Below are 65,246 nucleotides of genomic sequence, written 5' to 3'. Positions count from 1 at the left end.
GATCTCACTCGAACTTTGTGTTGCGTCAACCCCTTCTCTCCTTTGGGGCGGCCACCCTAACATTTTGAGCATCAAAAAATACATAACACCAAAAATAACCTTTATTATGCTTTGCCTATTTTATGTTCAAACATTTTATCACACAAACAAGTAAATCAATTAATGATTTTTATCTAAACAATAATAATTTAATCAAAATGTAAATATTAAAAGTTATATATTTTTAAAAAATTAGGGATCAAATTTTTTATTTAGTTAAATATTAAAAGGATTATTTTTTATGTTAAATCTTTAAAAAATAAAACATAACCGACTACCAACTAATCTATATATGATAAGGGACTATAACAGGTTGGATTGGATTAAGTTTTTGTAAACCTGATCTGAGAAGCATATTTTCTCCATATGAACTCAATTTGACCCAAGCTTAAGGAGGTCACATTCGACCCGAAATTTGAATCTTGAGGTAAGAAACTACATCAGATTGTATTAATTATATTAAATCTTAAATCAAACTCAATCTGACTTGACCTCACCCTTTACAAAACTCAACTCTTACAAAATTAAAAAAAAGTTGATACTATCATGTTGAGTTGTGTCGAGACCGTTGGATTTAGATCATGTTATCATCCCTAATTCTGAATAAAATAAAATAAATTAGGTGAGCCGTTCATGTAATTGATCTCAAAAGTATTTGATTTAAATTAATCTATTATTAGATTAGATATAATTAATTGATAAAAATGATTTAAAATATAGAGTTAATTACAGTTCCCATAATGGGATTAAGATCGGATTCGTATGTTTCAACCTAGTGCTACAATTAAGAAACAAGAAGAACAAGCGTGTAATCTAAGTATGTATGGTAGATTCATGGCCATTGTTGTAGTAATAATATATAAACTTTGTAGCCAAGCAAAGCACGCCCGGCCAAGCCACACCATGCACAAATAAACATGAGGAAAGTGGGGAGTGAAAATAAATAAAAAATAAGGTCTCGATTATGACTTTAATTATTTTATTATGCTGAAATTTTAAAAATAAAATTGATACAATTTTTTCAGTTTTTAATATAATTATTAGTTATTATTATAATACAATAACGTGAATTTCAATTAATTACATCGGATTAACTATTTAAAAATCGCATTTTCATTTTTACCACAGTAACTAATACCGTTATCAGTTTAATTTCACTAATAAAATTATAAATATAGAGGTAAAATTATGTAAAAATTAAAGTTAAAAAATTAAATTTCAATTTCCAGCATAGTAGAAGGAATACCATCACAATTAGACCTAAATAAACGATAACGGAAGACCTAAGCCTGGGCCGACAATGCATTGGTGGGCCTACTTGAAGGCGCAGGAATACAGGATTCGACCCGCTCCTAGCCCATTTCCTAAATGATTGGCTTGTTATAATTATCTAATTTCAAATGGTCAAGGTTTAATTCATCTAATTTTATAATTAATAATAATTTAAAATTAAATTATTTAAATTAAATATTAATTTTTCCATTTAAAAATTTTAAAATATTTAAACTGAAAAAAATAAGAGGGATAATGACTTAATTTTTTTTAATTTTAAAACTAAGAGGAACTTAAAAAAAAAATTGGACCAAAAATAGTTTGAAGATGCCTCTCCTACTACCTTTATAATGATTTTATCCTCATATTCCTTTTACTACTAACTAAGCTGGTTGAGACCTTCAGCCATATCGGTTATGGGATCTTTTCTTGTATTGTTGCCAAAATAATTTGTACGTTTCTTTTTGATCTGATTAATGAAACTTTTGGTTTGATTAAGAAAATAATAATAATAATAATAATAATAATAATAATAATAATAATAATAATAATAACCGCTACCATATAACTCCTAGGTACTTCATACAAACTTTTATTTAATTTTTTATTCATTTTGGTACCATCACACGCAGTGGAAGGAGGATTACTACATACATAGGATATGAAGCGTGTTATTTTTACTTGGGAAGCACAACCATATCATGCGGCGGCAAAAGGTGGCAAACTTCCGACTACCCTGTCTTAAACCCCAGTTTACTGTATGAATCATGATGGGCGTCCGATGAAGAGGTATGCAAGTGACAAACGAAAACTGCAGTCACCTTATCGCCGTCGCCGCTGTTGAGGGAAACCCTGAACAATTTGTTCGTGCCGCCAAGCTCGAAATGGCAATAGTACATCGGATAAGGATACGGCTGGAAATGACACGGTACCATCTTCCCGCTCGCTATCACTTGGGATCCCACCACAGTATAGTTCTGGAGTTGGCGGTTTGACTTGGGAACCGGAGGCGACATCAGGATTCTGGTTTGGCCCGCGGAGTACTCCGGTCCGAAGGCGGCGGTTGCGAAATCGAGCAGGGATTCTAGAGAGGTGGCGCAGACGTTGACCTCTCCTTTTGGAGGTTCACCCTGGCAGAACTCGAGTGCTCGTTTGAAGGCGTCGAGTAGGGGAGAATCGGGGTCCAAGGCGTAGTACCGCTGAAGCTGGGAAAGCGCCTTGGATGATAACGGAATGCTACGGGTTCGCTCTTCAGGGAAGAACCCGAAAGATTGACGTTCTACGTAAGGAATATAGAAAGTCCTCTTGTTTCCGATTTCGAAATCCTTCATGACGGCGAACGCCTTCTTCAAATCTCTTAGCTCCTTTTCAAATGCGTCGGGGATTTGATGCTTATCGTCTTCTGTTTGCTTCATGCTGGGGAGTCGAAGAACATCATCGACATGATCATGGCAGCTTACTCCAGGAGCAAGCTTTCAAAATTAACAATCTCGTTACATATAATAATTACTAAAAAAGAGTATAAATTTAATGAAACACAGCTTAAATTTAAAGACTTGAATATTCTTTTCATTCATCCGTGATGTTAATTAATTATTATATATATATATATATATATATATATATAAATTACGATTTTGCCAGAGATTATTTGAAGAATGATTTACCGTTACAAAAACGAGGAGGAGGAGGAAGCTGCAATAAACAGCTTCATTGCCCATTCTTTCTTCTTTCTTCAACTTTGTCCACCCTTCACTTCTGTTTTCTCAGAAGGACAAAGAGTGCTTCTTTATAATGATAAAAAAACATTTTTTTAATTCAATAATTGTAATGATATATCGATTATAGTAGTTGAAGTTTTTTTTATAAACTGTCACTTCAAAATATTTAACAAACCCTGTTGAATATCTCGTGTTATTTGGCTACTAATAGATACACAAAATATTGTATATAATTATAAGTGACGTCGTGAGAAAATCTAAAATATAATGTTAATTTTTTTTGAAATAATAATGTTAAAATTTACATTTACTACATATCATTTTTTAAAAGTTATATTTATATATTTTTATTTTAAATTTATAAAAGTAATTTTTAAAAAAATGGAAAAGTAAGACTTTACAATTATGTATCTCGGCCGTTATCTAGGGATGAAGATGTCACTTTGACATATTGACGATGACAATTGTATAAATTGAAAATTGATGTTAAAGTTAAAGTTAGATTTAACATGTGTGTATAATTTATAAACTATGATCGACGTCTCAATTGCTTTATGTTTATATTGAAATTACATAGTAATTTTATGAAATATATATTATTGAATTTTGTAAATATTAGCTTTTGGTATTGGTTTTGTATCCCAATTGTTTTTCTTTAAATAAAAATTATATAACATAAAAATAATATATTTTATTTAATTGTCAACTCAGACTTCCGTTAATAGCTTAACAAGAGTTAACGGATGAGAGACTAAAACAGAACGGATCAATAACATAAAAGATCAAAACTATAATTTTTTAAACCAATAATCAAAATCAGACGGACTGAAAATATAATGGACTATCTGTATAGTTTACCCTTTTTAAGATTGTAACAAAACGTCATATGTATATAAACTAGGGAAAATAATTATATATAATTTTTGTTATTAATATAGTTCGTAAATATATTTTCCAATCTTTGAAATTGTATTTTGATAATTTTTTATTGAGTTGATATTTGATTGACTCATTATATCAATTTAATTAAATATTTTAATAGTATGATTATAAAATAAGTGTTAAAATAACTTATTAAGTGATCTCAGTGATTAAAGGGACTGTTGTTCTTCCTGAAGGTCCTGAGCTCAATCAGTTATGTCTGCTAGGTGTTTGTGTTATCAATGATTAAAAAAATTATGAATAAATACTACCTTATAACCACCATATACTATTAAAAAATTGTTCAAATTATATCTATTATTAACTTTAAGAATTGTTTAATAGATGATAAAAAGTTTTTAACAAACTATCTAAAAATGATTATCGAATGAAATGTTAGACATATAATATAATAAAAAACCAAAGACATAAAATAAATAAGAAATAAAATATGAACAATTATTTTATAAATCTATTTTAAATAACTAGAGTTACGTCCATTCTTTAATAAAACACTTTTTTAAAAATATATATAGTAACTTATTATACAATTTCAAAAAGATTTTGTGACGTAGACCTAAGATTTTGTAATGGAGACCTAAGATTTTATTATATAATATCTTATCCTATGTAAGTTATTGTTTCTCTTAATATCTTCTAATATTGGGTTAGAAGAATTTTTAACATGTTATTAAAAATTTTATTTTATTTTTCAAAATATATAAATATAAAGATTATATTTTTAATATTTAAAATTTAATATTTCTTGGTACATGAAAGTTTATGTTAAAGGGTGTAGCTCCTTCAGTCAACATTTAGGACAAACTCAAGACTCAATTGAAATTTACATAGGAATTTACAGATTATTCACTAAGAGTGACAGTAGTAGGATTCAAACCTGACCTTACAAAGCTCAAATTCCTAAATTTCAATAATTTGTGTCAACACTCGTTGGCATAATATTTATATATACATATATAGTTTGGTACAAAAAAGTTTAGGTCAGGAGTGGCTCTCCCAGTCCAGGGCCAAGGTATACCTAAGACCGATTGAAATTTACATAGGACTTTATAGATTACCCACTAAGAGTGACAGTAGTAGAATTTAAACTTGACCTTACAAGCACAAATTACTAAATCTATATATTAAAAGTTTAAATTTTCAATTAAAACGTTTATACAAATATTCTAATTTATAATGATTCAATACATCATTCTTATTATTTAAATGTTGACTACTTCAACGTTAATGTTATTTATTTATTTTTAATTAAAATGCGTTTGCTTGCTATTCTATATTTTGTTATTTAATATTTGGTTTGGTAAACGTATAAAAAACGGGTTACGTGACAATTATTGAGCAATAATTTTCTGTTCACTATTAATCGGGCTAAAATATGTTTATAGTCCTTGTTTCCTTTATACGTTTGGAATTTAACCCTCTTATTTTTAATCCCTCTATTTTTTATTTAAAAAACCTTGTCCAATTATTAATTGTCAAAATTTAATCTATTAACTTTACTGATGTAATATTTGAAATTTAAAAAAAATTGAAAGTTAAACAACAAAAGTAAAAAGATTATTTTAGTTTTTTTTTTAAATGAATCGAATTTGAATGAACATGTTTCTATTTATGTTTGTTTATTTTTAAGCATACTTGTGTATGATTCATATTCATTAAAAATTTTAAATTGATATTTGTATTCGTTTATTTAAAATTATATGTGATTATTCATTTAATGTTCTCAAACACGTTTAGTTAGTATTTATAAACATGTTCACTTAATAAATTCATGAACATTAAACGGGCATGTACACAACTAATTGAAAATTTACTTATAAATTGCTAACAAACAAACTGTAAGTGAATATATATATTTTAGGTATAAAACAATCAAACATATATATTAATGATTATTTTGTAAATAAATAAAATAAACATAAATTGAATTTGTTAGATGTATTACTATTTTTCAGTTGAGTTTTTAAATTGATTATATGAGTTTGAAATTTACATCTAAATTATATGAAGTTTAGATTATTTTAAATTAGAGTTATTTGGAATATGATTGTTTGCACCATGCCATAACTTGCCTTACCCTCAACCTAATAATTTTCAACCATTCCATGCCTTTAACTTGCTCCATAATCAACCTAATTATACACACACAATATGCCATCGTCACAGCCTTTCCCCGACAATGCCGCTATTCTTCTCTTGTCCTTCAATTTTCCCCAAAGAATCTCGACCCCCCAAGTCTCTTAAAAGAGCAGATTTCGCCTTCAATTTATTCAATTATCCAACCATGGACCCCGTTTCTAGTTCATCATCATCATCATCGTCAACAACCCTACGTCCAAACAGGTCACATCCTCGGTTCAAACCGACCCATCCTGTTGTCGAACGGATATCCCGAGCTCTTCGTCACCCGCTCTTCCTCCTCCATAGATCTTATTCTGACTTCTTCGTCTTAGGTGCCACGGGAAATGTTTATACAGTGACATTATGTTCAAATCCTTCATGCACATGCCCCGACCGTACGACCCCGTGTAAACACATCTTATTTGTTCTGATCCGAGCGTTGGGTGTATCAGTCGATGACACATGTCTTCGGAGACGGGCTCTTAGGCCATGTCGGTTGAGCCACCTTCTCGGGACTCCCACGTCACCAGCAGCATTGGCGGGGGATAGCTTACGTGAGAGGTTTCACCAGCTTTTCTCCGAGAGAAAGAAGCATGGCGGGTCAGGGGATGTTAAGGAGATCGAAGAAGGGACGGCGTGTCCCGTTTGCTTGGAGGAAATGGAGAAAGGAGACAAAGTGACGGCTTGTTCCACATGTCAAAACCTGATTCACGAAGAATGCTTGATGAGATGGAAGAGGAGCCGTGGGAGGAGGTCGGCTAATTGTGTGATTTGTCGTGCAAGGTGGAGTAGTGATCAAGAGAAGTATCTGAATTTAGCTGCTTATATTGTCCGGGAAGAGGCTGAGGGCGGCAGCGGCAGCGGCAGTGGTGGTACCAACCTATGTGCTGGATAATTTGTTTTACGTTTTAGCTTTGGGTTAGAAAGAATGTTAACTATGAATTGTATGCTTTTAACTATTAATTGTGTATATGCAATATTCTTAGAAATTCTTAATGGATAATTCATATGATATTAAAGCAGTGTGTTAATTATTTGGAAATAAAATAAAAATTAATTTACATATTTTATATTAAATGCTTAGTCGAGTTCAAATTGATCTTGTATACTAATATTATTATTAGTTATATTTGTTCAGCTTAATCTAGCTTGAAATATGAGTTTATTTATTTATTTTAATTTTTGGAATTTTGGACGAATAATCCAGGCTTTAAATAGGTATAGTCCAAAGGTTTACACGAAATTTGGGAAGGTTTAGATAAAAATATTAAACCTAAAAAAACCACGTTTAAACAAAGAGATTAAACCCATAAAATATAGTTGGGCTCAGATTCCTACATGTAGAACTCGTGTCCAGCCCCTTTTTTTATATTTATAATAGTAAAATAATATTTATTTTATTTTTATATATTATATAATTTATATCACATAAAAGGTAAATCTAATGTATAACCCTTAAAGCATATGTATAAAAATTATTAAATATTAAATTAAAACAACATAAATATAATTTTTAAAAATATTTTTGAGATTTTTAAATTGAACTTAAACTAATTGTTTATAAATATAAAAAATTTATATCATACTAAAAATTGTTTTGTATTACAAAAGAATGCTAATTATAGTAATAAATAGTTTAGTATCGTTTAAGTATATTTCGATATTGAGATTTTGTATATGAAAAAAAATCTTTATTAAAAAGTTTACTATTAAAATTAAATTTATTATATGGATCAATTTGAATTAGTTAGAACAAAATTTTAGATAATAAAAAGAAAAAATATATCTATTATTATACCAATTGCATTAATAATCCGTACAAATGAAACTTACTCTTCGGTAAGTTTTGTTTTGCCGCGTAAGTACACACAAGTCAAATTTAATCCTTTCCTCAACAATGCAACATTTGCATACTCCATCCCAAAACCCTAACGCTCCGAGACTAGCAGACTCACTCACTGATTTACTGGCGAAAAGAAATGTGTGTCGTCTCGTCTGATTCTGGCAGAGGTGCTTTAGTTCCGATTTCTCCAGATTCCCTAAGTTCGGCGGTGTATCCCCTCCGCCATTGCCTCAAGTCTCCAATTTCTATGCAGAGGTGCTTCAGTTCCGATTTCTACAGATTCCCAGGGTTCGGCGGTGTATGCCCTCCGTCTCATGGTCACGCGGCCACTACCTTCGGGTCTCGGTTTTCGCCGCTCCTTCCTCCATTGAAGACGAAGCAGGAGGAAAAATAGTGGAAGTGAAGCTCGGCGGCGGAGACGGCGAAGTCAGTGATGTTCATTGGTCGAGGGTCGCCTACGGTTCGGTCTCTCCTTTTGCTCTACTCCAAAGCAGAAAAAACGCCGTCTCTAGCTTGTCGAAAATATCCATGAATTCCTCACCTTACGATGCTGACTGGTAATTAGTTTTCAATTTTTCATTTTTATTAAAATATATTTGGAGTTTATTTTCTTTTGTTCTGAAAAATATTGAATTTGTTCTTTTCTTCTTTTATTTTGTACCGGACATTTTGGCTCTGTTTGGTATGAAGAATTGTTAATCTAATGGTACTTTCGTTTAATTTCAAGTTGCCCTTTTTTCCCCTCAAAAAGGAGAGGAGCCAACTAGTTTAAAGGCTGCGTGGGAGCTATTGGAAATGTTTTATGCTGAAAAGCCATCTCATTCATGGTTACCTGAACGCCTTGTTGATCGGTTAGCTATAAATCCCTTACCTTTTTTTAACTATATCCATAAGTGTTACATTGTGTTGGTTTTAAAGATTGTTGTTTACTAATAACCAATTTGTGTCTTGGCAGGACTACGACAGCCTTTTCACAGGAACATACCCAACAATGCACACAAAGCTTGTTGATTTTCAAAAAGAACTTGTAAACTTGCAGGTCCTGAAATAATTAACCTTCTATTTTCCTTATTAAGTTAACTTCTTTGTATGGTACTAACACAGTTCTAAGAGTTTATGCTTGTGGGTTGTTTGACTGATTTGTAATCTTCTGTATTCGTCTAAGATGGTGCTATTTAATCAGTTTATTGAATGTAGGTTGTGGAGAATAATCCCAAATACTGGGAAGTTATGTCATCAGCACTTGCTATGTGTTGCCCAGATATCGCGGTATGTGTCTTAACAGACTAATGTGGTTTTATAGCTTAATAAAATTATGAAAGCATGTTAGGTTCTTTTTTTAGTGGAATTTTATGATTGGATGCAGTTTTATATTTTCACATGCAGGTTAAAATGTTGCGCTTGCATGGATCATATCAATTAGATCAACTCAGTAATCGATAGGTTGGTAAGAGATAGATTATCATGCGTTGCATCCAAAAGATGTAGCTCTATTTACCTTTAGTTTCATTGAAACATTTTAATAGTTAAGAAGTTCGTGCAAGTCTTTGTTCAGTTATTTGACCAAAATGTGTTTTAACTCGGAAACGATTGCTGTTATTATGCTAGTTCTGTTTTTGGTTGTTTCAACCAAGTAGTTCTCTTTATCCTTTTGGGTAAAATATAAGTGATGCATTCTTCTCTGTTTTTACGTTCTCCAACATGTGTTGCTCCGATGCATGCAACTTCATGATTTCTTCACTCAATCAAACAAATAAATATTGTTTGATAGGGTTCATTAGAGCTTAATAATTAATCCCATTTGTAGAATTATATCTATAATTTGAATGTTGAGTCACATCGTTGGTGAAAGCTTAACAACTTTTAAGGGTAAATTAAATATCATTTACCTTTAGGTTATATATCATTTTTATTATTGAATTTTCAATTGTTTATTTATTTAATATTAATTTTTTTTTGGATTCAATATAAGCATGGAGCCTTAAATTATTAACAATCGAATAATATGATAATTTGATGTTGATGTAAAATTTTAGTTTGTGTATTTGTTTTATCGTTAAATTTTTAAACGCTTAAATTTTAATCACTAAATTCTAGTTTGTCTCAATTTACTCATTGTCATATAGTTGTCACTGCTATTAGTAAATCACTGCTCGACAATGATCATCATTTACGACAACGTTGATATAAAATCATTCACATAGGGATGGCAAACAGACGGGTCGGGTATAGATACCCCCTCCTCTATCCCTATACATACATAATATTTTTAAATCTACCACCTGCCCATCACCCATGATAGGTAAAAATTTTCAAATATATACCCGCCTACGCGGGTACATTCTCAAATTTAAGTTAAGTGTTAACATAGATCTTAAAGTATATAAAACATCATAATAAAAGACATAATTAAAGCTTAGAAACATAAATGATAAAAACATAATATTTTGTTCTTTGGCATAACATTCTCAAATTTCAGGCAATACTTGTGACATATGTTACTCTACTGTCTAAGTTCGACGAAAACTGGTATGATTCTTATGTGGATTTACTAACTTATATTAGTTTTGCCTTCTATTATATATGTAGGTAAGGCGAAAATCGAGCGAGTGGGCGGATGCGGGGCGGGTAAGGTCTCAAACCCCCACTACCCGCGATAGATACCACTTTCTAAATCTACACCCGCCTACTACCTACTAAAGTTGTACTCATCCCTGCCCCAATTGGCGTGGGTACGGTGCAGAATCCACTAAATTATACCCGTTTGTCATCCTACATTCACATTTTACTATATCTCTTCTTATTGGATTGGTTTTAAAAAAAATCCATATAAAATTAAAAAAAATACATTTGAGGTTCAATGTTCTCATACTCTCATTTGATGGTTTATAAAATTTTATCAGATTTAAGGGTTTTGTGGCATTTATTCAAAAATTCAAATGGTGATATAAATTCTTTCAAGTACACAAAAACTACGCATCGAAATTAATTTCATTGAACGACCATAAAAGGAGATCAAAACATTAAAATGTTGATCACTTTGGTATGAATTTTATCGTGATTGGCCACCAATGATAGGTAATGATTGCCGGCAACGATAATGATTTGATCGAAAATAATGAAATTGATACACGTATTAAAATTTAATGACAAAATTGATAAACAAATTAATTTTTTATAGAAATAAAAGAAAAGAAAATCACATTATCACGTCGTTAACTATTTAACAGCTTAAAGTTCACCTTGAATATTAAATTAAATAATTAAAAAATTTATGATAAAAACCTAAATTTTAATGATAAAAATTTGATTATTGTTCGTACATGGTTATTTTTGTTTTGATGGAGAAGGGGACACATTAACGTCATAAAAGATCTGATGAAGATGTGATTGATAAGATCGGACGGCTAATAGTCCAAATGTTGGATTTAGTGATGAATATCTAGTTGGGCCCTTTCCTTCGAGGTTTGATAGAAGTCAAATTTGCCTTTGAGGGCCCAATTGACAACTTCTCGAAACCTTCGATACCGACAAAATCATTTAAAGGTTGTCTTTCCTTTCATTGTGATATAAATATATATTATTTAAAATCATGGACATGTCGCTAAGCCCAATTAATGGGAGACCCACCAACTTGTCCTATGGACACCTATTGTAATGTAAGTTACATTAGTGGTTCCTACTTTTTTGGAGTGTTTTCACTTTGGTCATTAATTTTTTTAAAATTTATACTAAAATCATTGAATTTTGATATCACTTTTATCATAGTCACGACTTCTCTGAATTTTTAGGATATATACATTTTAGTTAATGAACTTTTAAAACTTGTAGTGAAATCGTCAAAATTTTCTTATCATTTTGGTTGCATTAGTGGTTTATTAAAGAAAGCAAATGAAATACGCCGTGAGGTCTTCATAACTTATGCGAAGACTTTGGATATTTTTACATCAGAAGAAGCTTTTGTATAGGCTAGTTATTTAATTATTATTACTGTCATAATATTATTTATTTACTAAGGTGGCCTATCCTACACGTCCTAATTTTCACTACTATTTATAAGTATAAAAGACTTATTTTAATATTTTAAAGTAATTATAAATTAAATAAAAATTCAATTTGAATAATCCCTAATTTTGAATTGATAAACTATAACTCGTCTAAACATTATAATTCATATCGATTTTTTTTTTGTTACTAAGTCCAAATGTCACCACGCAAAACGTAGAATTAAAAATTGGATATTACCCCAAAATAAAATCAATTTCAAGTAGAAATATTTTAAAAAAAATCAAGTGAAGGGAAGTGTGGCCACGTTGCTAACCTACGTATATATACAGTAGTATTTCATAAATTGGGGTAGAGAATGCATTGGTTCTTGGAGAAATAATAATAATAGTGGTTGCGGTAGAAACACGTGGCAGCCTATGCTGATGCCGACAGTCAGTTGTCGAAAGAGGTCAAAGCGAGGTCCTCCTCCTTGGGAGAGACAAGGATGGTGACAGGGGAGCTATTCCCTGCCGGCGCCCGGACACCTACCACGTTTCTTTGCTGCCTGCAATTGTTAATTTACACTACTGATTCCGTCGGGCAAATTCTGCTAATTTTCTCAAAATATTATCTGCTAATTAGACAGCGACCTTGCTTCTCTCTACCAATTTTTCTGAATAATATGAAATAATTAGAAAAATAAAATCTTTTTATAAACATTTTTTTTATTATTGATAAAACATACTTATTTATTTTTATTATTAAAATCATTCAATAAATTTAGTTGTATTATATTTCCAACACATTAATCATTGAAACCCTATATATACAAGTGTGAAATGGGAAGCAGACATTAAATATTTGAGTAGGACGGCATTCTTTACCGATTTCAACGTCGGCGTCTTAATTATTCAAAGGCTCTCTACAACATTTTTATTTTCCGTACAAGCTCAATATCTGAAACTGATTATGTGTGGTTCTGCAGCAGCGGTAAAAGGTCTTCATTAATGGTTGCTTTTTCTCTTTCTTAAACTCTTCGATGACAATAACGTTGAAATTAACGACGGTTTGATCATTATAAATATTATATATAAAATTTAATATCTAATGATTTGATGTATAAATTCATACACATTGTATGTTCAAAATATGACATCAAATCTTGTATTTGAATAACTCCTTATTTTGACCCTAAATTTTTAAAAATTTATTTGGACCGAAAAACTACAAATACTCGGTTACTTTTGGTTGTAAAAGCACTATAAAGAACAAGATTTAAATCTCAAACTTTACCAAAATACAAGGACTTATGACATATTTTGACAACATGTATGCACGTCTGTAGGAAAAGTCCAGCGATGGAAAACATACTTGCCTGCAGAGATGGAAAACATACTTGCCTGCAGAGATGGTGAAATAGGACAGCTGTTTAAACGTGCCACACAGCCACAATGATGAGATTTATTTTAACAAAAGCTAGACAAGGATTGAGCAAGAGAAATGCGTGAAAGAAACTTATATATATATACACCCAATTTCATCTTGGGGTCAACTTAAATTGATTGTACTTTAAGTCGGTTTAAATTTTGTTACATTATAGTATATGCTCCAACTTTGTACGGTGGAGTTAATGTACCTTTCGTTATACGTTATTCATTTATTTTTTATTAATTAAATTATCAAATAGTATTGATTAAGTCTTAATTTAACTGGTATCTATCAATTATTATTGGTTCATATATGTTTAAATAAATTATTTCAGCGACAAAGTCAAAAATATAGTGACACAAATTATTAACAATGTCGTAACCGTACTTCGGGTGGTCTTGGAATCAGTTGTCGACTTGAATTGATGTGATGGAGTCGCTACCGATCATTTTAATTTGGTTGATCGGATATCATAACTTACTGTTATCCTGATCTATGATTTACCATAAATTTGTTGGATTTGAAGTCGATTACAGTCAAGGAATGATTAGCACCCCTGTAATGCCCTTTCGGTGCCAATTTGATTTATCGATTGTCTTAATTATGAAAATAAAAAGATAAAGTTGAAATTAAAATTTAAATATTCGATCCGAATTACTTACCTTTGACCAATTCAAAAATACCCTAAAAAAGTGAAATTAATGTTAAAAAATAAAATAAAAAAATGCATTAAATTAAAAAAATATTAAAAACTGATTAAATTAAAAAGAATTAAAATATTATGGGTTGAATTGATGCTAAATGAAAGCTGCAAGGAAAAATAAAAAGGTTAAGGGGTCAATTTGCAAAATATAAGAAAAATAAATAGGGCTTAAATTGAATTAATTCAAAATTCAAGGGAAAAATTATAGCATGTGACAAAAATGAATTACGCGTCAAAACTACAGGGACTGCGAAAACAATTTAATTATTTGATAATTACACAAAGGTCCTCACTATAAATAGCCCTAAATTCCCAAAATAAAATATTTTCTAAAAAAAACACTCTCCCCCTCTCAAATTCTCTCCCTCCCTACCTAGTCGGCCACCACCGACACCTAGAGAGCTACTGCCGACCGCTGCTCCGGCCACCACCGACCTATACCTACCCAAAACAATCATCTCGACACCCGATACCAAAATAACCCTCCAAACACCCAAAAAATGAAACCCGTAACTTAGATCTAAAAAAAACTTTTAGTTTTTACCTTTTCTGACGATACTCTTTACCTTTCGGCGACATTTCTTTTTCGATGAGGCTTCTCCATGTTCTCGGCGCCTTTCGATGAACCAAAGTCTTGATTTTTCTGTGATATTTTGACGATGTTTGAATGGTTTTTGTTTTTTTTGTTCTTGCTTGGTTGCACGATATTTGGTTAATTTTTTTGTTTGATTTTCTATTGTTATGCGATGTCTTTGGTTCGATTTCTCTTGGTCTCTTACTTAGATGGTTTTCGGGGTTTATATAACCCCCTGCCGATGGTTTTTTTCCGAGTATCTTGAGATGGTGCAGTCCCGATTTGCATGTTCGACATTCGTTGTTGAAGTTGACCAAAAAATCAGGGGAAATATTTTCCCTTTTTCTTCTGTTTTGCTCCGGAAATCTTGGGCGGTTGGTGTCCTTGCTGGCACGTGGCTTCCACGCGCCGTTGATTGGTTATCTGATGCATTTTCGGTCGTTTGATCAAAAGGTCGTATCCAACGGCCCTGGTTGATTGCACAGCCGATGCTAAGTATAAAACCCTAATCTATTGGGTCAGGCAGATGGGATTAGCTGGGCCTCCGGGTTTGCTTGATGTGTTAGGCTGGTATTACCCGGTTGGGCTTCATTTTGGACTCGAATGGACCCTTTGACTCTTTTATTAGACCTAAATAAAAAATTAAAATAAATAAATACATAAAATGAAATGAAATGGAAGTAAAAAAATAGATAGGAAAACAAAAAATAAAATGCTAATAATAATATATAATAATATGTATATATTAAAAACTATATAATATATATTATATTTCAAAAATAATATAATATGTTTTCAAAAACTATATATATTATATATATAATATATATAAAAAATGTAATAAAAACCCTTGAAGTCTCGGACGAAAATAAGTGTCTACAAACAACAAATATATATATTATTATATACTATATTACATATAAAATATATAATAAAAACCCTCAAAGTCCCAGACGAAAATAAGTGTCTACAAACAACAAATTTTTTATAGAGTAAGCACACATAAAATTTTAAAGTGGGCACTTTTAGTAAAATAGACAACTAACATAAGAAAGATTTGGATTTCAGTGCTCACCCTGGACAACAATTACATCTTCCATTGAATTATCTCCTATTTTAGGGTTTTATGAGATTATGAATATGTTAAATATTGTATAAAACAATTATAATTATACATTTGGTCTTTATGACTCACATATTTCATCAATTTGACCATAATTAAATTAAAATTATACAACTAAATTTATTGAATTAAATTAAGATTGCACGTGTTATCATCTGACTAGGGAATTAGATTTATTAAATTGAATTAAAATTAAGATTAAATTAATAGTATGTGTAAGTAATGATGATTGAATATATAATTACACCAAATTTATTAACTATCACGTCGATCAATGTCAAATGTTAACGACAAGTGATTTGATTAACATCATTTAAAAATAATTAAGTGATATGATTGAAAATATGAAAGATTGGCATTCAAATTGGAATCTTCCCATAGTTGGGGCTCAACATAAAAACAAAATGCATAGGGTAAAATTCACTTACATTTTCTTTTGAAAATCAAATAGGTAATTATTTGATATATTTTCACTGATTTTTTTAAATAAAATTTAAATCCGATAGGTTTCGAATTGATATGATATGTTTATATTTTTTTTAAGAAAATTAAGACCTAACAAGTTTAAATTCGACTCGGCTCGATTTTATAGAGTAATTTGAAAAAAATTTGGATCTTTCATGTTTCGACCTGATTTGAAAATAGTGTAATTATCCCTTTGAATATTTAGAGATGATTACAATATTCCTCTCTATTTTTTCAATTAGGTCTCTATTTCTCCTAATAAAAATGATATATATATATATTAGTATCGATCTGGGTATGAATTTTTACTCCAAAAATATGGTCAAATTTTGGGTTGGGTGAAACGTCCCTAAACTCAAATCAACTTAAATAATAGATGATAGATAGAATACTCGGATCGAATTTCATTCTATTAAAAAACCTGATCCAATATATCCATCCCTAAATTTTTGACAACTGATTAATATTAATAAAATAATTTAAACTCTTACCTTTCCGTTTAAAAGTTAACTTTCATTTCGAGCCTCACTTTTAACCATTTTTAAATTTTGACACCCATAATTTTATCTCAGCCTCTCTTAACGCAATTTTTATTTATTTCAACCTTGATTGTCAATATATTGTATATTTTGTATGGTCACCTCGTTCGTTCTCCCCTGTCTAGCTAAATATCTTGTTCCATTATTAAAAATTTCCACCCCACGTGGACGTTGCTACGATGTAATGCATCCAAAGCATAGATATCCTCTACAACTCATCTATAAATACACATGGGATGAATCTATTTATATTAGTAATAAATTAAGCGAATTTAATTTTTTTATAAATTAACATTTTAATAGTTTAATACTTAAATATTGTATTTTATTAACGTAAATTATATACATTAAATTTGAAGTAAATTGATGGGGGCATACGAAAAGAGTGAGCTATCGTTGTCGAGTATAGTTATGAGCATTGGTCCATCGTCGATTACAATGGGAACAGCTAGGCATTGAGAGATATGTCCTTAGGGTTTTTAATGCATTTGAGTTGCCTTATAACATCCAATTTTCTCTGTGAAAATGATCCCTTATGTTGTCTCTACCTATGCTTTTTCACGCCATTTAGGGCTTTGCCATGTACGTTCCATCAATTTTTTGAATTCAAAGATACTCAATTATTTAACAAAATAATAATAATAATAATAATAATACCCTGTTGAATCAAAATAGAGTAAAAACTCTAATTGATCGGAAAAAAAAAACTCTCTTTAGAATAATCTCACAAAATTGCAAAAGGGAAGAACTCTTAAGAAAGCTTTCAAATGCTTATAATTAAGCTTTGATTGTTGGATGATAAAACTCAAATACAAGTAGGGTATTTATAGGTTACAAGAAACAATCTAAACCACTTATTAAAATAAACACTAAATAATCTAAACCATTGAAATTAAAACATGAGAAAAATACTTAATTTTCACCTAACTAAATTGATGTAAGCAATGACATCAAAACTAAATTGATGTAAGCAATGACATCAAATTAATTTAGGTGTGAACTTATTTATGCTAATATTGAATTTTCAACACTCCCCCTCAATGTTAGCCTCCATTCTTTGAATCACGCCATGCTGACGACGGAAATGTTCAAACTTTCCAACACTCAAGCTTTTTGTAAACAAGTCAGCAATTTGCTCATCTGTCTTGATTTGCCTCATCTCAATCTCTTCTTGCAAAACTTTTCCCTAACAAAGTGGTAACGTACTTCCACATGTTTAGTTCTTGCATGAAAGACAGGATTCTCCGCTAGCCGAATTGCCGATTGGTTGTCACAATACAACGGAATTGCATAATCTACTGGTTGATGTAGATTATTCATCAACTGTATCAACCATGTACTCTCTTGAGCTGCCATTGCTGCTGCTCGATACTCAGCTTCAGTGGTTGACAATGATATCGTTGGTTGTCTTTTGCTACACCAAGAAATTGTTCCGGAGCCAAGCTTAAACACATACCCAGTTGTTGATCTCCTGGTGTCATGATCTCCTGCATAATCAGCATCACAATAACCAACTAATTGCAGTCTTCACCTTTCTTGTACAAAAGACCATAGTCAATTGTATTCTTCACATATCTCAGTATTCGTCGAACTGCTTCCAAATGAGGCTTCTTTGGATTTTGCATATACCGACTCATCACACCAACTGCATAAGAAATGTCAGGTCGGGTCAAGGTTAAGTAGATCAGACTACCTACCAATTGTCGATACATTGTTGCATCTTCCAAATCTTTTCCTTCATGTGCACACATTTTGATATTTGGTTCCATTGGCGTTGAAGTTGACTTGCATTCGAGCATTCCAAACCTCTTCAGCAAATCTTTAGCATATTTCTGTTGACATAGAAATATTCCTTCGTGTGTACGATCAACCTCTAGACCAAGGAAGTGCTTAAGTTGTCCAAGTTCCTTCATCTGGAAACGAACTGATAAATTCTCCTTCGTCTGAAGAATTTCTGCCTCATCATCACCGGTTATGATTAAGTCATCCACGTACACTAGCACGATAGCTAGCTTACCTTCATTGGCTTTGACAAACAAGCTAGAATCTGCAGGTGTTACTGAATAACCACTTTTCGTTAGAAATTCAACAATCTTACCATACCACGCCCTAGGTGCTTGTTTCAATCCGTAGAGTGCTTTTCGCAGCTTACACACATATTCAAGATGATCTTGACTCTGAAAACCCATTGGTTGGGTCATGTAGATCTCTCGATCTAGCTCTCCATGAAGAAAAGCATTCTTTACATCCATCTGCCACAAGTTCCAGTCTTTGTTGGCTGCAAGTGCAAGTAAGACTCGTACGGTTGTAAGTTTCGCCACTGGACTAAATGTTTCATCATAGTCTAATCCATACTGTTGAGAGAAACCACGAGCTACCAATCGCGCTTTGTACCTCTCGATTGACCCATCTGGACGGCGCTTTATATTGTAAACCCATTTGCAAGATATGGGTTTCACATCTTTTATCTTTGGTACAATATCCCAAGTTTGATTTTGCTGAAGTGCATCGATCTCTTCTTTCATAGCTGTCATCCACTCAGAACTCTTCGATGCTTCTTCGAACGTCTCAGGCTCCGTTGCTTCTTCAATTATGGCTGCATTGGCATATTTGGGATTTGGCCTTCGTATTCTTGTTGACCTTCGAAGTTGAGATTGTGGAATTGATTCTTCTGTTTCACTAAGCCCACCTTCTTCGTTTGGTTGTTGATACACGCCAGTTTGCCACGGATTCTGAGTCACTCTTTGTTCGACATCATCGCCATTTGGATCTTCTGATTCATCTGAACTTGTTTGAAGTTGAACATCATGCTCCCCCATCTTTTGTTGTAGTTTGTCTCCAAATTCTCTCGAATCTGGCAACACCTCCTTCTCTGAGGACCACCAAGAAGATGCTTCATCAAATACCACATTTCGTGACGTGTAGCATCTTCCACTAATTGGATCATAACATTTCCACCCCTTTCTCTGGCTGTCATATCCCACAAAGATACATCTAACAGCTTTCTTGTCAAATTTGCTCTGTAAATGATCAGGAACAAACACATAACATACACAACCAAATACTCGAAAGTAGCTAACTGTAGGTTTTATGTTCCATAGTTTCTCAAAGGGTGAAACAAATCCTAACCTTGGTTGAGGAAGTCTGTTGATCACAAAGGCTGCAGTCCTCATTGCTTCAGCCCAAAACCTTCCAGATACGTTCTTTGCATGTAGCATACTTCGACAAATTTCTGCAAGATGCCGGTTTTTTCTTTCCGCTACACCATTCTGTTGTGGCGTGTTAGCACAAGTGTACTGATGACGTATTCGACATTCCCTTAGGTATTGAGAGAACTCGTTTGATCTATATTCTCCTCCGTTGTCTGTGCGCAAGCAGCATATCTTCTTTCCCACTTCTCCTTCAGCTGAGTCTCTGAACTCTTTAAACTTTGAGAAAGTATCAGATTTTTCTTTCATAAAGAAAACCCACACATACCTGGAGAAGTCATCAATGAATGTTACCATGTACCACATACCGCTAATTGACTGTTGCTTAACCGGTCCGAACACATCAGAGTGAACCAACTCCAAAGGTTCTTTTGCTTTAAACTTCGACTCGTCATATGGTAATTGGTGTGCTTTACCATACTGGCATCCCGCACAGACCGTGTCTGTTCTCACGTCTAGTTGAGGAAGCCCCTTAAGCATCGACTTTTTCACCATCACACTTAGCTTGGAATAGCTAACGTGACCTAACCGCATGTGCCATAGATCTGATGTCTCATTTTTCCTTGTCCTGTCCACATATGCAGACTCTGCTGACATCACGTAAATTGATTCCAAACGTCGTCCCTCCATTGTTGGTGTTTCTGTGATTTTGACGTCACGATAAACCTTCACGTCTTGAGGACCAAATAAGACATAATGGCCTGATGATGTTAGTTGAGCCACAGATAGCAAATTTTTCTTCATTCATGGGACATGGTAAACATCTTGGAGTTGCACCTGGTTAGTATTATATCGAGGAGTAACTATTGTCTTACCGATGTGAGTTATCGGTAACCTTGAGTTGTCAGTTGTCACCACCACACGACCTCCATTGTACTCAGACAGGTTTTGCAACTTCTGTTTGTCACCCGTCATATAATTTGAGCAGCCAGAATCTACGATCCAATCATTCTTGTAGTCAATCCGTTCTGGTGTTGTTACCGTGAGAGCTAATTCTTCTTCCTCCGTAGCAAATAACGCTTCAGCATCCCAACCATCTTCACTATTCTCCTTCGAACAAGAAGTAGCAGTATTACTTTCAACAGGCTTTTTCTTGGTCCAACAGTCTTTTGCCATGTGGCCCATCTTCCCACAATTGTAACACTTGCCATCGAACTTTCTACTATTACCGCGATTCTTGGAAGCTCCCCCTGAATGAGGGCCTCCCTTTCCTTGGTAATTTTTCACCTTGTCACCATCCTTTTTAGATCCATTGCCAGTATACCGCTGAAAAGTGCCTCTGCTTTTGCTGGTGTAGAGCACTTCCTCTTCACCCTTCAACGAGACTCCTCCCATTTGCTTGGCCATGGCTTCTTGACCTGCAAGCAAATTTTCGAACTCAACAAGCGATGGTTGTGTCGGCCATCCCTGTACAGCGGCAACAAACCCTCGATATTCGGGTCTCAAACCATGGACAATTATTCTTTTTATCCTGGCTTCCCCAATAGCAGCTGTCGGATCTAATTCTGAAATTTCACGGCATATCGACTTCACCTTGTGAAAGTATTGGGCAACTGCCATGTCGCGTTGCGCCATTGATAGAAGTTCATTCTCGAGAAGTTGCAATTTTGTATCGTTCCTCTTCGAAAAGAGTGTAACAAAAGTGTCCCATGCTTCCTTTGGTGTTTTAGCATCCCGGATGTGCTCCAACATTTCTTCTTCAATTGTGGTCTTTAAAGCAAACATTGCTTTGCCTGCTTTAATTTCCACTTTCGCAAGATTCCATTGGCATCTTCTGTCGCCGGTTGTGTAACTTCACCACCACCGACAACCTCCCAAAGGTCTTGACCTTGTAAGTATGACTCCATACATGTTGCCCACGTGTTGTAGTTTTTGTTGTTGAGCTTCTTGATTCCTCCAACTACTTGAAGATCACCCATCTTAACGGCAAGGCTTTGACTACACCGAACAAGCTTGAGTAACAAACGTGTAGAGTACTAAATTACTCTAAACACAAAGAAGCTCCACAAGGTTTGTAATAACCTCGACAATAACTCAAGAAATATTTTCTGATGTGGAAGATCAGTTAAAAACTGCAGCCACAGAGCATACTCAGAATTTCAAGAGATCTTAAAAACGTGGCTCGGATACCAATTGTTGAATCAAAATAGAGTAAAAACTCTAATTGATCTGAAAAAAAAAAACTCTCTTTAGAATAATCTCACAAAATTGCAAAAGGGAAGAACTCTTAAGAAAGCTTTCAAATGCTTATAATTAAGCTTTGATTGTTGGATGATAAAACTCAAATACAAGTAGGGTATTTATAGGTTACAAGAAACAATCTAAACCACTCATTAAAATAAACACTAAATAATCTAAACCATTGAAATTAAAACATGAGAAAAATACTTAATTTTCACCTAACTAAATTGATGTAAGCAATGACATCAAAACTAAATTGATGTAAGCAATGACATCAAATTAATTTAGGTGTGAACATATAGGCTAATATTGAATTTTCAACATACCCCCAATGCCACGGCAAATTTCCAATTTTAAATGTTTCATAATTATCAATATTGAATTTATACTATAGTCCAACTACTCTTATTTATTTCAAAAATTAAATCATTTTGATTATTTTCAAAGGTCATGTCTCGTTAAAAATCCTAAGAAGAAAGAGTACACCAAACATTTATTAGGGGATGTTTGTTTACTTTAGAATGGTTAAGCGTTGAATGATTCAAATGTTGAATGATTCAGAGGCTCTGTATGAATTAGCTCTGAATGTGACATGTTGTTTGATAATGTCTCTGAATCATTCAGAATGTATTTCTGTACTGAATCAGTCATCACTGAATCATTCAGAGGTGCGAAACAAACGCGCTGAATACTAAACGGTTCAGCATTCAACGTTGAATGCTTCCATTAAGAAACAAACAAACATCACCTTAATCACAAGAAAAGAAGCATAACCAGGGATGGAAATATAAAACGAAACCGATCCAACACAGAATAAGGGATTACGATTGAATTATAAATTTTGATAGAGGAGTCAAAATGCAATATTACAATTATATTTAGTTTTTAATTTCACAACCTTAAAGGAAACAAAAAAAATTATTTAAACTATTCGATAAATGATCAAAGCTCAAACTTTACTAAAATATATGGACCGAGTACAGAATCTGACCTTATTTTTTTGTAAGTTGATTTCAATTAAAATGGCTATATCTTGAGTGAGTGAGATTGATTGAAACAGTTAAAGAAACAGTTAAAGAAATCAAATAGTTGAGTGAGTGAGATTGAAAGAAAAATGAATGAAATAACAAGACAAAAACCATAAAGGGGAGAAAGGAAATGGGGCCATTGATAAGGATAGTGATGGAAGAAGAAGAAGAAGAAGGTGTTTGTAATTTCACAGCCATACAATGGGGTCAAGAAAGGATAACATTTCTCGTACAAATAAATATTACGATCGAGAGAGAGAGAGAGAACGCGTCTCAAAATCAAATAACAAGCCGAGGAATGGGCTTCAAGATTTTGGTGTCTGATATGGGATTTTGTGTAGGGATCCAAATATAATTTACATCAAATAATATATACCAACTATTTCATTTCATATATATTCATCCTACAGTGCTTATATATATATATATATAAACAAGAACAGAGATAACAACGTCACACCCGTATATGTTAAGAAGATTTGAGTCAAATTGATTTTATAGAGTTGAATCTAAATAAAATTCATCAGATTTGAGTCAAATGTATATTACTATCCAATGACACAATTGACAATTAATGCCACCAAATAAACAAATATATCCCTTTTACCGTAAATATATTGTTTTTTTTGTTGCTTTCCGATTCTCAAGGTTTTGCATTGACTAATCTCGACCGATCCGGGTTGTACACCTAGCTGTGGTGGTTGAGTCTCCCAACGAGGATTTTCTATATATACAATAATTCGAACTCGAGACATGCTTAAGCGATATCAAGTTGTTTATCACTTGTACCAACCCGTTGGTTATTGTAAATATATTGTACGCGCACAATCTACGACTTAAAAAATATAATATATTTATCATTTTCGACCCTATCATATTTTTGCATCAATTTAGTAATCGAAGTGGCTCAATTGCATCATTCGATACCCCACCCCTCGTTTAAAACCCTAAATCGACAATTTTAAGTTAGAAAATAAGGTTTAGGGTATAGAGATTATGAGCTATGGTTTAGGGATTAGGGTTATTAATTTAGGGTTTTAAGCTAGGGGTAGGGTATAGAATGATGCAATTAAACAAATTCGAAGATTAAATTGATGTAAAAATACGATAGGAGTAAAAATGATAAATTGAGTATATTACAAGAATAAAAATAACCCTTAATCCTTATAAAAAATTAAAATCTTCACTATAAAAATTAGCTGACCCTATTCCCATATGTAATGGGGTAAGGGGAGGTAAGATAGTAGGCTGCCCCCAACGCCAGGTTAAGAGCAGCTTCCGTGAGAGACATCAAAAAGTCAGAATTATGAATTGCCCACCATAAGACTCGATTATTTGATGTCTAGAAAAGTGAATCCGTCTGCTACGAAAATGAACAAAACTTGCCATGAACATGGTGGGGGTTTTTTTTCCCCTTTTTTTTAAAAAATTTGTGATGATAGATAGATATATACACGTACAATATATATATATATATGAGCTAGAGGCTCGAAATTATTGATAAAATAATGTACCCCATTTGAGGTACGGGGGATCATATGTACCATTGATAAAGTATGTTTTGTCTTTAATATAAAGCCTTACCTTTTCCTACTAACGTGCAAAATATTGGATTATTATTCTTAGAACTAATTTTGCTAAATTAGTCAACTAACTAATGATACTCTGTTTACTTGTTTAATACACGTCTTTCTTTATTTTTATTAAAAATTCACATGTATTTCGACATAATCATAATAAATATTATGATAATAAATGAAGTTTTTTTTTACTTCGTTTCTGATATTTTTCCCCTTCAAATTTATAACAGTACTTGTATATGCTTGTGTGGAATGTCCAACAAATCGGCTCAATATTCATAGCAAGCATCTTTGTCTGATGTACAACATTAATTCCATACTAATAAATATGGAATATAAAGAGAAGAATTGGGTAATTATAATGTGGAGGAAATATATAAAATAAGGCTTTTAAGTATCACGCCAAATCTGTATTGACTGTCCCAAAATTTATTTGCAAATTGATTGTTCAATATTATTCTAATTTATTCAATATGGTCCAATGAAAGGACAAGTCATTATGTAGAATTAAAATACAAGGATTAAGTTATAAATTTGAGCATAATTAGACACTAAATCCTTTAATTAGAAAATGAAAAGTGTTGATAGGAACAAGTTTGGCTCGTCGGTCGTTTGTAGTTCATCCCTTCTAATTCAAGCGGAGAGCTGTGGCCAATGAAAGAACGATCGTTGACCGGTATTTGAAAGAAAGAGAGTCGGTTATCATGAAGGAGGGTTGACCGGGTTTAAAGTGTTTATAGTGACATTCAATGTGCAACAGTCATAGAATTATTATAATTATTTGTAGGCCGACAAATTAAATAGATTTGAAGATTTTAGATTTTGCTCTGATAACATATAAACTTTTCAAAAAGTTTATCTGTACACTATAATTGAGCTTTGTGCGAGCGACACAAGTTTCTAAAGACTCCATTAAGCGAGAAAATTTATACTACGACCGATTGTGGATGAAGTAATAACATGTCCAAGTTAACAGAGGCGAGAAGGCTTTTGGATTTCTCGAAAGACTTAACAAAAAAAAAGTTACATAATTGGATTAGATTCTGCAATCATACCAAGAGAATTATTATTCATTGAAAACGTAAACCCTAAAATCTCCAGCTACTAGACAATATCCACTGATTGTGCATGCTTTCCCTTTAGGAAAGAGGCTTTACGATTACAGAAATCAGCAGACAGAAGATGGGTTATTTTAATGTATTTTCTCACATCAAAACAGTAGCTGGATTACAGATGTTTTCTTATATATATTGCAGATTTGACGAGAGCCTAACTTAGATATGACTAGGATGAAGTAGACATCCATGTACGTAGAGCTTTTCCCCTTTGCTGCAGCAAGAATATATGATTTCATGCACTTGCAGTTTGGTTCCCAGAAGGAACATGCTATGGAATTATTACTGTTCTTTACTGTGATTTGGAAATCATTACGCTAAGAACTTTAACCTTACCGTTAAACTGAAGTATGATCGGTGGCATAATGTGTTTTTAGTATGTCATAAATGGTGAAAGCGAGATGAAGAAGGCGGGGTAAGTTATGGTTATGGAGAGCATTATTTATGGAAAGTTGAAAAAGTAGATAAAGGGTAGATAGATATTGTTACTCTTGATGGGGAAAATTGTCACTTTCTCTCCCCACTGTATATTTCACCATCTGCCATCTGCCCGAAGCAATCTTCACTACTGTTCATCATCACATGAAGAAGATGAACAGGACTTTTCCATTTTTCCCCAGTTGCAGAAGAGATAAAATTGTTTGATACTCTTTAAGTAAGATTTTTTATGTTTGAGTTTTGTTTGTGCATGAAATAGAAAACAGGTCGATATAATAAAAGAAGGATAGAATTTCCAGTGTTGGATTTCAAACTTGTGTTTTGCAACAAGCAAAAGGGAAGATTTTCATCTTCTTCTTCCTATTCTTAACACTGTACAGTGATGGATCCATAGAGAAAGAGAGAGAGGTTTAGCCCTTGAAAGAAAAAGCAAAAAGGCTCAAAACCAGAAGAAACATCGCACTCACAAATCACAACCAAAAACACTAATTATTCCCATAGCAAACCTCGTTCAAAACCATTTTTGTAAAATGCTTTCTGGCTGTAGTAATTGATCACAAACATACCCACAGTCTTCCATATTTTGCAGCAATGGTGGAGGGTAAAACCAACCATCCACTGAGTCCATGAAAACGAACTCGTTCTTCGGCTCGACTGAATCGTAACTCGTCCCGAGGATAGGCAACTCGACTATCTCGCTTAACTCTGACCCTGAAGATAAGTCAATCTGAGAAACCAGAGACGATACCGACGACGAAGATGACAGTGTTGAAGTGGATGTGGAAGTGGAAGATTGTGATGGTGATTGGGAGTCGAATTTGTTCATGTGAGCAGCTTTGGCCGCCGCGGCTTGGACGTCGCGTGGTGCTAAAGATACAGGCCGAGGTAACTCGTCTACGAGTTCGGGGAAGTTGAGTATAGCCAAGTTGCCCTTGATGCTTAAAGCGGCTACGTCATGCGCTCGAGCTGCCATTTCCGGTGTAGGGAAAGTGCCGAGCCAAATGCGGGATTTTTTACGTGGCTCCCGGATTTCGGACACCCATTTTCCCCAGTTCCGCATTCGGACACCGCGGTAAACGGTGTGCTTGTTCGACTCCCTCATTCTCTTCATCTTTTTATTACCATCCAAACCCATATGGTATACGGACTCGGTCGAGTTAGGAGTCGAGTGAGTCAACCTCGGTGATGACGGCGATAACGGCGGCGACGAGCTTGAATTCGAGCTGCTCTTTGTCTCTGAATGTTGCAGCTCAGCCATTTCAGGCTTTCTTCTTTAATTTTTTTTTCTCACTATGCAAAGGGAAATGTTGAGGGAATGGAATTGAATGAAGAGAGTACGAGCTTCTGAAAGAGAAAAATTAAACACCAAGGGAAGACTAAGAGAATAGGTATTAGCTATTTTTCCTTAATGAAAACCCATCATTTCCCAATGACTCATTACAACACTTATAAGTATCGAGGGAGATGACCCACAATCGGAATGGGTCGCATACCCTACAACCCCATGGTTCAATTGGGGTTACCCTTCTCTAGAACCACTCAAGCCCCATTAATTGTCATTTCATAAAAAAATATTTTAATTTTGATACGATCATCACATTATATTTATTATTAAATCATATTCATTTATAAAATTTGAATTTAAAACTTATTTAAGAGATATTCTTAGATATTTTAGATTGGAATAAGTTGTCTGTAAAAAAGATGAATTATTTATTATCAAATGATTGATTTTTTTTAAACAAATACTCTTTATAATTATCTTATATTAATAAAAACAGAGATACCAAATTATTTACTATTCGACTTTATAGAGTAACCGACATTATTTTTTTGACTTAAATCTTTACCACTTTCACGCTTCAACTGTTCATTTATCCCCTTATCTCCTTCTTCATCAATCATCACCCCATCAATGATTTTTTCTTTTTTATCTCCATTTTCACATTTTGGTCTCTATAACAAGTCTCCCCCTTGAATGTTTGGTAGAATAGGATTATATATATAGTGTGATGTAGCCAATTCCAGGGTTTATAGTACTGTCAGATAATATTTTATGATTTTTTATTGCATTACAATATATATATATATATATATATTGCCATTGATGATTGATTCTAAACTGTGTTTATAATATCAACTTGAGGCCTTTGTTCAATTGGGGTCACCAGTAGGAAGCAGTGTTGGGGAGCCTCAAACTCATATCTTCAATGGGTCCGATGACTAAGGGCGGAGCTACCCTTTGTCAAGGGGTGTCATTTGTTTTTTTTTCTTTAATTTCATATATAAAAATATTTAAAAAATTAGTATTACTTTAAAAAATAATATTAACATCATTTAAAAATAATTGACATTTTTTTAAAAAAAATTGATACTCATAATTTTTCTCTGTTTCATTTAAAAAATATTTTTTAAATTATATTGCCGTAATTTAGATTTATTGATTCTATCATTGTCTATACTCAATTTAAGAATAAAAATCGATTTTTATATTTAACATATTAAAACAATTCAGTGGATTGTTTACTAAGATATTTTAGATATTTTTTTGTATATTTTAAATTATCATATATTTTAGATATTTTTTTTATATTTTCTGTTGATAATTTATCTTTATCATCTAAAATTTTATAAATTCGTTTAGATAATATTTTCTAATGTAAAATCCTGATCGTTTGTATCTAAAATGGTGCATGGTTTTAGTGGTAATTAAGTTGATTTCCAACACTTGGGTCATGGCATCAAGGATGAGTGAGATTGCATCATGTTGGGTCCAAGGCTACTTACGACCTTGGCTGCAACGTGTTACCATTTCCAAACTAATAAAATAAAATAGTGGATTTATACATTATTTGGTTAAATTAAATGAAGATGCTCCCACATATTAAAAATGACTTCTCTTTTGCAAATCAAGAGGGTCCATTTCTCACATGGAATCGCCGACTCTAACCCTTCTTCTCTGGGAATCGTTAAGTATTTCATTTCTTTGATATTTTTAATCTTAAATACATAAATATAAATTTTTACATATATAAAATGAGTTGTGTGATCTAATTCGTGTTATAAAAATTCCGTTCCAACTAGAATTTGGCACGCATAAATTAGAATGTACTATCCCTTCATTAAATTCTAAAGTTCTGAGCCGTATGTGTTGGATTGAATGAACCACAAGTGTAACGCCAAGCTAGCATTTGCCATTAAGAGCAGTGAGAAGCATAGTTTCGTGTTAAAAGAGGTTTATACAATTTTAGAGGGACACGAATTTATAAAATTTTAGGGGTGAGAATAAATTATCGATAAAAATATATAGAAAAAATATAAGATATAAGAGAATTTAAAAATTCTACCTAACTATTAGGATAATTTAATTAATTCAGACATTAAAAATTAATGTTGGTTTAGACAAATTGCATCAAACTTCAAAATCCTCCGCAGACATTATTATCCAATCCCTGGTAAGAAATTCAAATTGTCTATTTCAAAGTTAAATATAAAAACCCATTGCTCAACAACACTAGTTCATGCATTATTTGCATTTTAGAGATAATCAAACAAGAGGTCCTCAAATTATAACCCTCATTTTAGATTAGTTCCTAAATTTTAAATCATTTTATATAATTTTCAAACTATCAATTTATTCCATTTCGATCATTCTATTATGTGTTGTTATAATTCGTTAAAATATTAATCTCTTTTTGAAGGCCATGGGAAAATGAAGAATAAAAAAAAATTGAACAGGGAAAGCTTTGTATGTTATTAAGGGTTCACATACAAAAGACACGATCGGAGCTTTGTTAAAAAACCTCCCTAGACTAAACACACGATCGGGGCTTTGTTAATAAATTTCCCTAGACCTAAATGAAGAAAAAAATGTGCCCAAAATAGAATTATCATATAACAACAATACATTTTACAGGAGACCGTAGAGCCACACCACCCATTGACAACACCTCAACCAAGCCACAAAAGTGAAGATGATACAAAACAAAGGAACACGAGGAGCTAAACACCAGCTGGTACAACAAAAGAAGTTGAAGGATCAAAATTTAATCTTTAGAAGAAAAAAATGAGCTTCGCCCATGATTATGTGAACAGTGTGTGGTCTCAAAAGAAGTTGAAAATGTACGTACACAAGTGAGCTGTAATTGATTGGAAAATTGGACCCAAAACACTAGCAATTAATAGTTAGATGTAGCTAGTTTTCTCCGAGAATTGATGAATAATTTCTACATGCATGCAATATATATCCGTACACAAAATTTGATTAGACTAATTTGGAATATGAATTCTTGGCCACATATCTGGGGGAATAGGGGCATGCGACCCCCCGTACTACTTGCATCTGCCATGGAACCACCTTACACCACCACCAACTTTAACATCATACTCCTCAGATTGTGTTTCTAGAGATCCATGATCTTCCTACCATTCAACCACTTTAACCTAATTTATCCTTTTCATGATAGAGTCATACTCATACTTGTTTATAAAACGGATTGGATTAAATAAAGACGTAGCTCCATTCTTTTTTTTAATTATTATAATAATAAATCATAAATCAAGATAATCACGTAAATTTCATGAAAAAAAATTATTATGTAAGTGTTACATCGATCCATTGACAGAATCACAACGGATTCAAAGATCCCATAAAATATGATAATGGAATAACGAGACACTTATACCTAACGCACCTTTTGGCTCTGTAATTGTAGTCTCTCCATATCCCTCATATTATGACCTTTGATGATAGAGTAGAGTTTATGAACATAAATTAATACGATAGGTCTCACAATGAATTTAATCGACCTACCAATAAATTTTATTTTCAACAGTCCGTCAATCCACTAAAATCAAGTGGTACAAAGGACACCAAGTATATAAAATGCTTCTCACCCTTCTCAAGGATAGACAGAGAATGCCCAAGAATACAATTCTTTCTTTCTCTCTTCTTTCTTCCTTCTCCCCACTTTGATCATAAAATCTATATGCAATAAATTTTAACTCCATTGATCACTTTAATCCATAATTCTCCGTACATATAAAAAAGAGTGAGTTACAACACATTCTCTAATATTGTGACCTCGACAATAAGTTTACTGATAGTAAACAAATGTTTAACATTCAATTTCTCACATCAAAATAGTGTATATATATATATATATATATATATTACTATCTAAGTTGAGAGATCTCAAACTTTGTTTAAATCTGCATATATTGGACCAATTACAAATAATTACTATCTGTATATATATGTATATATGAAAGAAGTACTGAATACAGCTCCCGAGAAAGTAATCGATCAGTATACGTATGAAATGCATATAGAGAGCGGCCTAGGTCCAGTAGTTGCAGCATCAAAGTCTTCCTTTGTTCACCAATGGCAAAACGAGGCACCTAACATGAACCCATTACAATTAATATTACCCAAAGTTAAGTGGTCAAAATAAAAAAAAACTAAAATAAAAGTGACCACAAGTGTAGTTTATCCAAAAATAATCATATTCTTGTACGGTAGACATTGTCTTTTGGTAATAAGATTGAAAATTTTAACTTATCCAGAAAAAAAAAAAAAGAATTTTTTTGCAGTACAAAACGGGTAGAGAAAAACCAGTTTCTGGGATGTGTTAATGTTTTTGTGGGGTGATCGATGATGTTTCCTGAAGGATATTACGGATTCAGACAGCTCTGAAAGAGCTTTGCAAAAACCTTAATTACCAGAGAAACGACAGCACCATGCGACTATGTCTATCGGCCATTAAATTATCTTGTTTCTATCGACATTGTTCAATATTTTTATCGTAATAAATAACCTTGGCTAAATGTATTATTGACTTGACGTACGTTTTAGCTTTTTACTGTTTTTCAATTCATTAGTAATGACAAAGTTTGGTAAATGATTGATACCAAGCAGCATAATAATAGGGTTAGATGAAGAAAAAAACCAGAAATTTGCAGTCCTAGCTGTCCCATGAGTTGGTGTAATCTGGGACAATCCTGATATGGTCAATAAATTATGTTAACTCTTTGTATCAGACACTTCATAGTCATACCTGTTAGTGATGGAGGTTTGTGTTGGAAATAAAACGCTCACACAAGCAACTTTTATTGAAGCTCAAAGAAATATTACAAGAACACTCTCACTCAAAAACAAGAACTACAACTCACTCTTATAAGACTTTGCTTCTTCACTCACTTAGAAGCTATTGATTTTTCTTGATGCTTAAAACTAAAATGGGAAGGGGTATTTATACTACTCAAGAACAATCCTACACCACACAAATAAACTAATTTAAACCATTACAAATTCAACAAATATCTAACTCTCACCTAACTAAATTGATGTAAGCAATGACATCATTAATTAAATGATGTAAGCAATGACATCTTTAATTAAATGATGTAAGTAATGACATCAATTTAGTTTGGGTTTGGGTTTAGGCTCCCATAATGGATCAAGTTTATGATCCAACACCCTCCCTTAAACTTGATCTCGTGACCCCTAGTAGGTTCCTTAATCTTAAGAAGTCTTCGCTGGTCAGTGGCTTGGTAAAAATATCAGCAACTTGATCTTGTGACTTCACATATTCAACTTCCACATCTTTTCTTGCAACACACTCCCTTATATAGTGGTAGCGAATATCAATGTGCTTGCTTCGATCATGGAATACTGGATTCTTCGCTAAGGCAATGGCTGACTTGTTGTCGACACAAACCTTGGTAGGCTCTTCTTGTATCAAACCAATCTCCTTCAATAGATTTCTAAGCCAAATTGCATGACAAACACATGAGGTAGCAGCAACATATTCCGCTTCACAAGTGGATAATGTGACAATCGGTTGTTTCTTTGACATCCATGTGAATGCAATATCTCCCATGAAAAATACGAATCCAGTAGTGCTCCTTCGATTATCTATGTCTCCACCCCAATCACTGTCGCTATATCCAACAAGCTTGTAATCATTAGAAACTGAATAGAACAAGCCAAAGTCAATTGTACCTTTCAGATAGCGAAGAATTCTCTTTGCGGCTTTAAAATGGGTGGTTGTTGGGGATTCCATGTAGCGACTAACCAATCCAACTGCGTGAAGAATATCGGGTCTCGTGCAAGTTAGATAGCGTAGACTTCCTACCAAACTTTTGAAGAATGTTGGATCTACACTTTCGCCTTCTTCATGTTTGGTCATCTTGATCCCGTATTCTGCCGGTGTGCTTATTGGCTTACAGTTCTCCATCTTGAACTTCTTCAGTATCTCCTTTGCATAGCTTTCCTGTGAAATGAAAATTCCATCATTTTGTTGCTTAACTTCAATGCCAAGGTAGTACGCCATGAGCCCCATGTCTGTCATCTCGAATTCTTTCATCATCACATCCTTGAATTCATTAAACATGCTTGGGTTGCTTCCAGTGAAGATCAAATCGTCCACGTAGAGGCACACGATCAAAATATCTTCATCTTTGATCTTGATATATAGAGCATGCTCGTAGGGACATTTGTTGAAGCCATTCTCTTGGAAGTACTTGTCGATTCGGCTATTCCATGCCCTTGGTGCTTGTTTTAGCCCGTAAAGAGCCTTCTTCAACTTCAACACCTTGTCTTCATGCCCTTTGACTTCATAGCCTGATGGTTGCTGAATGTAAAGTTCCTCTTCAAGAACTCCATTTAGGAAGGCGGACTTTACATCCATCTGTTGTATCTTCCACTTGTTTTGAGCTGCCAAAGAAATGATTAGTCTGATAGTCTCCAATCGAGCAACAGGAGCAAATACCTCATCATAGTCAATTCCAGGCTTTTGACTATAGCCTTTAGCAACTAGCCTCGCCTTGTGCCTTTCAATCTCTCCTTTGGCATTTTGCTTTGTTTTGTACACCCATTTGACACCTATCGCCTTATGTCCCTTGGGAAGTGAGGTAAGTTCCCATGTGTCATTCTTCTCGATGGCCTTGATTTCTTCGTCCATCGCATCTCTCCATTTCTTTTCTTGTACCGCTTCTTGAAAGCTCACTGGTTCACAATCGGCAAACAGACAAAATAATGTAAGATTATCTTGTCGTTCAGTTACCTCATAGAGATCTCTAAGGCTTCTTGTGCGTTGCACAACTCTTTCACTTTGACTCCAACTTGACGATGATGAAGGTGATGAGTCTCCTTGAGTGGTTGATGTTGGTGAAGTGGGTGGAGTTGCAAGCTCTTGTTGAGATTCATCTAGTTGCTCCCTCATTGTCTGCTCATCTTCTTCAAACTGAGGAAAGAAATTGAAATCATCTGTATGAGAGTTAAAATCCCATTTTCCTTCTTCGTTGAAGACCACATCTCGACTAATCACAAACTTCTTATTGTCTGGATTGTACAACTTGTAGCCCTTCGAATTAGCATCATAGCCGATGAAGATAAAACTCTCGCTTTTATCATCAAGCTTCGTTCTTCTCTCGTCTGGTACGTGAACATGGGCTATACTTCCAAAGGTTCTCAAGTGGGAAATGCCAGGCTTTCTTCCACTCCATGCCTCTTGCGGTGTCTTTCCCCATACACTTCTTGTTGGAGATCGATTTGACAAGTAGACTGCACACGATACTGCTTCCGCCCAAAATTCTTTGGGTAGTTTCTTGCTTTTGAGCATGCTTCGTGCCATGTCGAGGATTGTTCTATTCTTTCTTTCTGCCACACCATTTTTCTGGGGGGATCTAGGAACTGTCATTGGTCGACGAATTCCATTTGCTTCACAGAACTCTTGAAACTCCCTGGAAGTAAATTCTCCACCTCGATCGGATCTCATGGCTTTGATCTTTCTACCGCTTTCTCTCTCCACTGCTGCTTTGAACTTCTTGAAGACTTCAAAAACTTCTGACTTCTGTTTCAAGAAATATACCCAGGTTTTTCTTGAAAAATCATCAATGAAGAGAAGAAAATAGTTATTGTTACCGAGAGAGCTTGGCTTGATCGGTCCACACACATCGGTATGGATGAGCTCAAGTGGCTTCTTAGCTCTTGTCTCTGACTCCTTTGGAAAGCTTTTCCTGAATTGTTTCCCGACTAGACACCCTTCACAGAGTTGGTCAGGATGGTTGATGTGAGGTAGTCCTTTCACCATCTCATTCTTAGATAATAGCTCTAGACCTCCAAAATTGAGATGCCCAAATCGAAGATGCCAAAGCCATGATGCATCTTTGTAGCAAGCTTTCAGGCACTTTGCAACATCATTTTGTATGTTGATCAAGAACATTCTATTCTTTGACATCGGCACTTTAGCAATGAAGTTATTCTTATCATCTTTTATAGAAAGATTATAATTATTCATATGAATATCATAACCTTTCTCTACCAGTTGCCCTAAACTTAAAATGTTACTTTTCATATTGGGCACATAGTAGACATTTGAAATAAATTGATGTCTCCCATCTTTCAAACGGATAAGAATGTTACCTCTCCCTTTCACTGCTATTGTGGAATCATCTCCAAACGAAACATTTCCACTTACTGACTCGTCTAGCTCCACAAACATGTCTTTCCTTCCACACATGTGATTGCTTGCACCACTGTCAAGATACCAGGAATTTGCTTGGCAACCATCAGTTTCCTTTCGTGCTAGAAGAAGAGTTTCTTTGCCATCTGTCTTTTCCTCCACGTAATTGGCCTTCTCCTCAATTTTGTTGTTGGGAGCTCTACATTCTGAAGCATAATGCCCAAATTTTTTGACAATTATAACATCGAATTTGAGATTTGTCATACTTTGAGTTTGGATTAATTCTTCCACGGCCTCGTGTTGAGCTTTCTCCTTTCTCATAGTTGTTGTTGGAATTGTTATTGTTGTAATTCCAGCCTCGTCCACGACCTCGACTTCCACCTCGTCCATGGCCTCTACCTCTGCCTTGGCCACGTTGGTTTCTATCATTGCGTTGACTCTCATGCATATCCTTGAGTTGCAGCTTGAGGAGTTGCTCAGTAAACTCATGCTTCTTTTTATGCTTCTCTTCGTATGCTTGCAATGATCCTTGGAGCTGTTCGATCTTCATTTCTTCCAAGTCTTTAGTTTCTTCAATCGTCACGACGATGTGCTCAAATTTGGGATCCAACGAACGGAGTATCTTCTCTATTATCCTCACATCGTCTAACTTTTCACCATTTCTTTTTAATTGATTAGAAACAGCTACTACTCTTGAGAAATAATCTGAAATAGACTCAGATGCTTTCATGTTTAAGGATTCGAATTCACCTCTTAATGTTTGGAGACGAACCTTCTTCACTTGCTCGGATCCTTTGTAAGAGGTTTGCAGCTTCTCCCACGCTTCCTTGCTAGAGCTTGCACTTGAAATCTTTTCAAAACCATCATCATCTAATGCTTGATAGATGAGGTAGAGAGCCTTCTTGTCTCTCTTTCTTGAATCCTTCAAAGTTGTCTTTTGATCTGGTGTAAGAGTAGCAAAAACATCATCATCCGCAGGCTCATTATAGCCTTTCTCTATGATATCCCACACATCTTGTGATCCAAGAAGTGCCTTCATTTTGATACTCCAATTGTCGTAGTTGTTGTTGTTGAGTGTCGGAACTTGGAATGGTGCCATACCATTTGCCATATCTCTCAATATAATGACTTGATTTTCTGACAGCAGTCTTCCGGCGGTGCGTGGCGGTGCGTAGCGGTGCGTTACTCAGATTGAGAAAATTCTGACGGCGTCGGATTCTTCTCGTCGAGACCTTCGATCTTTCCAACTCGCTCTGATGCCACTTTGTTGGAAATAAAACGCTCACACAAGCAACTTTTATTGAAGCTCAAAGAAATATTACAAGAACACTCTCACTCAAAAACAAGAACTACAACTCACTCTTATAAGACTTTGCTTCTTCACTCACTTAGAAGCTATTGATTTTTCTTGATGCTTAAAACTAAAATGGGAAGGGGTATTTATACTACTCAAGAACAATCCTACACCACACAAATAAACTAATTTAAACCATTACAAATTCAACAAATATCTAACTCTCACCTAACTAAATTGATGTAAGCAATGACATCATTAATTAAATGATGTAAGCAATGACATCTTTAATTAAATGATGTAAGTAATGACATCAATTTAGTTTGGGTTTGGGTTTAGGCTCCCATAATGGATCAAGTTTATGATCCAACAGTTTGGACCGTGGTCGAGAGTCTTTGAAGGAAGAGTTGTGACTAGAATGGTGGTCGGAAATGTTCGAGGTTGGGGTGAAGTTGAGTAGAGTAATAGGAGGTCTAAGTGTCTTAGGTGTGAAGGTACCTAGGGAAGCCTATTTATATCTTCGCCGTATACATATTGGTCATAGGTCCTAGCTAGGTGGGGCAAGTCGTTTGCTGTTATATCAATGGAAGCCGTCATTTGATTGCCAATCGGGTCATACCCTCATCGCCGTTGGCGAGGTCTACTTTGAGCCAGGACTTGGTAGTTTTATCCCTTCTTCACCAGTTGTTTGTTACATGCGTTGCCCATACACAGACGAGTCAAGTTATAACCATGTTGTCGTCTGCATTAATTCTATACCTACTAAGCGGGACCTGAATAACCAAGATGAGCTATACATACTGCTCATGTGCATATGCAGCCCGGATTATGCAGCTTAAAATCTAGCACATTCATCATAAATAAGGCAACCGTGGGATCTGATCCAGATCTTTTCTTTCCTTTTACATCTCCATTCTTCGAGGACCGCTTCCGCCTATGTCAACTCTCGAGTTTGCTGCTCGATCAGTTTCGAAGGTTTAATCAGAGTGCCGGTTCAAAGTTGCTTCTGCCCTTTTGTGCTTCTTTTCGTATGCTTTTCTGGTTTTTTCAGGGGACAACAAGCCTTGTTCCATCATCATGCAATCAAACTACATACCTCCATTAATACGGTGTAGTTCAAATATTCAATATGTTACGTATCCGAACATGAACATCAATATACATGTCGTTTAAACACAAATGGTGATAAAGCCCTACATGTACATATATAAATACTTTTGATACATTTTATTTATTTGTTTATTTTTAAAGTTATAACCATACAAGAATTGGCATTAAAATCAATAATTACATTCATATATGTTAGGAAATAAACCAAGTACAAGTAATTTCCCTATTACCAGATTAGTGAGAATACGAAATAAAAGCGGAAAAATAATACCCGAAATTGATAACGGAGTTCAGCCAATTGTGCTTACGTCTCCGGACTGCTGCAGATCTTTTACTAAGAGAGAAAATTTACAGGTGTTTACAAAACACTCACTACTCACAAGAAAGCTTGTTATGTATGGCTCATAAAAAGTCTCGTTGTGGGTTTACGAATTATGTGGGTTGGGGGTGTGGGGGCGCAGCCCCCGCGGTACGGTACAGGGTTGATTTTGTAATTATGTACCAGGGTTTTCTATTATAAATAGAGATGTAACCTAGACCTAAAATATCATTGAATAAAATTCTAGCGCCGCCTAGGCACCGAGGACGTAAGCACATTGCCGAACCTCGTAAAATTCTCGTGTTCTTTCGTTTTCTTTACCCGTTTTCGTCAACAATTGGTATCAGATGTCAGGAGCAAAATTCGAAGTCGCGAAATTCGATGGTCAGGGTAACTTCGGATTATGGCAAACGAGGGTGAAGGATCTATTGGCGCAGCAAGGGATCTTGAAGGCTTTGCGACCTACAAAGCCGGCGTCGATGGATGAGGAAGATTGGGAAGAATTGCAGCAGCGAGCGGCAGGAACCATACGATTATGCTTGGCGGACGAGGTCATGTATCACGTCATGCATCTATCGTCTCCAGACGAAATTTGGAGGAAGTTGGAAAGTCAGTTTATGTCCAAATCCTTAACGACAAAACTGTATCTGAAGCAGCGGCTGTATGGGCTGAAGATGCAGGACGATCACGATTTGGCGCAACACGTGAATGTCTTCAATCAAATCGTTTCTGATCTGGCTCGGCTTGATGTGAAAATTGAGGATGAAGACAGAGCGATGATTCTGTTGTGTTCGTTGCCTTCCTCTTACGAACACATGGTGACTACTCTTACATATGGGAAAGAGACTATCAACGTTGAGGAGATTACTGCAGCCTTGTTGGCTCACAACCAGCGGAAGCAGAATGCAGGGGAAAGCTCTCAAGCCGATAGCTTATATGTCAAGGGTAATCGAGATCGTGGACGGAAGCCAGAGAAGGCAGGGTCCGGGAAGCGGAATTCCAGATCCAAATCCAGGGATAAGAAGACGATTCACTGTTACAAGTGCAAGGAGGCGGACATATGAAGCGAGACTGTCCGAAGTTGAAAAAGCAGACCGATGAGAAGCGTGATGGCTCATCCAAGTCTGTGAACGTGGTCGAGGATGATACTTCTGATTGCAGTGAGGGTGATATGCTTTCTATTTCAACGACACAATTGACGGATGCTTGGATTCTTGATTCTGGATGTTCTTATCACATCACGCCAAATAGGGAATGGTTTTCGACATACAGGCCGGTTAATTCTGGTTCGGTTTATTTGGGTGATGATCGATGTTGCAATATTGTTGGTATTGGTGATGTCAGAATTAAGATGCACGATGGCTCCGTTCGGACGTTGAGTGGTGTTCGACATATCCCAGACTTGAAGAAGAATTTGATTTCCTTGGGCACTTTGCACAATAATGGTTTTATCCCTAAGGCTGACGAGGATAGGGAAACCATTCGGATTGTTAAAGGAGCATTGACTGTGATGAAAGGCAAGATGACTGCAGGGAATATCTACAGATTGTTAGGGAGTACCGTTGTAGGTGGAGTTCACTCTGTTGAGTCCTGTGATGATACGACAAAATTGTGGCATATGCGCCTTGCTCATCTTAGTGAACGTGGTATGGCAGAATTACACAAGAGAAACTTGTTGCATGGTGTCAAAAGCTGTAAGCTCGATTTTTGCAAGTATTGTGTTCTTGGTAAACAGACTAAAGTCCGTTTCAAGACTGCGAAGCACACAACTCAAGGGATTCTTGATTATGTGCATTCTGATGTATGGGGGCCTTCCACGACATCGTCTTTGGGTGGATCTAGGTACTATGTTACTTTTATTGATGATTTTTCACGGAAAGTTTGGGTGTATTTTTTGAAACAGAAATCTGAAGTTTTTGAGAAGTTCAAGCTGTGGAAAGCTGAGGTAGAAAACCAAACAGGACGAAAAATCAAGTGTTTGCGGTCTGACAATGGTACGGAGTACACAGATTCACAGTTCCTACAATTCTGTAAGGAGCATGGGATTCAGAGGCATTTTACAGTGCGCAAGACACCACAACAGAATGGTGTTGCGGAACGAATGAACAGGTCGTTGAATGAAAGAGCCAGATGTTTGCGGTTGAATGCGGGGTTTCCCAAACACTTCTGGGCTGAGGCTGTTAACATGGCGTGTTACCTTATCAACAGATCGCCAAGGGCATCGCTGGCTGGGAAAGTTGCAGAAGAGGTATGGACTGGTCATGATGTTAGTTTTGATAACTTACGGATTTTTGGTTGTCCTGCTTATGTGCATGTACCTGCTGATGAGAGATCCAAACTTGATGCAAAATCGAAGGAGTGCATTTTTCTGGGTTACAAGAAAGGTGTCAAAGGATTCAAGTTCTGGGATCCAGTTGCGAAGAAAGTTGTGATTAGTATAGATGTCGTTTTTGATGAACAGTCTATGTTGCAGCAGAAGCAAGACACGACAGTGGTAGATTTCGAGCAGTTTCCAGTTGAGAAACCAGAAACTTCTCAACCGACTTCTGGTGGTTCCACTACGGATGATTTGCAGGATTATAGTCTCGCCAGAGACAGGGTGAGACGGACGAATATAAAGCCTCCGAACAGATTGAGTTTTGAAGACTTGGTATCTTTTGCACTTACTATTAGCAGTGATGATCCAGTTACTTTTCATGATGCCGTTACTAGTCAGGAAAACGACAAGTGGATGGCAGCCATGGTTGAGGAGATGGAGTCTTTGAATCACAATCGCACATGGGAGTTAGTTCCCCTTCCTGAGGGTAAGAAGCCGATTGGTTGCAAATGGGTGTATAAGAAGAAACCAGCAGTAACAGAAAAAGAGGGGGAGAAGTTCAAGGCTCGTTTGGTAGTGAAGGGTTTTTCACAGCAGAAAGGAGTTGATTATGATGAAATCTTTTCTCCTGTGGTCAGGCACACTTCAATCCGAGCAGTACTTGCATTGGTGGCTAGTTGGGATTTGCATTTAGAGCAGATGGATGTTAAAACTGCTTTTTTGCATGGTGATTTAGAGGAGCAGATCTACATGCGGCAACCTGAAGGTTTCACTCAACCTGGAAACGAGCATTTAGTTTGCAGATTGAAGAAATCTTTGTACGGGTTAAAACAGTCTCCGAGACAGTGGTATAAACGGTTTGACTCCTATATGATCAAGATTGGCTACAACCGATGTGAGTATGATTGTTGTGTCTATGTTAAGAGCCTTGATGATGGTTCTTTTATTTTCTATTACTGTATGTTGGTGATATGTTGATTGCTGCGAAGAACATGGATGATGTTATCGGTTTGAAAACTTTATTGAGTCAGGAATTTGATATGAAAGATTTAGGTGCTGCAAAGAAAATTCTTGGAATGGAAATTTGCAGGGACAGAGACTCAAGGAAACTGCGGCTATCTCAACGGGGTTATGTTGAGAAAATGCTAGAAAGGTTTGCGATGAGCAGCGCGAAACCAGTTAGCACTCCATTGGCGAATCACTTTAAGCTCTCATCAGAACAGTGCCCTAAGACAGATAAGGAAGCTGAAAATATGGCAAAGGTTCCGTATTCTAATGCTGTTGGCTGCTTGATGTATGCGATGGTATGTACTCGTCCTGATTTAGCTCATGCTGTTAGTCAAGTTTGTAAGTACATGTCTAAACCTGGTAAGCAACATTGGGATGCAGTCAAGTGGATCTTTCGGTACTTAAAGGGTACTGTGGGACATGGAATTGTTTTTGGGAGTCAGCGGGATAATCCTTTGGTTGTAGGATATGTGGATTCAGATTATGCAGGTGACTTGGATAATAGAAGATCTACGACAGGGTATGTGTTTACTCTTGGTGGAGGGCCTATTTGCTGGAAGTCTACTGTTCAATCTGTCGTGGCACTATCTACAACTGAAGCTGAATACATGGCAGCGGCTGAAGCTGCAAAAGAAGCTTTATGGCTTACTGGTTTAGTGAAGGAGTTGGGTGTTCAACAAGGTGGAGTTCAGTTGCTTTGTGATAATCAAAGTGCTATTCACTTGGCTAAGAATCAGGTGTATCGTGCTAGAACTAAACATATTGATGTAAGGTTCCACAAGATCAGAGAGTTGGTTGCATCTGAAGAGGTTTTGTTTCAGAAGGTACATACTGATGAGAATGCCGCTGATATGTTCACCAAGCCAGTTACGACAGACAAGTTCAAGCATTGCTTGGACTTGTTGAATGTTTCGAGTTGTTAAAGAAGCAAGGTAACCCAACCCACATTGAAGTTTCCAAGGGGCAGGATATTCGCCAAGGTGGAGATTTGTTATGTATGGCTCATAAAAAGTCTCGTTGTGGGTTTACGAATTATGTGGGTTGGGGGTGTGGGGGCGCAGCCCCCGCGGTACGGTACAGGGTTGATTTTGTAATTATGTACCAGGGTTTTCTATTATAAATAGAGATGTAACCTAGACCTAAAATATCATTGAATAAAATTCTAGCGCCGCCTAGGCACCGAGGACGTAAGCACATTGCCGAACCTCGTAAAATTCTCGTGTTCTTTCGTTTTCTTTACCCGTTTTCGTCAACAAAGCTCTCTAGTATTGGGAGAAAGAAATGATTTTTGGAATAGTTTTGAAGCTAAATGAGCTAGGGTATTTATAGTTGAAACTTAAGGACTTAATCTTGTAAATACCCTAAAGCCTAGGTATTAATTGTGATTATACCATTATCATTTTTCAACAAACATCTACCAAACTTTGAAAAACTATTTTCAAAGAAACATTTACCAAACTTTGAAAACCATTTTCAAAGAAACATTTACCAAACTTTGAAAACCATTTTTTCAAAGTTGGTTACCAAACTTGAAAACCATTTTAATACTTTCAACAATCTCCCACTTGAAGACTGATTTTAATATGTCTTCACACCTCGATCAATGCAACAACTTTTCTAGTCTTGTTACTTTAGCATGCCAACTGAAGTTGAACACAACTTCAGTTTGTCTGTAGTCACCGTCTTTGTCAACATGTCTGCTGGATTTTGAGCTCCACTGATCTTTTCAAGTTTCAAAATCCCATCTTCCAAAAGAGACCGGATAAAATGATATCGCAATTGTATGTGCTTTGTCCTGGAATGAAAAGACGGATTCTTTGCTAGATGTATAGCACTTTGACTGTCGCAATACAAGACATTGTTATCTTGTTTCTTGCCTAACTCTTCCAAGAAACTTTGGAGCCAAACCATCTCCTTGCTAGCTTCCGTAACAGCGACATATTCTGCTTCAGTTGTGGAGAGAGCAACTATCTTCTGTAGTTGAGAAACCCAACTCACTGCGGTTCCTCCTAGAGTATAGACATACCCTGTAGTGCTCCTTCTGATGTCAACATTTCCGGCTAAGTCAGCATCTACATAGCCTGTCAGTATCGTATCTCCACCTTTGAAACAAAGTGCTTTGTTTGTGGTACCCCACAGATATATGAGGATCCATTTGACTGCTTCCCAGTGTACCTTGCCCGGATTATTCATGTACCTGCTAACAGCTCCCACTGCTTGAGCAATATCTGGTCTGGTACAAACCATGGCATACATCAGACTTCCAATTGCTGAGGCATACGGCACCTTCACCATGTGTGCACGTTCTTCCTCCGTCTTTGGTGACTGTTCTTTGGAGAGTCTGAAATGAACACCTAAAGGTGTACTTACTGGTTTAGCATCTTGCATGTTGAACCTGGAGAGCACTTTGTTGATGTACTCAGCCTGTGATAATATTAAAGTCCCCGACTTTGTGTCTCTCTTGATCCTCATCCCAAGAATCTGCTTTGCAGCGCCCAGATCCTTCATAGCAAACTGCTTTGACAATTTTTGCTTCAAGTTTATAATCTCTTGCATGTCTGAGCCTGCAACGAGCATGTCATCAACGTACAACAATAAAATAATGAAGTTATTGTCGAACCTCTTGATGTAGCAAAAATGATCTGCTTGGCATCTGGTAAAACCACTGCTACTCATGAAACTATCGAACTTCTTGTACCACTGTCTAGGAGCTTGTTTTAAACCATACAAGCTCTTCTTCAACCTGCATACCAGGTTTTTCTTGCCTGCCTCTATGAAGCCTTCTGGCTGCCTCATATAGATTTCTTCCTCCAAATCACCATGAAGGAAAGCTGTCTTTACATCTAACTACTCAAGATGTAAATTCTCTGCAGCTACAATTTTCAACACCAGTCTGATTGTAGACAATTCCACGACTGGAGAGAAAATTTCATTGTAGTCAATACCTTCTTTTTGCTGAAAACCTTTGACAACCAATCTCGCTTTGTAGCGTTTGCTCCCATCGTGCTCTTCTTTGATCCTGTAAATCCACTTGTTGTGAAGCGCTTTCTTGCCTGGTGGTAATTCAGCTAATTCTCACGTCTGATTTGACATAAGCGAGTCCATCTCATCTTTCATGGAAGACTCCCACTTGACTGAATCCTCCACTTGCATTGCTTCATCATAGCACTCTGGTTCACCATTATCAGTCAGCAACAAGTAGTGCAAAGAAGGAGAATACCGTTGGGTTGGTTTAGGAATTCTGGAGGAGCGTCTTAGTTCTGGTGTGCCTGGTTTTTCCTCTTGAACTGCTTCAGGACTGATCTGAACATCATTTCCAGAAATCTCCTCGAACTCAGCAAATTCCTTTGTTTCAGCTTCGGTATTACTTGATTCTGCGGTTGACCTGTCTTTGTACATCACATTTTCATTAAAAATGACGTCTCTGCTTCTAATGATCTTCCGATTTTCGTAGTCCCAAAACCGGTAACCAAACTCATCACCACCGTAACCAACAAATACGCATTTGTTGGACTTGGCATCAAGTTTACTTCTTTCAGCAGAGTTTATGTGTACATAAGAAATACAACCAAAACACTCTTAAGTGTGAAAGGTTTATTTCTTTCTTGCTCCAAGCTTCCTCTGGTATTCCGCCATCCAAAGGAACTGAGGGCCCACAGTTGATCAGGTAAGCTGCAGTGTTGATAGCTTCAGCCCATAGAAATTTGGGCAATCCGGCATGTATCCTCATGCTTCTGGCACGTTCATTCAGAGTTCTGTTCATGCGCTCTGCTACGCCATTCTGCTGCGGTGTTATGGGAACTGTTGTCTCCATCTTGATCCCATTGTTTGCGCAGAAATCTCTGAATCTACTATCTCTGTACTCTCCTCCATTGTCAGACCTCAATCGCTTGACTTTTAAACCAGTCTCATTTTCCACCATGGCCTTCCATTTTCTGAAGGTATCGAAAACTTCTGATTTCTTCTTCAGAAAATAAACCCACACCTTCCTTGTTGAATCATCGATGAAGGTGACATAATATAGTGAGCCTGTAAGAGATGAAACTGGGGATGGTCCCCATACATCAATATGAACCAATTCTAACCTTTCTGCCTTGGGTGTCTTGCCAATCTTTGCAAAACTGACTTTCTTTTGTTTGCCAAAGATGCAATCCTCGCATAGTCCGACATCTACATTCTTTAGATCCGGCATCTTCCCTTTTGACAGAAGTATCTTCATTTCTTTCTCGCTCATATGGCCAAGCCTTTGGTGCCATAGGTTTGATTTTCCATCAACATCTGCTACTGCAATGATATTCTCTAAATTTGAGGTTACATAGAGAGTATCAGTCTTCTTACTACGAGCAATGACGAGTGCTCCTTTGGTAATCTTCCATTCACAGCCTGAAAAGGTTGTACTGTATCCTTCTCTATCAAGCTGTCCTACAGAAATCAAATTTCTTTTGAGACCAGGAATATGTCTCACTCCTGTCAGCTTCTAGGTGGTCTGGTTTGGCAGCTTTATTCGGATGTCTCCTTTTCCGACGATCTTCAAGGTTTCATCATCAGCAAGATGAACCTTCCCAAAATCACCACTGACATAGTTCTCCATGATTTCTTAGCATGGCGTGGAGTGGAAAGATGCCCCTGGATCCAAAATACATGATTCAATCGGACTGTTGACTCTTAAAATCATAGCATCACCTGTCTCCTCCGTCATGTTGGCAGATTCCTGTGCGCCGGTATTTTTCTTCGGTGCTCGACAATCTCTTTTGAAGTGGCCCTTCTTGCCGCAATTATAACAGGTAAAATCTTTATTTCTTGTTCTTGATTTTCCCCTTCTGGATTTCGATCTACCACGATTTGAATTTCTTTCTGAAGTTCTCCCTCTGGACTCCGTGTGCAAGGCTGAGGAGGTTGATGCTTCACCCGATTCTCTCCGTCGAATTTCTTCGCTCAGTACCAGATCTCGAACATCGTCGAATTTTAATTTGTTGTTTCCCGACGAACTGCTGACTGCTGTAACAAAACACTCACTACTCACAAGAAAGCTCTCTAGTATTGGGAGAAAGAAATTATTTTTGGAATAGTTTTGAAGCTAAATGAGCTAAAGTATTTATAGTTGAAGCTTAATGACTTAATCTTGTAAATACCCTAAAGCCTAGGTATTAATTATGATTATCCCATTATCATTTTTCAACAAACATCTACCAAACTTTGAAAAACTATTTTTCAAAGAAATATTTACCAAACTTTGAAAACTATTTTCAAAGAAACATTTACCAAACTTTGAAAACTATTTTTTCAAAGTTGGTTACCAAACTTGAAAACCATTTTAATACTTTCAACAATATATTATAAAATAGTTAGATTATAAAACTAGAATATATCTAGATAATTCTATTATACATATCGAATTTACAAATGATATAACTTGGAATTCAAGTGCTTTACATTCCCAAAATCTTGAAGAATTTACCGACGATTTATGATTGATCCATGTTATTTAACATTTTAGAATTCAAAGAGGGGATCACGGTCAAGATCTCATTTTGGAGTTGCATTGGCCTAAAAACTCCATGGAAACCATATGGAACTCTAAATGCCAAGGTGATTTTGGCTACAGGCTTGCTGGTAAAGCTCTTTGCTTCAATGATAAGGACCTGTTTGCAATTTAAAAAATAAAATAAAATAAATGAATAACACTTATGTCCAAAAATAGATTTATTATTCAGCAGCTTAAAATCAGCAATTACTTGAGATATATTGGTATCTTCATTGTGAACAAACGTGATAACCCAACCATCATCTTCTTCAACACCTTTGTCTTTAGGGACAAATGCAGCTCCACTGCAGAAAGTGTTCTTCTCAAACATATGATATTCCACCTTTTTCAACCCTAGATTTTCTCCCTAGTTTCAACATAAAAAATGGATGATGTTAGTTAACCGACAGATAGCTGATGAACAGAATTAGAAAAGAAAATTTGAGGGACCTAATTCAAATACCAAGTAAGATTCAGGGTTCTGCTCTCCAAAATACAGCTTTGCAAGACCTCCATATTTTGCCATGCCTGGAATAGAGGGACTATAAGCTTAATTTGACCATAGTGAAAGTATAAGCTGTGGAACTATTTTATGGCTGACTTACCTGATGCAGAACTTGCAATGGAATCACGTACTTGGGAATACCCATACTTGTTTTCAAGTCCTATGAAAGCTTCATTAATAAATGGAAAATCAAGGGCAAAATCAGTCCCTGTTAGATTCCTCTCCTTTACATCACCAGTTTGCATGTTCATTCGCCATTCATAAGGACGAGGAAACACTAATTGGTCTTCTGATACTGAATCAATGCTTCCTCCGGTGGAGTTTAAAGGCCTGAATTTTCTCGAGAACCAATCAAATTTGTTCTTTCCCTTTTCAGGCCCTGGAATTACTGATTCAAGAGCTCTGCATCCCCATACCACAACCTGTTGGAAGTTAAAACAAGGACATTTTGTTATATTTATCATTTAGGGACGGCAGAATCCGAGGCGAAGTTGAATGTGCATGCAGGGATGAAGCTACTGCATGTCCTCTTAAAAAGGGAAAATTCGTTTTAAAGTCCCTTTAATATCCCTAATATCAGTGCAGTAAGAAAGTTGAAATTTACAGTGATTCCGGCTATAGTTTTTACCTCGTCGCCATCTTCAAAACTATTGAAGAGATGAAATGTGCAGTTGGGTTTAACCGTAAACCACTGAATCGAATCTGCATCACCGTAACGAGGCATTATGCCGATTCTTGCATTTCCTTCTTTTAAATATTTTATTAATCTACATGACAACATTGGCAATCTTTTAGAAGAATTAAGCTTCAAAAAGGACAATTTTGTATAAAGAATTGAACTCACGGGCCACCACCAACAAGCCTCTTCAAGTCCAACGATAAAGGCTGGTCCATAAATACGTTGTACCTTGCAAAAGGAAAATCCACCTCAGATTTTAATGTGTGAAAATAAATATCACACACGAGTATTTATAGTGTGTTATATTCGTCTTTTAAATTTAATTCATCGAACATCTTCAAATAATGACTCATTTTAAATTAGTTTACCTCTGCGTAACTCCGATTTCATGGCATAGGATGCATCTATCTAATTTCAGATCAGCTTTGTGGAGCAATTTCTGTCCATCTTCTATAGTAAATGAACACACTTTAGAAGGTGGCAACTGGCCAAGCTCAGCTAAAAGCAAAAGATGAAAAAAAAAAAAAAAAACAAACCTGAAATTACTCCCAATTCAGCAAAAGGCTTAGTTGCATCAATCCCCATAATAACTAACTCCCCACTGCCTGGAGCTTTCTGTTGCAGAATAAATTAACGTAGCAAAGATGAGATATATATTCGTCTAAATCCTCAGGTGTTTACTGTTGAGAGTCAAGTCAGATCAAATCTCTAAATGAATGGTATTTAAGTCGAGTCAGATCATGAGTTATGTATATAATCAGTGTAGGGAAAGAGAAAGAACCTTTGGATGAGAGCAAAATGGCCTGTTCCAAGCTCCATTAACATCCCAATCATCCAAAGTTTGTAGTGAAAGGATGTTGATCTCTTGAGGTACGTGGTTTTCAGCAATTGAGTACGTCTTCCCGGCATGCTCAAACACATTGGTATTACTCATATCTTTGTTTACTTTACCAAATCTCAACTGAGACAAATTGTAAATTGGATCAAACACTTTAAAAGCCACACGTCATTGCAGCTTAAGAGATAACAGATTCTATGAATAGGGATGACGAGGAAACCAAGTATGATTATTATAAGGTCAGGGTGAGTCGAAATCTGATAGTTTTAGAGATTTTAATGTCCCCGCGTACCAATTAAGTAAAAATCTGAAAAATCAGGAAGGATAAGCCAATCCCACCATGTTAAACAAATAAGCAGACAAAACAGCCGGTGAATCCCCTTCAATGGCCGGTAGGAACGACGGTTTATTCCGTTGTTTTTCGAGCTTGAACGTGTCGGTTTCGACATATCTGTTTTTGTAAACAACGGTCCAGCCTCCGTCAAGACCGTTGCAGAAATATAAAGCATGAAGCATTCCTTCTCCTTCTATCCAAGTGTAACTTGAGCTCCCAAACATGGAACTTGTCGATGTTAATGCTCCAAACATGGGGTTTGATCCTACAATTATTGCAATAACCAAGGACCTATTGAGAAGTATTCCTGTTCACAATCACAATTGAATTATAAGGGTTAAAATATGTTGCTAGTCCCTGTGTTTTAACGAAGTTCGAGCTTTTGAGTTCAATTGTTGACTTATTTAGTATGGGAGACCAAAATGAAATTAAAAACATTTGGGGGCAAAGCTATAAATTTAATTTTGAAGGGTTGAAATTGAATTATAGACAATTAAGAAGAACAAAAACTAGTATTATCCAATGAGACCACATCATAGAATTTAACTTTTGGACTGTAATGAGAAGCATCAACTTCAAATACAAAATAGTAAGATTCTACCGATTCATAGCACAAAACCAAAGTTGAATTTGAGGGATTTTCTTTTTGTTGATTAGAATAATGGTTGAATTTTCTGTGGTTATTTCTATCACGTCTTTACAAATTATAATCGTCACCAAAAACAAAGGTGCAGGCATTACATGTCGGATCAGACCAACTTAGCCTTTTGGTCAATGTTTTTAGTTGGTGTCTTGTAAGAAAGTATCCTTGAGATTCAAACGACATATAAAACATGCTTCTCCAATTCGGTTAATACATATGTCAAAAGATGCATTTACATATTAGGCTGAGGACTAAAAATACATTTTTCGTAAAAGCAGAGGATATGATTAGAAATTATCAAATTGTAGTAGGTAGGATTAAATTCGTCAAAAATGTATGATATAAGGATCCTGTACACAAGTTGACCAATTTTAATCAAAATTCGATGATGGTATACCTATGCAATCAAACCAACTTCAGTATTAATTGAACTAAAACTTTTTAGTAAAAAATACCAGTGTATGATGATTAAATCTCAAACTTTGTCAAAACACAGGGAATAGCAGCGTATTTTGACACATGTTTTCGTCCTAAAAGATACCGTCGCTTGGAAGGTTGTATTCCTCCTAAAATTTAACTCAAATTCAGACAAATATTGGAATAATAAAGTGATTATATGAATGACAGACCGTTTCTCATGTAGACACCTTCTGCAAAACCATCTGGTATTTCCCCTTCAATGTTGCTGACTTGAACGCCTTCTTTTAACTCATCTACTGGCGCAAAATTACTCTGTTACATGACATTATCCATCGTAAATTCGAAATGACTCGAATTCAAAATGATCTTAAACCCAACACGGATTGACCCGTATGTATACTACCTGAGATGGGAGCAATGGCTGATCAACGAACTCGAACACGGAATCAACAAATGCGTCGACAAGCTTGAGACGAGTGTTCTTTACACCCGCATCTATTCGCAATGGAAGTTGCTGTATTTCTTTCAAAAATGGCTGCCCAAACAACAAAATCAATGAGAAAAATGAAAGAGTTCTGGGTTTTCAATTACAAGAAAACTGACCTTGAACGCAGATAAAAGTGTGGATTTCAAGTGATCGAAGTTGGGTGATGATATTGAAGGCTTTTGAGCAGAGCAATGGACGTGAAACGGCGAACAAGAAGATGCCATTTGATCTCTATGTTATCTGTTTCATAGTTTGGACACTTTTTGAACCAATAATATATAGAGAAGCTACGATGTTGTCACTCCCAATTGCGAACGGAGTTTTTAATTAATCTTTAGGGGTGTTTGGATTAACTAATATGAGATTACCGAGGAAATAGAATGTCATTCTATCGTTTGGTTGGTCAGTAATCTTATTCTTTGGTAATTTTATATTACCAACAATGATATTTTGGGGTATATTACCGAGAATGTGATTACTCCGTTCTTTTGTTGGATTACCGGAGTTTTGAACTAAAATGCCCTTAATTTTTTTCTTCAAAAATATCCTTCTTCAGTCGTTGAATAATAAAAATTCTACGAAAGTTAAATTATAAATTTATCCTTAAACTATTTTAGATTTACAAAAAAAAAAAAATTCATAATTAGATTTTTATAAGAAGTTTAGGGGTTAAAATAAAATTTTACCCTTTCATTAAACCATTTATCTTCTCAATTTTGTAAAAAAAATTTATATGAATTTTAAGAATTTAATTTTTTTAAGAAAAATATATAAATTAATTATAGTAATATTATAGTAGAATTCAACTTGTTAAAAAATATATATATAATAAGGATAATCTGGTAAAATATATATTTCAATAATCTTTTATTCTTTTAACCAAACAATGTAATCTTAAATTCATGCTAAACGATCCAAACACAAAATATAACATTCCTAGTAATCTTATTCCCGTCGGTAATCCTATTCCCACTGGTAATCTTATTCCCACTGGTAATCTTACATTCCGTGAACCAAACTCACCCTTAGGCTTAATTAACAATCTGATACTTAAATGTATAATCTTTAGGGTTAATTAATCTTCTTTTGTTTTGGATATTTTTTATTTAGATAATTTAAGGTTTATTTTTTAAAAAAAAAAATTGTCAAATGAGTTTTCGTATTCGAGTCATTTGAATTTGGGTTCGACACCCAAATTCAGACCAATTTAGGTTTGAATCACCCTAGATTAGAGGTTGTCATGGATCGAGGCGGATCAAACTTTTATATATCCAAACTCGATTTGAATATAACATCTCTCCACTTGTCACCCGTGCTTAGGGAATTTTCACCCCACTCTAAAATCTCAACCGATTTTTGAGATAAAAACTCACAACCGACCTTATCAAATATATACATCTCATTTTTATTAGGTAAAGTATGAAGCTAATTGAAAATATACATAGAGAATGACAGTATAACAATTATTTCTAAATATATAAAGATCAATTATTTTATTATCTTTGGGCTAAATTTAATCAAATATTTTCATTCTAAACCGAACTCAAATTTTCAATAAAAGATCTTGACCTAAATTTGTGTTAAATTAGAATTATTGAAGTCGGGTTAAATGATCATCCTGCTTTATGTTTTGTTCATTTTCAAACGATTTTTTAATTTAATTTATTAAATTTAAATTATTGACTCTTTTGAATTAAGTTAAATCTAAATTAAGATCAATTGATGAGATTTTAACTTTTGAGTTAAATTTTTCATAGATAAATGTTATGAATTTGAGAGCACAAAAATAATCAAAGCTATATTAACATAAAACAATTAAAGCGATATCGACATAAAATAAGATATGCATAATAGATGAGATTTAACATGATTCAACTTTATCTATCTTTACGAGCGAGTTGAACAATAATTCACTATAAATGTAAAGAATAATAAGAGTACAAGTAAATGATATCACATGTATTTCAAAATCCGGTATAAACTCAGTGTATCCCAAAAACTCTTAATATCCATACAAAACTATATTTGCAATATAAACCTCAAAAGTTGCAGAAATCTAAAAAAAATACATATCTCCAAAATAATTATCTCTCACATAATTCTAAATGTTAAAATATTAGAGCAAAATATTTAATCACCAATAATCCTTATTTTTGCCTAAAATAATTATTTATAAACGTAATTGCTAAATAATCTTCAACCACTAGAATTATAATAAACTCAATTTAATTATCAATTATAATTTGGGTCAAAATATAACAAAATTTTCCCTTAACCCAAATTTCATCAAAAATTGGTTTTAAGTTTTCAACAAGTTCAATCTTTACGTAAGTCGCGTATTTGTTGAAGCACTGCCACCAAGCCTTCAACAATTTTAATTTTTATATAAACTCCATTGAAGCAAGCGAATTACATCCTATTGCATGTCTCCAAAATCACTAACAAAAATCCGTAATTATAAATTTATTCAAAATTTTACAGCCCAAATCATAGCTCCAATACTATTTCTTAGGAATTTGATAGTGAAAAAACAACCAAAGCGATATTAACATAAAATAATACATGCACAAAAGACGAAATTTAACGTGGTTCAACCTTACTTACCTTCATATGCGAGATGAAAAATAATCCATTATAAACATAGAGAACACAGATAATACAAATACATGATGACTCGGTGTATCAAAAAACTCTCAATAACCTTACAAAACTACCTCTGCAACATAAACATGGATCCCAAAAAGGATTATATCTCTCCAAAATATTTTTCTCACATAATTCTAATGGTTAAAACATTATCACTATTTATAGAATCAAATACTTAAACATCAAAAATTTATTTCATAAAAATTCTTATCTAAAATAAATATTTACTTTATTAAATAAATTTAATTATAAAGTAATTTTTATCTACTATAATTATAAATAAATTTAACTTAATTATTAATTATAGTTTTAGCCAAAATAAAACAATAAACCAAAAACTTTGAACGAATCGAAATATCACAGTGGTTAAAAACTCCATTTTGTCTGTTGTGCAAATCTTAACTTGTTATTGTTTTAGGTCCGAATATTCTACCCAAGGATTAACTCATATTACTTCTTTTGTCTTGTGCACAAATATTAATTACATCATATTGTTTAGATTTACCGATTTTAGAATTAAAAATATATATTAATTATATGGACGAGAAAACTCTAGAAATAGACAATTTGGAATAAGAAAATAAAAGGATAATTTATTTGTTGGCAGTATAAGAACGTAGAAATAGTTTGGAATATACCTTCCTTTGTTTGAGAATGACGCGAGTTATTGGTTTGAGTTACATATGATCTATGGAATTTGGATTTAGCGGCAGGTGTCGATGTGATCATTTATTCGGCAGGTTAGTAATTCATCTTTAGTTAGTGTTTATTTAATTACATCAGTTGGTTTATTTAATATTTAGACTTTAAGTAATTTTTTATTAGGTGAAATGAGACCCAACCGGTTGTGTGTGCACCCGTCTTCCCTATGGATCTCCATTGCTTTTTCAAGCTCAACGTGATTAACTTTACAAATTGGAACGAGAGCTCAAAATTGCGAATTGCATTGCCACGTGGGATAAAAAAAGGTAAACTATTGTAGAGATGACTTTTGTTTCATTTTCTGCAGATTTTGATCACTCAACTTTGAATTGTTACAATTTGATAATTTATATTATCAACTAACAACACTCTACTTCTTTCATCAGCTATCTGTCGGTTAACTAACATCATCCATCTTTGATGTTGAAACTAGGGAGAAAATCAAGGGTTGAAAAGGTGGAATATCATATGTTTGAGAAGAACACTTTCTGCAGTGGAGCTGCATTTGTCCCTAAAGACAAAGGTGTTGAAGAAGATGATGGTTGGGCTATCACGTTTGTTCACAATGAAGATACCAATATATCTCAAGTAATTGCTGATTTTAAGCTGCTGAATAATATATCTATTTTTGGACATAAGTGTTATTCATTTATTTTATTTTATTTTTTAAATTGCAAACAGGTCCTTATCATTGAAGCAAAGAGCTTTACCAGCAAGCCTGTAGCCAAAATCACCTTGCCATTAAGAGTTCCATATGGTTTCCATGGATGTTTTAGGCCAATATAGCTGCAAAATGAGATATTGACCATAATCCCCTCTGAATTCTAAAATTTCAAAATAACATGGATCAGTTATAAATCATATTGTGGATGAGATTAATAAAATAAGAGATTATAAAAATTTTAAGATATCAGACCGAATAATAAAATTATCTAAGTATATCCTAATTTTATAATACATGAATGTAATTATTGATTTTGATGCAAATTCTTGTATGGTTGAAATGTTAGAGCTCAAGCCCATGAATTGATTACCCAGATATCTAAAGAACGTACCATTTTTACACTAGCAAAGTCCTTTAAACCTCAAAGCCCATTATATAAAAACCCTCACGTGAAGACAAATAAAAAACCTGACGCACAAAATTAGAGAACTAGAGATCGAGTTTATTACAAAACACAAGGCCCTCGTTCGTTCATGTCTTCTCCAAGGACTTTGTGGTCGGACCATGAACTAGAACTGGATAAGGAAAAAAGGTAAAATTACAAAGAAAATATGCTGATGTCAACATTGCCTTTTGCATCAGCTTCCACCATGGTTTTCTCAATGAAAACACCTTCTTTCCAATCAAACTCTCTCAAGCATTGCTGTATTCATAACTGTTACAATCACCATCCTTCTCGAAGGCTCGCTCTATTTCAACTCGGCACAGGTAAAAGCTCTAAAACCTATGTCTCTTTCATGCTTTTGTTTATGTTTTGTAATAGAATTTTCAACCCTGTTGGAAAAGAACTAGGGAAATGACAAAAAGAAACTGAATTTGTATTGATATTGCTTACAATGTGATAGCTTTCATTGAGTTTTGTGGTTGTTTAAGTTCTCAATACAGTTCCTTGAGCTCGAGGATTGATCATTTAAGTTGTTCTGTACATGTTTTCTTGTCTTCTTGATGATCTTGATGAAACACAGTGCTGCGGATTTGATGTTTGGTTTAATCCCTTTTTTAGACCCTTGTTAAGCTAATGCATCAATGGATTATTTCATTAATGCTCGTAATGGAGCTTCGGTGCTTGTTTTTCAGCTATCCCTCAGTCACAATTGCTTGGTGCAAATGCGGCTAAATTATTTGGAGCAGAACGAAACTCAATTGAGGATGGTAAATCTGAAAACATAGCTACTGCTTTTAAGGAGCAAGATGCATTAAATTGGGTTAAAAAGGACAATAGAAGAATGCTTCATGTTGTTTACCGTGTTGGAGATTTAGAGAAGACTATAAAGTATGCTTTCTCATTGACCGGACATACTATTCAGTGATTCTGGATCATATTCAGATGGCTAATCCTTTTATCAAGCTGCAGGTTTTACGCTGAATGCTTAGGAATGAAGGTGTTAAGGAAACGTGACATACCCGAGGAGCAATATTCAAATGCTTTTCTTGGATATGGACCTGAAGATTCTCATTTTGCTGTTGAACTTACTTACAGTGAGTGATTATCTCATGTAGTATATGTCAATATGATTATACGTCTACCTCACCTCTGAAGTACTGATTAGTGATTCATACTTTTGCATACTAAATAGGTTCGATCTATACACTAATATGCTTTTGTGTTATAATTTGCAGATTATGGAGTTGATAGGTATGATATTGGGAACGGATTTGGTCATTTTGGTATTGCTGTAGACGATGTAAGCTCTTTCTTCAACTACATCTTCTTGTGCATACCATTAGCAGAAACTCGAAAAGAAAGAAACTTAGTTGCTGTTTGATGGGCAATGCATGCAGAGCTATAGCCTGTAATGATTGACAAGGGAAAAGCCATGCAAAATTTCAGCATTTTTGTCGGCTCAGTGTCATCCATTTTCGGTTCAGCTCGTTGTTTTTTATAATCATTTTGTTTATGCAAATAACTGCTGTTTGTAGGCTTCAAAAACAGTGGATCTAGTAAAGGCAAAGGGGGGAAAGGTTACAAGGGAACCTGACCCTGTTAAAGGAGGGAATACGATAATCGCTTATATCGTAGATCCAGATGGCTATACGTTTGAACTTTTAGAGAGGAAGCCTACACCTGAGCCCTTTTGTCAAGTAATGCTTCGAGTCGGTGATCTCGATCGATCTATTAATTTCTACAAGAAGGTTGGTGGCTTTTTACAGAGTCAAACAACCTTTGTTCTATTGAAGTTTAGCAACTTTAATTTCTTCTAAAATGCTTATACCCCTAGCTTTGTTCCTGGACTTGTAGGCCTTTGGCATGGAGCTTCTTCGAGTAAAAGATAACCCAGAGTACAAGGTAAAGATTCACCCTTTAATCACCATCAAAATCTTGAATATTTGATCATATCTGCTCATTTTTTTTATGTTTCTACGAATATTTATGCCTACTTTTCAGTATACGACAGCCATGCTGGGCTATGGTCCTGAAGATAAAAATGCAGTGCTCGAATTGACATACAACTACGGTGTCAATGAATATGATAAAGGAAATGGTTATGCGCAGGTGGACTCTTTCTACTTTTTATTGCAATGTTTTTTAGTTTAACCATCTTTCATGTGAATTGGATTATTCTATGCCATAATAGACTGAAGTCTTGTATATTAACAGATAGCAATAGGCACAGATGATGTTTATAAGACAGCAGAAGCAATTAAGCTATTTGGAGGAACTGTTATTCGCGAGCCTGGACCCTTGGCGGGAATCAACACTAAGATTACGGTTTGCCTGGACCCTGATGGCTGGAAATCAGTACGGCTAATAATGATATTTTATCTTGGAGTGTATGTCTTTGAGGGTTATATTTATCGAAGTGACTTGAATACCTAAACTTTTCTCTTCATGTCCTGCAGGTCTTTGTTGATAACATTGATTTCCTCAAGGAGCTCGAGTGATCACATATAATTATAGCTGCTACCCCTGTCGATTCATTCCTGATAGAAATGCAGTAGCAATTTTTCTGTTTAGAATTTAGATGCTGCAAGCGTATCTGGTATCCTATCGAAGAAGTTGCTTTTAATAGCAAATTAAGCTCGGTACACGGTGAATCAGATATATACATTCAAACATGATTGCTTTGCAGAAATGAAAATCCAGGTTTTCCATGAATCGGATTAGTTTCTCTTAGAAATATGCTATATTGTTACGACAGTTCAACATATACTGGATCCCATCTATCCACATCTGTTTGTCACCATTACTCTCGTACTCAACTTCTGTTATTCTATCGCCTGTTTCAATCCCGAAGTAACCTCTCTGCTCGGAATTGCCTTCTACCTCCCTTTTAGTCCATGCGGGGATGTCACTATGAACTCCAAAGATCACACCTGGAAATCAGTGTAAACTCTGTTAATACAGGAAGTAGTAACAAAGATAATCGACTTACATTCTATTCGAATACGAGACTTAGCTTACACTTCTTTTTAGTGTATCTGCCAGCCATATTTTTGCTTTTCAATTTAATCACCACCTGTTTTCATTACTAAAATTGCTGTGTATGTATTAATGAACAATTTCTATATAATCAAGTTCGAATTTGTTTATAGTTATACCTGTCAGTTTGAGTTTATGTAGAAAGAAACTTGCTTCCAATGTAGATCTCCTGTCATCAACATGGTGATGAGATGTAATATTTTGTTAACAAATACTGCAGATAGAAGATTTGTGTTGAATGTATGTACCTTTTCTTGTGCGCTTGAGTGTTTCTTCCCCAGTTGCGATGAAGTTCAATGCTTTCGAGACATGCAATTCGTTGCCGCCTTCACCCTTTTCCTCACCTAGAGCAAAAGTGGTACCCTTTCCCAGCCTTGCTCTTAGTGTGGCAGCGCCTCTCAAGGCTGCATAAATGTGTTAGATTTAAGTTGACAGTCATCTGAAATCAACTATAAACACGAAATGTTGACCGATAATAGAATTTTGAAGCGATTTGAACAACCTGTGGCTGCTCCAGCTGTTAGGGTCATGATATCTCCACTTGTTCTTGCATTCATTGCAGAGTTAACCACTGTTAAGATTTGTTCATGATCAGCTCCCATTTCTCTGCAATCTCAATGCAGTGGGAAGCCACAAGAGCTGCTACTGACGCCATAGCAGTTGATTCGTTAATAGAGGTCTGGGAACAAGTAGTTGCTGTTTCCGGTACCAATGGATTCGAGGCTGCAAGTGCTGCAACGGCAGCTGCAACTCCAGCAACCGATACAGCTTCATGAAGCTGTGCATTTTGGGCTCTAATATCTTGCTTCTACCTCTCTTTCTGGTCCTTCAAACATCTCCCCGTTAGTGCTCACTAACCAAAAAAAAAAAAAAAAAACCATTCAAGCAGCCATGTTAGTGCTCTAAATTCTCCAAGAAACACCAAAGATTATAATAGTGAAGGGCCTTACTTTCTTTAAGCTGAGACTTTGGTTTTGACAGTTACCATTTGAGGTGAATTTAAAATAATAATTAATATATTTTTTAGTGTAACAACTTGCTATCAATTTATTAATCAACTATTTGTATCGAAATTACTGTAAATACCCATTATAAAATGATTATTTCATTCCGAGGACTCATTTTGAAAAAGGTTTGAATTTGATTGTACTAAGCATATTTAAATTATATCCTTATATGTAAGGGTATACAAAAAGAACTGATCCGTTGATCTAATCTAAAATTTCAGATATCTAATTCATTTTTTTACTTTTAGATAATTCGGATCGAATATCCGAAAAAAATTTAGATAATTGGATTGAATATGGATAAGATAAATTTTAATTTTGGATTATCCGAAAATTAAAAAAAAATAGGCTTTTAGATTTTAAATAGTCTTTAGCCCAATAAATGAGTAACTCACTAACCCATTAAAGCTACAACCCAATAAAAACTAGATTATTTAATTATTTATTGTGTGTGAGTAATTATATATATAGTTGAAGCATCGAATAAGTTACACTAAGTCACAAAATATAGAATCTAATTTTGTTTTCAAATTAAATTTTATATTCAGATTCAGATACCCAGGTATGTGATTTTTTAGATATTTGGATTTTCAGATCGGATCATATCCGACATTCGAATTTAAACACCCCTAATTATATGTTGATTTAATTATATTATAGATCTTTAAAGCTTTTGAAATCGAAAATATGATTGAAATTTTAAATTGATATAAAAACTTCAAATTGTTCAAATTAAGTCATTCAAATCTTTTTGTCAACTATTGATTTATTAATTTTAACAGTAAGTGTTAGTTCAAATTTAACGTCAAATATATGTAAAATATATTGATCGAATTATAAATAAGTATGTATTAATCTTATATATAATTTAAATATGACGTTTTATGGTTATCTTATGGATAACCTAATTTAAAATATAGACGATGATAAAATTTTTGTTATAATTTAAAATTTAAAATTTAGACTTCAGTTTAAAATCTTTTAGTGGAATTAAACTATATATTTACATTTGCATTTTTTTCTGGTTTTTTCTATGCTTTTTAGAAAGTTCAAACTATAAAAAAGGAATTCAAATTGAAGAAATAAATATCTTTAGTCCAAAAATTTAAATTTATTTGCTTCATTGGGTCCCTTGAAAATGGGTCAAGCGACAACGTTTCCTCTTGCAGGCTTTACAAGAATATCGTCCGTCCGTTTTAGACAACCACGCAATCTTAACCGTACACGTTTGCAATAAAACAAGAATCCTATCGCTTTTGGACTTCATTAGCGCCAAATTCCACTTCACTTTCCCAGAAAAAATCCCTAAACATATCTAATCCAACGGTATTCAATCATTCCTGACTCTTCTCCTAAATCTCATCCGTCAATAAAAAGATTCAATTTCAGCTGTCCGATTCAGTCCAAAACAAATCTAATCGTCCACTTTTCTCAACATTTCAAATTTAAAGATTTTGAGAGAGAAAAAGAGGGACTGAAGCAAAGCAAAGGCCGAAGGAAGAAGAATAAAAGAAAAGCACAAAGCTCTAAGCCTATGGCGGCTTAGCTTCCTCACTCTTCAAAGCTTTCCTTTTGACTTTATTTTTTTTAACGGAAATTTGAACGGTAAACTGAAAGGAAAATTCATTACTCTGCAATTTTTTTTTAATTTTTTTTTGAATTTCAATTTAATTTACTGTTATTTGTTTAATAATTTTATTTTTTTTGGGTATGAAGATTGAAAGATGGGGGAAGGAGAAACGGTTTCGTATTTCACACCGAAGAAATTGGCGAGGCAACTAGATTTCACGGCGGGGTGTCGCGCGTCGGGAAATGCGAAGTCACCGGATCACCAGATGCATTTACAGTCGCAGCCTCAACCGGAATGGCAATCACAAACGACGTTGCCAACGAAGCCACATCATCAACCGCAGGAACTGCAATTGATGTTAAGTTTACAGCCGCAAACGGTGCAGTCGCAGCCGCTGCCACAACTAAAACCTCAGTTACCGTCAACGCCACGAGTTCAAACACGGCGGCCGCCTTCGCAGTCGGTTACCCTCATGCAACGGGTGCCTCATCCAGTTCAGAAGCTTCCGATGCAAACATTTCAATTGAGGTAGTTTTTTCATTAAATCTTTAAGTTCGCTCTAGACTATAGATGTCCTCTTTTTGTTAGGAAAAAATTATAACGTTTTTATACCTTAAAAAAAAAATTCTTGAAAATAAGCGTGTTGATGATTTGAATGAGGTTTTGGTTGATCCTAAAGCTGATTCATCCTTCTTCGTGGATTTTTCGTCTAATTTTAGAATCTATTTTTTTATGAGATCAGTGTGATCTGTTTGGCTTTTTGGTCTTTTCTGTCTAAAGAGACATTTCTGGTCATTTTTGGCAATAGTGAGAACATTGTGTACAACTAGAAATGTGTTTGTTGCATAATGTTGTTTTTAACTCTTGTTTGTCCAGCAAGCAAGAGTCTCCAAGGTCCAGACCACGAGCACATGCTGAAGCAAAAGATGGAACACCAAAGAAACAGAAGCAGTGTAATTGCAAGAATTCTCGGTGCTTGAAGTTGTAAGTTCATTAATATTTATTTAGATTCTATGTCACCTTTCTAGTTAGATGTTTGATCTATAAGTCATACATATCAAAGTGCTACATGCTATTATGGCATTGATCTTTTGTGCCGACTAAGCGAAATGCTAAGTTGTTTCAGTAGGAAACATTGTCTGGATAATAGTGACCTGTCAAATTGCAGTCGACTTTTACTTAATCTATTTTCTTCTGTCTGTGGTAGATGATCCATTGTTCTCAGTGTATATTTGAAGCTTTCTTTGAGGAAAAAATTTTAGTCACATCAATAATATTCCTCTTGCTAGTGGGAATATGAAACAATCTTTGTTACCTCCCCCTTACCCCATTACATATGGGAATAAGGGTCAGCTAATTTAATTTTTTATTGTTTACCATGTATTTAGGATCTATTATGAATTGTCTTATTTAAATTGGAGCAGTATTTGCAAGTACGTTTAAACTTATTGCTCCATGGTTCTGGTCTATCATCTTTTTCTTACATTTATTTATTGGTTACAATTTAGCTTTTTGTTTTTGGTTATTATTAGGTACTGTGAGTGCTTTGCTTCTGGAATTTATTGTAATGGTTGCAATTGCGTAAATTGCCATAACAATGTGGAGAATGAGGCAGCAAGGCAAGAAGCAGTTGTAGCAACCTTAGAACGCAATCCAAATGCATTTAGACCGAAGATTGCCAGCAGTCCCCACAAACCTCAGGATACAAGGGTATGTTATCATGACCGTCAAGATTTCCCCCTTTTGATATCCTTCTTTGAGGTTCAAATTGAAGAATAATGTTAACCCGAGTATATATCAATTATTCTTTCTACTTGAAGTTTGTGTCATTGATCCAATCAAAGTATTTGTTTATATAGAAAATTGGAAATTTGAATTTGTTGACTTTTAAAAGTTTCTTGTTGTCTTGAAACAAATCTAGGACGATGCACATAATGTCCAAACGGTCGGAAAGCACAATAAAGGATGTCATTGCAAGAAATCTGGTTGTCTCAAGAAGTATTGTGAGTGCTTCCAAGCTAATATTTTATGCTCTGAAAATTGCAAGTGCATGGACTGCAAGAACTTCGACGGAAGTGAAGAAAGAAGAGCTCTCGTTCATGGTGACCATAATTCAATAGCTTATGTACAGCAGGCTGCATATGCAGCCATTAGTGGTGCTGTTGGTTCATCTGGCTTTGGGATTCCTTTGGCATCCAAGAAGAGAAAAAGTGAAGAACTCATATTTGGTCTAGCGGTGAAAAATCAATCAATTCAAAAAATTGTTCAACAGCAACAGGTAATTCCTTGAATTCTGATTATATGCACAAGTCATCTTGGTTGATCAAGAACACTGATAGGATCTGTGCAATCTTCATAGAAAAATGATTATTTTTCAGCCTTTTTATGTTATGTGATCGTCTTATAGGCACCACTACCATCAGGCACCACAGGTTTTGTATTAGTGATGGTATCTAAATGAGAACTAATTTCATGGATGGACTTTTTGGCTCTCTCGTCGGGAATAATCTGTTTTGTTTGGTATATTCACAAATTGACACAAAGGATGGTTTTTGTGGATGAATAGAGAAGGCACTTAATTTTGTCTCAACTGCTTTAAGATTTTAATGATTACACAATGCAACCAAAATTTGGCTTGCTTGTTTACTCTCTTCTTTCAAGGGAAAACTGGATACTAATATCTCTCGAATTCCAACCAGGAAAATCATCTAAGAGATTTCTTGGCCACATCTTCTCCATTATCTGTTCCTGCCTCTGGCATTGCTAATACAGCGTCATTAGGATCTTCAAAATTCACATACAAGTAGGAAGTGTGTTTATTTTAGTTCTTGTAATTAACAGAAACATCCATTTTTGTTTCATTCCCCCTTTTACAAGCTAAATAGTGTCACTTCGCATTATTGAAGATCACCATTGGCAAACATCCTCCAACCACAGGATGTCAAGGAGCTGTGCTCTCTTTTTGTGTTATTTTCATCAGAAGCTGGAAAGGCAATTGCTGCAGGTACTAATTATTATTCATAAATCCTGAAGTTCTTGTTCTTTTCCTTGCAGTATCGCCTTCAACTTTCTAGTTAATCATATGGCTGAGATTGCCGCAACGAAGAATGTGTTGCATATACTATCAATCTATCATGCATTACCAAATTTTATCCTTGTCATAAAGTGTCTTTCTGCAATCCACATCTTCTCAATACAGGTCCCCTTCTTAGCTTTGAAAGACAGAAGCTTTTGTCATCTTTTAAATTAGAGGGAAACTGGTAAAATAACTTGTTTTATATATTTTCATTTTAGATGTTATGTTTGAAAATTACAACTGTGTGGATAAGTTTAAGTTAATGATTCTGCCATTCAGCCTACATAGGTGAAACCAATCATTTATTTGTTAGAAAAATAATGACGGTGCATTATGGTATTAACTGATAAACTATTGTTGATCACATTATCACATATAGAAGGTACAGAATCAATAGATCTAGTATGGTGTTTTGAAAGTCATCTTAGTGACCAGAGCCCTCCTTCTGAAAGGAATTTGGAACTACTTTTATGGTACTTAAATGGCATAAGGGGGCATCATGTAGGATATTGCAAAAAAAGTGAAACAATAAATAAGCTCAACCAAAGAATGGCTTGATATTATATAGTTGGTGATCATAAATGGAAATGGTGAGAACATGAATATTTGAGAAGTCTACACTATCCTTCGGTTACACTTCAAAATTATATGTATGACAAATTACTGTGGTCTGCACTCTGGAAGACTTGATGGTTGGTATATTCATTGTTATAGAGACTCTTATCTGTTAGCTGTTTTGCATAGAAAAATTGCTTCCTATAGACTCCAAGAATGTCATCTTATTTGTAATACCTGTTTCATGCATTAAGTGAAGGAGAAAAGGGGAAAATGGGAATGGTTTGAACTT

General features: G+C 34.9%; 7 protein-coding genes and 1 pseudogene across 8 annotated transcripts; 4 read left to right on the top strand and 4 right to left on the bottom strand.

Moving 5' to 3' along the window:
* Nucleotides 1–1,922: 1,922 nt before the first annotated feature.
* Nucleotides 1,923–3,087, bottom strand: LOC120204401 (BURP domain-containing protein 17-like). The gene is made up of 2 exons (XM_039204498.1): nucleotides 2,979–3,087; nucleotides 1,923–2,783 (listed from the first exon to the last, which is right to left on the bottom strand). The coding sequence occupies exons 1-2, from the start codon at nucleotides 3,030–3,032 to the stop codon at nucleotides 2,043–2,045; spliced, it is 795 nt and encodes a 264-aa protein (XP_039060429.1). The 5' UTR covers nucleotides 3,033–3,087; the 3' UTR covers nucleotides 1,923–2,042.
* A 3,066-nt stretch (nucleotides 3,088–6,153) lies between these two features.
* On the top strand, nucleotides 6,154–7,141 carry LOC120204403. Its single transcript, XM_039204500.1, has one exon. The coding sequence runs from the start codon at nucleotides 6,154–6,156 to the stop codon at nucleotides 6,988–6,990; it is 837 nt and encodes a 278-aa protein (XP_039060431.1). The 3' UTR covers nucleotides 6,991–7,141.
* Nucleotides 7,142–26,677: 19,536 nt separating this feature from the next.
* Nucleotides 26,678–27,706, bottom strand: LOC120204396 (dehydration-responsive element-binding protein 3-like). Its single transcript, XM_039204493.1, has one exon. It carries the CDS (start codon nucleotides 27,564–27,566, stop codon nucleotides 26,820–26,822), a length of 747 nt encoding a protein of 248 aa, XP_039060424.1. The 5' UTR covers nucleotides 27,567–27,706; the 3' UTR covers nucleotides 26,678–26,819.
* Nucleotides 27,707–47,288: 19,582 nt separating this feature from the next.
* On the bottom strand, nucleotides 47,289–51,489 carry LOC120204402 (carotenoid 9,10(9',10')-cleavage dioxygenase-like). The gene is made up of 13 exons (XM_039204499.1): nucleotides 51,370–51,489; nucleotides 51,170–51,301; nucleotides 50,976–51,078; nucleotides 49,709–49,968; nucleotides 49,313–49,492; nucleotides 49,068–49,146; nucleotides 48,900–48,981; nucleotides 48,697–48,759; nucleotides 48,481–48,619; nucleotides 47,953–48,274; nucleotides 47,811–47,875; nucleotides 47,559–47,714; nucleotides 47,289–47,465 (listed from the first exon to the last, which is right to left on the bottom strand). Exons 1-13 carry the CDS (start codon nucleotides 51,475–51,477, stop codon nucleotides 47,289–47,291), a joined length of 1,866 nt encoding a protein of 621 aa, XP_039060430.1. The 5' UTR covers nucleotides 51,478–51,489.
* A 3,524-nt stretch (nucleotides 51,490–55,013) lies between these two features.
* LOC120204398 (carotenoid 9,10(9',10')-cleavage dioxygenase-like) lies at nucleotides 55,014–55,395 on the top strand. Its single transcript, XM_039204495.1, has 2 exons — nucleotides 55,014–55,189; nucleotides 55,283–55,395. Exons 1-2 carry the CDS (start codon nucleotides 55,022–55,024, stop codon nucleotides 55,385–55,387), a joined length of 273 nt encoding a protein of 90 aa, XP_039060426.1. The 5' UTR covers nucleotides 55,014–55,021; the 3' UTR covers nucleotides 55,388–55,395.
* Nucleotides 55,396–55,762: 367 nt separating this feature from the next.
* On the top strand, nucleotides 55,763–58,744 carry LOC120204400 (probable lactoylglutathione lyase, chloroplastic). The gene is made up of 10 exons (XM_039204497.1): nucleotides 55,763–56,033; nucleotides 56,403–56,598; nucleotides 56,680–56,804; nucleotides 56,946–57,010; nucleotides 57,246–57,458; nucleotides 57,565–57,612; nucleotides 57,712–57,819; nucleotides 57,925–58,065; nucleotides 58,167–58,296; nucleotides 58,536–58,744. The coding sequence occupies exons 1-9, from the start codon at nucleotides 55,877–55,879 to the stop codon at nucleotides 58,206–58,208; spliced, it is 1,095 nt and encodes a 364-aa protein (XP_039060428.1). The 5' UTR covers nucleotides 55,763–55,876; the 3' UTR covers nucleotides 58,209–58,296; nucleotides 58,536–58,744.
* On the bottom strand, nucleotides 58,537–59,836 carry LOC120204397 (annotated as a pseudogene).
* Nucleotides 59,837–61,251: 1,415 nt separating this feature from the next.
* On the top strand, nucleotides 61,252–64,381 carry LOC120204399 (protein tesmin/TSO1-like CXC 5). Of its 2 annotated transcripts, none has more exons than XR_005523933.1 (7): nucleotides 61,252–61,358; nucleotides 61,470–61,851; nucleotides 62,200–62,307; nucleotides 62,856–63,033; nucleotides 63,245–63,601; nucleotides 63,985–64,126; nucleotides 64,230–64,246. XR_005523933.1 is itself a non-coding variant. In XM_039204496.1 (7 exons), the coding sequence occupies exons 2-7, from the start codon at nucleotides 61,478–61,480 to the stop codon at nucleotides 64,345–64,347; spliced, it is 1,239 nt and encodes a 412-aa protein (XP_039060427.1). In that variant the 5' UTR covers nucleotides 61,252–61,358; nucleotides 61,470–61,477; the 3' UTR covers nucleotides 64,348–64,381. The 2 variants fall into 2 exon arrangements, 1 of the variants encoding a protein (XP_039060427.1); XM_039204496.1 differs by having other exon boundaries at nucleotides 64,023–64,126; nucleotides 64,230–64,381.
* The last annotated feature ends 865 nt before the right edge of the window (nucleotides 64,382–65,246 follow it).

Source organism: Hibiscus syriacus, unplaced genomic scaffold (assembly GCF_006381635.1).
Source record: "Hibiscus syriacus cultivar Baekdansim isolate YM2019G1 unplaced genomic scaffold, ASM638163v2 tig00010869_pilon, whole genome shotgun sequence".
NCBI lineage: Eukaryota > Viridiplantae > Streptophyta > Magnoliopsida > Malvales > Malvaceae > Hibiscus > Hibiscus syriacus.
Note: the sequence above shows the minus strand (reverse complement) of the source record. Positions and strands in the feature narration are given on the sequence as shown.

What these genes read in the sequence shown, in the direction of transcription:
- LOC120204401 (XM_039204498.1), bottom strand. Translation starts at nt 3,032, where the DNA reads ATGGGCAATGAAGCTGTTTATTGCAGCTTCCTCCTCCTCCTCGTTTTT. An exon ending in TCCTCCTCGTTTTTGTAACG is followed by an intron (nt 2,784 to 2,978) that starts GTAAATCATTCT and finishes TAATTTTGAAAG; the next exon opens with CTTGCTCCTGGAGTAAGCTG.
- LOC120204403 (XM_039204500.1), top strand. Translation starts at nt 6,154, where the DNA reads ATGCCGCTATTCTTCTCTTGTCCTTCAATTTTCCCCAAAGAATCTCGA.
- LOC120204396 (XM_039204493.1), bottom strand. Translation starts at nt 27,566, where the DNA reads ATGGCTGAGCTGCAACATTCAGAGACAAAGAGCAGCTCGAATTCAAGC.
- LOC120204402 (XM_039204499.1), bottom strand. Translation starts at nt 51,477, where the DNA reads ATGGCATCTTCTTGTTCGCCGTTTCACGTCCATTGCTCTGCTCAAAAG. An exon ending in AGGTGTCTACATGAGAAACG is followed by an intron (nt 49,969 to 50,975) that starts GTCTGTCATTCA and finishes CAATAATTGTAG; the next exon opens with GATCAAACCCCATGTTTGGA. An exon ending in CATTTTGCTCTCATCCAAAG is followed by an intron (nt 49,147 to 49,312) that starts GTTCTTTCTCTT and finishes ATTCTGCAACAG; the next exon opens with AAAGCTCCAGGCAGTGGGGA.
- LOC120204398 (XM_039204495.1), top strand. Translation starts at nt 55,022, where the DNA reads ATGTTGAAACTAGGGAGAAAATCAAGGGTTGAAAAGGTGGAATATCAT. An exon ending in AAGATACCAATATATCTCAA is followed by an intron (nt 55,190 to 55,282) that starts GTAATTGCTGAT and finishes AATTGCAAACAG; the next exon opens with GTCCTTATCATTGAAGCAAA.
- LOC120204400 (XM_039204497.1), top strand. Translation starts at nt 55,877, where the DNA reads ATGCTGATGTCAACATTGCCTTTTGCATCAGCTTCCACCATGGTTTTC. An exon ending in AAGGAAATGGTTATGCGCAG is followed by an intron (nt 57,820 to 57,924) that starts GTGGACTCTTTC and finishes GTATATTAACAG; the next exon opens with ATAGCAATAGGCACAGATGA. An exon ending in ACCCTGATGGCTGGAAATCA is followed by an intron (nt 58,066 to 58,166) that starts GTACGGCTAATA and finishes CATGTCCTGCAG; the next exon opens with GTCTTTGTTGATAACATTGA.
- LOC120204399 (XM_039204496.1), top strand. Translation starts at nt 61,478, where the DNA reads ATGGGGGAAGGAGAAACGGTTTCGTATTTCACACCGAAGAAATTGGCG. An exon ending in AAATTGTTCAACAGCAACAG is followed by an intron (nt 63,602 to 64,022) that starts GTAATTCCTTGA and finishes AATTCCAACCAG; the next exon opens with GAAAATCATCTAAGAGATTT. An exon ending in TCTTCAAAATTCACATACAA is followed by an intron (nt 64,127 to 64,229) that starts GTAGGAAGTGTG and finishes GCATTATTGAAG; the next exon opens with ATCACCATTGGCAAACATCC.